The sequence below is a fragment of the Urtica dioica genome, chromosome 5, assembly GCF_054948205.1.
Source record: "Urtica dioica subsp. dioica isolate 48M chromosome 5, U.dioica_male_clone48M_v1_H2, whole genome shotgun sequence".
NCBI lineage: Eukaryota > Viridiplantae > Streptophyta > Magnoliopsida > Rosales > Urticaceae > Urtica > Urtica dioica.
The window spans coordinates 39,580,874-39,652,962 of record NC_142760.1 but is presented as its reverse complement, the minus strand read 5'-3'; the positions used below and the strand labels follow the sequence as shown (position 1 = coordinate 39,652,962).

The 72,089-nt window shown below is 40.8% G+C and overlaps 4 protein-coding genes across 4 annotated transcripts; 2 read left to right on the top strand and 2 right to left on the bottom strand.

The window, feature by feature from the left end:
* Positions 1 to 4,939: 4,939 nt before the first annotated feature.
* On the bottom strand, positions 4,940 to 6,406 carry LOC149398434 (polyubiquitin). Its single transcript, XM_089614988.1, has one exon. The coding sequence runs from the start codon at positions 5,692 to 5,694 to the stop codon at positions 5,233 to 5,235; it is 462 nt and encodes a 153-aa protein (XP_089471114.1). The 5' UTR covers positions 5,695 to 6,406; the 3' UTR covers positions 4,940 to 5,232.
* Positions 6,407 to 13,955: 7,549 nt separating this feature from the next.
* On the bottom strand, positions 13,956 to 14,606 carry LOC149398433 (2S seed storage albumin protein-like). Its single transcript, XM_089614989.1, has one exon. The coding sequence runs from the start codon at positions 14,569 to 14,571 to the stop codon at positions 14,152 to 14,154; it is 420 nt and encodes a 139-aa protein (XP_089471115.1). The 5' UTR covers positions 14,572 to 14,606; the 3' UTR covers positions 13,956 to 14,151.
* A 14,102-nt stretch (positions 14,607 to 28,708) lies between these two features.
* LOC149398432 (chalcone synthase-like) lies at positions 28,709 to 37,975 on the top strand. Its single transcript, XM_089614728.1, has 2 exons — positions 28,709 to 28,977; positions 36,799 to 37,975. The coding sequence occupies exons 1-2, from the start codon at positions 28,800 to 28,802 to the stop codon at positions 37,791 to 37,793; spliced, it is 1,173 nt and encodes a 390-aa protein (XP_089470854.1). The 5' UTR covers positions 28,709 to 28,799; the 3' UTR covers positions 37,794 to 37,975.
* A 12,555-nt stretch (positions 37,976 to 50,530) lies between these two features.
* On the top strand, positions 50,531 to 52,879 carry LOC149398431 (protein translation factor SUI1 homolog 1). Its single transcript, XM_089615108.1, has 5 exons — positions 50,531 to 50,735; positions 51,519 to 51,609; positions 52,098 to 52,306; positions 52,418 to 52,471; positions 52,565 to 52,879. The coding sequence occupies exons 2-5, from the start codon at positions 51,573 to 51,575 to the stop codon at positions 52,607 to 52,609; spliced, it is 345 nt and encodes a 114-aa protein (XP_089471234.1). The 5' UTR covers positions 50,531 to 50,735; positions 51,519 to 51,572; the 3' UTR covers positions 52,610 to 52,879.
* Positions 52,880 to 72,089: the final 19,210 nt, after the last annotated feature.

Sequence of the window (72,089 nt, the reverse complement as noted above, 5' to 3'; positions counted from 1 at the left end):
AAATCCTTGTCCAAGTTCAGCCCCCGCACAACGTCCTCGCCCAAGTTCCGACCCCAGATCATTGCTGAAACTAAAGCTCAAGGTTCGTTGTTTCTTCATTTTTTTAAAAAAATTGTGGTTTAAAAAGTTTTATGTCATTTTTATAGATTGTTTAACGAGATTTAAATGTTCTGTTTGGTCTGGGTATGTTCACCAGGTTTTCTGAAATCGTCAACAAAGTTCATTAATTGTTGACTTTAGATGTCAACAATGGACGTCAAATGTTGACATCTGAAGTCAACACATAATGAACTTTGTTGACATCAATGTCAACAATGGATGGAAATTATTGACGTCTAAAGTCAACAAATACGCTGCCTATGCTTTGTTCTACGTAGTGATGGAGGCTACAAGGCTCTGAAACACTCTTGGCCCTGGGTATTGAAGACACCAGTTCATCGCGGTTCAAAGTCGAAACCTACGCCAACATGCCACGGCAGAAAAACCTACAGAAGTTCATGATCGACCTATACCGACACGGGGCGGTGAAAATAGCGACCAAAGTGGGATCGAACATGGAGATGGATGATGATTAGGAAACATTTTATTTTGGTTAGTTAAAGTAATATTTAAGTACTTATTTATGACTTCTTCTTCATTCGGTTTGTTCATGTAAAAGATTAAGTACTCATTTGTTGTGTTAAACATGATGACATTGATGTCTATTTGCTTTTTTTGTCGATTGATGTTTGATGTCAACAAAACCCGTCTATTGTTGACATTGATGTCAACAATTGACGTCGACTGTTGACATTAGATGTCAACAATTATCGATGTCAACAGTTGACGTCAACTGTTGACATTAGATGTCAACAATTGTCGTCAACTGTTGAAATTAGATGTCAACAACTGACATCAAATGTCAACAGTTGACATCAATTGTTGACATCTAATGGATGAATTCAAATTTAGTTATTCACTTAGGCATTCAATTCATAACATTACAGATATATAAAACATAGTGTAAATAGACATAATAACCAGTTTCAGCCTTTCAAATCATACAAAAACCCATACACAAATATAAATATTAAGAAGTTTCAGGCATTCAAGTCATACAAAAATCCATACACAAATTTATATATAAATATTAAGAAGTTTCATACATTCAAGTTAAGGGCCATTTCTTCTTAATCCTCATCCTCCTATAGAAGAGGAGTTCCTCTCTCTGGCTTTTCAGCATAAACAGTCGTGTCCCCATGGGCACGATTTCCATAAAATCTCCCTTTTCGTTCAACTTAGTCTCCCAGTCGTCTCCGAAGACTTCTTTCATAACACTTTCGACATCGATGATCAGAATCGATCCAGGCTCACTACTAGAAAAAGAATCCAAGTACCATATGTACTCAGCCTGGCTCATTTGGAACTCCGTGAGTTGTGCATCCATTGACTACAATTTTGGTAACCAAAAATAAAAAATCACATCTACAATCACAAAAAATAATAACAAAAAATCAACTTTGCTTGGCATCAAAATGTACCTCATTTTTAGAACATTTTCTCTTTCGGGGTTCGAAGTCGTTAGAGCTTGTTGCCGGAGATTCAAGGGAGTGTTTTTTTGACATTTCTGCGTTTTTTTTACAATATTAGAGTCAACAACGTTCATTATTTGTTGATTTCAGATGTCAACAGTTGACGTCCATTGTTGACATCTAATGTCAACAACTGATGAACTCTGTAGAGTTTAGACGTCAATTTCTCTCATCAGTTGTTGACTTCAGATGTCAACAGTTGACGTCCATTGTTGACATCTAAAGTCAACAATTAATAAACTTCGTTGACGATTTCAAAAAACCTGGTGAACATACCCAGACCAAAAAGAACATTTAAATCTCTTTAAACAATCTATAAAAATGAAATAAAACTTTTTAAACCACAATTTTTTTAAAAAATGAAGAAATAACGAACCTTGAGCTTTAGTTTCAGCGAGGATCTGGGGTTGGAACTTGGGAGAGGACGTTGTGTGGGGGCTGAACTTGGACGAGGATTTCAGAGCCACAATTTCATAACTTGGGTGAAGGTTTCAACGCTTGGGTGTGAGTTTTTAGAAGCAGAGGGTTTCAATGTTTGAATGGGGGTTTCATGGGTGACCGACCTTGGACGAGATTTACAGGAGAGAGAGAGTGAGAGAGCGACGGAGAGAGAGAGAGGAAGAGAAAATGTTTCAGACTTGAATATTTGCTCATTAAAACGATTTGATGTGGGTTGGTTTGAGATTGTAAGAAAAAATATAGTTGAGGATAAAATGGTAGTTGTACAAATGAGTTAGTGGCATTTTTGGCCAAATTATGATTTTGGTGAGAAATTGAAAAAAGTTATTGTTTTGGTAGTAGATGAGACAATTTCCCTTTTGTAAATCACATCTAGTTGATGATATTCATGAAGGGTAAGCATAGATAATATTCAATGGATCCACTCATTACAATTAAGTAGAATTCTTGAGTAGAAAATATATTCATTTGAACCGAGAGATTTCAGTGTCAACTCTTTAGTGGAGTCAATTGACATTAAGCTAGAACTTGAAAAAGGTTTGTGAACTTTTGAGTCCAAGTATGCTAGCTCAAGCTTTGTTCATTTGGATCCATGAGGTCACTACCACAACTCTTTAGAGTAGGATTACTTAAACATGAAAGCTAAGTCAAAACAAGTTCAAATGTTGAACTAGACAAGTTTTACGAAAATTGTCTAAAGGGTAATTTTTTCTTTTTGACATGGGATGGTATGAATGTCAATAAATAAGTTTTTTGACATTGTCATATGACGAGAATGATATTAAGTCACACGGCCCACATCCTTGGATTGGGCCTTGAGGATTAATTTTATTTTATGGAATTTTATGTGAAAATTCTTAATGGGCTTTTCTTATGTTGTCATGAACAAATGAAGAAACATCTAGAAGCATGTTCTAGAAGCCCTTAATTTCGTGCACCATCATAGAAGAAAGAGAGATTATTTTTGTGCATTGATGTATGAAGATACTTGACAAAAGAAAAAGAGGAAACAAATTTCCTCTTGAAGGAAACCATTTGGGCGGCCAAGGGAGAGAAGAAATCAAATGAGGAAACAAATCCAAGGCCTTAATGAGGCATGTTGGACGTGCAAAGCAAGGGAAAAAAGAGGAAATAAGATTTGCTCATGAATATGTGATATTCAATAGAAAAGAGGAAACTACATTTTGAAGGTAATACTCATCCTATAAATACCCCACCTCATTCACAATTCACAACACAATTTTAGAGATTGAGAGCTTCTCTCTCTAGAAAAGTGGCCGCCCATCTCTCTCTCTCTCTCTCTAACCCTTCTTGTTCTTTTGTTTTGGCACCTAGGTCATCATTAGACCTTGCATTTGTTTTAGCTCTTTGGCTCCAAGACTTGTTCTTGAGTCATCGTGTTTAAAAGTGCCCACACACTAAATCCAACCATTCTCTTAAGACTCCAGTGGTAGAAACTTTCGTGGTTGCTCACAAGTTCAAGAAGACTAGTGGGAGTGCGTGCTGCGTGGGGAGACGAACGTTTCAACCTTCCAAAGGCTTCTCAACGTTCAAGCTCTATTCGAGGTTGGTACCGAGTAAAAACTAAATGTAGTTTTAAAATTTTAAATTATATGTTCATCCGCTTTGTCTAGGTTGTAAAAACGTTTTACGTGTTTTAAAGAAATTTTTTATATTCCGCTGCTTGCTAGAAGCGATAAATCTTTTCTTAACCCTAGATCTATTCCAACAGAGGGAAACCCCTCACTCCCACTCCGATGAGCTACTGGTTGTAGGTTCGGAGCTCGCCGGAGGACGACGTCGACATTGGGATGGGCGGCGATTTTCTTGATGTTGTTGATTGTGTCTCGGGATTGGAAATAAATCCGATTTTGTGTCTCAATCTCTGAAAAATGAATTTTTCCTGACCGCCTCCGACATAATCGATGGCTGGTCGAACTTGACTTCTTCATCGTCGGGGTATCAGCCGAACTCCTATTTTCAGCTCAACGACCAGTTCAAACACACCCGAGCTCCATTAATATCCAATCGTGGCATTGAACGACAGTTTGGTTACGAAGAATGGCGTGTTTCACAAAGACACGGATCTTCAAACAGGCTAGTGAATCTGATTCGGTACGACGTGACGGCGACAAGTTACAGTTCTCCGAATCCTTCGAGGAAACACTTATTTTAAGATGGTTTTGTAGAAAGAGATACCAAAAGTTTTGGGTCCGTAAAGTGAAGTCTTAGCATTTATCCTTATTGATTTATTGTCAAATTGTTATATGATACGATATTAAATTTATTTAAATTGATATGAAAATTGGTTTACAAAAACCGTAATTTAAAAAAAAAAAAAAAACATTCTGGTACTGTCCGATCTTGTTCACTGATTCTTTTCCCCCGAATATTAGAGTATATTTTACCCATGAACGAACTGGAAGTGTATAGTCCCGGTTTAGCCAAAATCATGTAATGTTTAGGCTGGAACACTCCGAGTCAGTTGGAACTCGAATTTTAACAAGGTCGTAACCGAAATAGCCAGAGTTCCATTTGTCCAGTTACTAGCCGAGGTGGTGACAGCCTATCGGGGACAATGTCATCGAGCGATAGGTGAGGCAGGGTATTATTGACGAGGATATGGTAGGCTATTGATGAGGATACATTCGCTTGGAAATTGAGTTGAGATTTTTTATAAGATAGTGGTTGAGACCGTCCAAACCATAGCTCATCTCAACGAAGTCTTATTTACCCTAAAGGAGGTGTATAGGCTATCATGAAACTAGCAGGGTTAGAAACCACACTCGTCAAATTCAACGCCCATCGTTAGTTACCAGAGATATCTATTGAGCCTCAAAGCTCACATAATACCCACTAGTGTCTTCCTTGATAGCTCAGAGTAGTTTCTCTTCCACACAGAACAAAGCTAGCTACAATAGTCGCGTTCATAGATGAACCTAATCACCATCTTTAACTGCAAGCAAAAAGGTTTATCACAAACCTGAAATTTGATGCTCACATGCATTTACAGAAACAGAAACTTAGAAAGAAAGAAAAAAAAAAAGGACTGCCATGGAAACAGCCTGTGGCCTTTAGAGCCACCTAAAGAGTACAGTGAGAAAAAAAAAACACAGATAAGCCAACAGAAAAGTTTTTGACAATGGATTAAAGAGCACAAAGGCCTCCGTTAACACAGCAAACAGGACAACCACCTCGGGACTTAGAATCCACCACGGAGACGGAGGACAAGGTGTAGGGTTGACTCCTTCTGGATATTGTAGTCCGCGAGAGTACGTCCGTCCTCGAGCTGCTTTCCGGCGAAGATCAGCCTCTGCTGGTCCGGCGGAATTCCCTCCTTGTCCTGGATCTTCGTCTTGACATTGTCGATGGTGTCAGAGCTCTCGACCTCCAAAGTGATGGTCTTTCCTGTGAGGGTCTTCACGAAAATCTGCATTCCACCGCGGAGACGGAGGACCAAGTGGAGTGTGGACTCCTTCTGGATGTTGTAGTCCGCCAAGGTCCTTCCGTCTTCGAGCTGCTTTCCGGCGAAGATAAGCCTCTGCTGATCCGGGGGAATTCCTTCTTTGTCCTGTATCTTAGTCTTGACGTTGTCGATGGTGTCAGAGCTTTCAACCTCGAGAGTGATGGTCTTTCCCGTGAGAGTCTTGACAAAGATTTGCATGCCTCCGCGGAGACGGAGGACCAAGTGAAGGGTCGATTCCTTCTGGATGTTATAGTCTGCCAAGGTCCTTCCATCCTCGAGCTGCTTTCCGGCGAAGATAAGCCTCTGCTGATCCGGTGGAATTCCTTCTTTGTCCTGAATCTTAGTCTTGACGTTGTCGATGGTGTCGGAGCTCTCGACGTTTTCCCGGTGAGGGTCTTCACAAAGATTTGCATGCCACCACGGAGCCGGAGAACCAAGTGGAGTGTGGACTCCTTCTGGATATTGTAGTCGGCGAGTGTACGGCCGTCCTCGAGCTGCTTTCCGGCGAAGATAAGCCTCTGCTGGTCCGGGGGAATTCCCTCCTTGTCCTGGATTTTTGTCTTGACATTGTCGATGGTGTCGGAGCTCTCGACCTCCAAGGTGATAGTCTTTCCGGTGAGGGTCTTGACGAAGATTTGCATGCCTCCACGGAGACGGAGGACCAAGTGAAGTGTGGACTCCTTTTGGATGTTGTAGTCGGCGAGAGTACGGCCGTCCTCGAGCTGCTTTCCGGCAAAGATAAGCCTCTGCTGGTCCGGAGGAATTCCCTCCTTATCCTGGATTTTTGTCTTGACATTGTCAATGGTGTCGGAGCTTTCGACCTCAAGGGTGATGGTCTTTCCTGTGAGAGTTTTCACAAAGATCTGCATCTGGTTTGTAAAGAGTTGGATATTAACAATTTCGTAAGAAAACAAACAGGAAATACCCAAATAAATATAAAAGTTTAAAGCTTCAATTCTTCTTCTAAGGATCAAATGTGATGAAAAGAAAATTAAAATTCCGAGTATAATATCCAGGCAATAATTATTTAACAACCTCTATGAAATCAGAAACAACACAATCTTATCCCAACGGGTTTCGAAAATGAATCTTGGTCACACGGTTCTGATAAAAAAAAATAGTAAATTCCACTTCCAAAGATATCAAACCCTAGAATTTTCGAGAATTATTCTACGAAAATAAAAATAAAAATTCCAAGGTCGCAACAGAAACACGCCTACCAAAGTTGAACAATCTTTCAAAATCTAAACGAGGTTCCAGAATTAAATCGACGATCAGATACATAAATAAATAATAGATTTAACATAAATCTCACGAGACCAAACTTACATCAAACCCTAAGCCAAAACCTAACAAATCACATAATAAATTAAACGAAAAAGAAATGATCGAAAGAGAAAAGAAATACGTTTAAATTGAAGAAGGGGAGAGCTTCGAAGAAGGGGAAGTAAAAGTTTTGAGAGAGCTTTCGAGAGAGAAGTTGATGAGAGAAGTGAACGGTGAATGAATTACCCAGGGAGGAGCGTGGTATTTAAAGACAATTCAGCCAATTAAACAATTCCACGTGGCGGTTGCTTAAGGGTATTTTACCTGTCCCACACGGAACAACTTTTCTTTTTCCTGGCTTTTACTGAGTTTAGCTCGGTCACGCTCTATTTATAGCGCGTGTCTTTATTGTATTCAAACATAATTTAAAGATTTGTTAATAATTACCCTATTTATAAGGGGTAAGTTAAAATTATAGCCAATTTATTAACTTATTTAAAATATAATAATCAATATCAAATTGAGTTTTCAAAAATACCCTAATTCCTTACCGGTACCAACAAATAACCTATGCACGATAATAAATCTTTACCAATAAATTCGAGAGCGGAACCAACCACCGGATATCATCCCCATCGAGACTCCCTCTCTTTCGTCCATCTCCGAAATAAGTAACTCAATTGTTTCCTTTCTCCTCTGAAAATCCTAGAATCGAAGAGACCAGAGGCCTCATGATTCTCTACCGCGATGACGTTGCTTCTCATGCTCTTCCCTTAAGTCCGATCTCTCTTTCTCTTTTGGATCAGTTTCAGAATTTAATTTTTATAGAGCTTATCAATCAAAGGATGATGAGCGCCGCCAGAAACTTGTCCGGAATGTGCAAAGTCAGCCCTTCCACCTGTAATTTTCCCATGATCATGTAGACCTCTGCTCTATAGTTGTCTATGCGCTTTTTTCCTCTTTTTTTGTTGGTTAGGTGAAAAAAAGGAGACACATTATCTTGTGTTTTACGATTTTTTTACTTTTTTTTTGTACTTTTGTGTGTGTTTGGTTTTGGGTTAATAAGTGTTAAGATGTTGGCAAACGACCCTGTAAAAGAAACAACATGACAATTCTCCTCATCGGTACAATGAGCAGTAGATGAGTTGTCTCAGGAATATTACCGTTGTTAGCAAGGACAAAAGATAGCTCATTACCAACTAATTGTTCAATTGTTATATTTATGTAAATACCTGATTGGTAGATTGTAAAAACCCTAATACGCGTCCCTTGATCTATAAAAGGGAATGCTTTCTATTGAAATAAACAAGCTGCTTTAATTACCTTTTCCTTTGTTGTTTTATAATATGGTATCAGAGCTACAGTAGTTGCCCATTTCCCTTTCCCTTTAGTAGCCGTCAGAAATGGCAGACAACCCTGAAATCCTAAACCCTGCCATACAAAACCAAATCCCTGCAAATCAGATACCAGAAATAGCCATACCACTTCAACCAGTCATAAATCTTGGAAACCAAATACTCACCATTCGTCTCTCAAACTCAAACTATCTCCTTTGGAGGTAGCAAGTCACTGCAGCTGTCAGAGGTCATGGACTCACTGGTTATCTCCTCGGCTCAAACACAAAACCCTCAACAATCTTCCTAACCCAGCTTTTGAGCACTGGGATCGTCAAGACCAGCTCCTTGTATCGTGGCTCCTAGCCTCGATCAGTGAGACTGTTTTGACCACAGTTGTTGGTCTCAACACCTCAAATGAAGTTTGGTCGGCTCTTGACAGGATTTTGCAGGCGAATCTCGTGCAAAAATCCTGCAATACAAGCTGCAAGTTCAAACCATGAAAAAGGGTTCCATGACCATGCGTGATTATCTAACAAAAATGAAATCATGTATGGATTTTCTTGCTTCATCAGATCACGGACTGAAAGAGGAAGATCAAGTCTTACATATACTTACAGGACGGGGAAGCGAATATGACTTAGTGGTGATCCACATCACCACTCGAACTGAGTCATTCACCATCATCTACGTCGGCTCCTTGCTCTTGAGCTTTGAGGCCAGACTTTACAGGAACCCATCAGCAACCAACAAAGACACCACTCTACCAAGTGTCAACCTCACCACTCAAAGGAGGTCAAACTCGCCACGCCCTAACCAGTCTTATCAATCCAACAACAGCAACTTCAACAACCGGGGTGGTCGAGGAACTAGCAGGGGTAGAGGTCGCTTCAATCTAAATCGGGGTCTTCAATGTCAGATATGTGGAAAGCAGGGTCACTCGGCTCATAAATGCTTCAACAGATTCAACAACACCTACAACTACAACAATGACAACAACTTTCAGAACAACAACAGTGGAAGCTTCCAAGGTCATCACAACCCATCAGCCATGGCGGCATTGTTCTCACCAAATGAACAGTTGGCTGACGAAACTTGGTACCCAGATTCAGGAGCCACGAACCACGTGACAAATGAGCTCAGCAACCTTAACATGGGCACTGAATACAAAGGGAACAGCCAAGTTCAGATTGGTAATGGTAAAGGTCTACTTATCTCACATATTGGATGCTCATCTCTTACCTCTCATAAAAATAGCCACAAGAATTTTCTCTTGAAAAATTTGCTTCAATTTCCTGCCATCACAAAAAAACCCTATCAGTGTTGCACAATATTCAAATGATAATAACGTGTTTTTTGAATTTCATCCCTCTCATTATGTTGTTAAGGATCGAGCGACGGGGCAAGTTCTTCTTCAAGGACAGCTTAGAGGAAGATTGTATCATATCCACTTTTCGCCCATCCATCTTCCGAAAATCTGCACCACCCACAACAAAAGAGTCAGAAATTGTAATCCTTTTTTAAATTTCCTCAAGGTCATGAAACCTAGTGTCAACATGGTTCATGAGATCATAAAGTCTGTACCTAGTGAGTCTAGCAATCAAATCAAGTCAAATGATGTAATCTCATGGCACCAACATCTTGGTCATCCTACAATCAAAGTCATAAAAAAATTGTTTCTCTTTGTCACTCTTTATCTCCAAAAAATATGCTTTGCACAACCTGTCAACAAGGAAAATCTCACAGATTACCATACAATCATAGTGAAACCATTGTAAATGTTCCTTTAGACATCATTCACACTGACCTTTGGGGACCTTCACCAATCACATCTAGAAATGGTTACAAATATTATGTCAGCTTTATAGATGCCTTCACCTGATACACCTGGATATTTTTTCTCAAAAATAAGTCCGAAGTCCAGAAGGTTTTAACAAATTCAAAGCAAAAGTTGAACTACAATTCAATAGAAAAATTAAAAGGGTTCAATCGGATTGGGGGGGGGGGGGGGGGGGGGGGGGGTGAGTATCGATCACTCACCTCCTTCTTTCACGACCAAGGCATAGAACATTTTCTTTCATGTCCGCACACCCCAGAGCAGAACGGTGTGGCGGAGCAAAAACATCGCCACACCGTTGAAACTGGCCTCACTTTGCTTGCACAAGCCAATATGCCACAACACTTTTGGGATGATGCCTTCTTCTCCGGAACCTATCTCATAAACAGATTACCCTCAAGTGTCATCAATATTGTTAGCCCCTACGAAAAACTCTTCAACAGAAAACCCAACTACAATATGCTCAAATTTTTCGGGTGTGAGTGCTTTCCATATCTGCGACCATACAACAAACATAAATTAGATTTTAGGTCCCAACCTTGCGTTTTCATAGGGTACACACCTCAACATAAAGGTTATAAATACTTAGCTCCAGATGGTCGACTCTATATCTCTAGGGATGTCACATTCAACGAATCAGTTTTTCCATATGCCTCTTTGTCTCACAGGTCAAAAATTCCAGCCACTCATCATGATACAGTTCCCTCTCAACAGCCCTTGATCAAACTCCCGGCGCTCATCAACAACCAGGTATTCTCACAACCTTAACCTTGTCCCATTACATCTCTCATCTCACCTACAAACCATTCATCACCTACAAACCATTCATCACATCATCCATCACACCAAAGGCAACCTGAAAATAGCCACACCACTAAAAATAGCCATACCATTGAAGATGAGCAAACAGAATTTGAGATAAGTCAACCCGCTATCCAAAAGCAATCTGAATCTGGAAATCAACATCACATGGTTACAAGAGGGAAAGCAGGAATAAGAAAACCCAAAATATTTGTTGCTGCCACTAACGATTTGGTCACTGACCTTTCAAAAACTGAACCCATGTCAGTTGAGTCAGCTCTTTCATCACCTCATTGGAAGGCGGCCATGATCTTTGAACTACATGCCCTCAACAAAAACCGAACCTTATCGCTCTCTCCACCACCTATTGGTCGAGAAATCATTGGGTCAAGATGGGTCTACAAAGTCAAGCGACATTCAGATGGTTCAATGGCTCGGTACAAAGCCCGGCTGGTCGCAAAAGGTTTTGATCAAATTGCAGGTTTTGACTACAGTGATACTTTTTCACCGGTGGTCAAACCTTCACCATAAGAGTTGTTCTCACCATTGCCCTTGCTAGACGCTAGAGTGTTGGCCAACTAGACATCAACAACGCTTTCTTAAATGGCAAACTCACGGAGGAGGTCTACATGAGTCAGCCACCAGGTTTTGAGTCCCCTTCGAAGCTTCCTCTAGTTTGCCGGCTACACAAAGCCATCTACGGATTGAAGCAAGCTCCGAGGGCATGGTTCAACAAGTTAAGCAACACCCTCCTGAAATTTAGGTTCACAGCATCACGAGTGGACACATCTTTATTCGTGCGATTTGCAGAAAAATCAACCACGTACCTACTAGTTTACGTAGACGACATCATCATCATGGGGAGTAATGACAAAGAGGTACAACGTCTCATTCAATTTCTGAACCAGGTGTTCTCGCTGAAGGATTTAGGTGCCCTAAAATATTTCTTGGGAATTGAGGTTCAGCACTCGACAGGGGGAATGCACCTATCACAGCGTCGCTACATCACAGAGCTTCTTCAATGAACCAAGATGCTAGATGCAAATCCTCTACCAACACCGATGCTCAGTGGCCTCAGATTATCTGCTCATGACGGCGATCCAGTTGAAGATGCCACCCTTTATCGAAGCGTTATAGGTGCTCTCCAATATGCCACAATTACCAGACCAGAATCAGTTTCAGTGTCAACAAGGTAAGCCAATTCATGCACTCGCCACTGCAACCACATTGGAAAGCAGTAAAAAGGATTTTGAGATACCTCAAGGGCACAATTCACTACGGATTATTCCTTCATCAATCTTCATCACTTACAATCTCCGGCTTCTCAGACTCGGATTGGCCCACAGACATCAATGACAGACGGTCAACGAGTGGTATGTGTGTCTATCTCGGCAAAAATCTAGTCACTTGGTCTTCAAAGAAGCAGCCCAATATAGGTAGGTCTTCAACAGAAGCAACGTATCGGAGTCTGGCGTCAACCAGAGCAGAAATCCTTTGGCTGAAATCCCTTCTTCACGAACTGAGAGTTGAGAAGACCGAAAGCCCCATCATTTTGTGTGACAATCTCAGCACGGTCTTCCTCTCTGCAAACCCAATTCAGAATGCACGAACAAGACATATGGAACTAGACCTATATTTTGTTCGAGAAAACTCTTCAAGTCAGGCACTTACCAAGTCAAGATCAAATCGCTGATGTCTTTACAAAACCCCTATCGCACAACTTCTTTAGCAACATCAGAAACAAGCTTGGAGTAATTCCATGGGGACGGCTTGAAACGAGGAGGAGTGATAAGATGTTGGCAAATGTCCTTGTAAAAGAAACGACATGACAATTCTCCTCATCAGTACAATGAGCAGTAGATGAGCTGTCTCGGGAATATTACCGTTGTTAGCAAGGACAAAAGACAGCTCATTACCAACTCATTGTTCAATTGTTATATTTATGTAAATATCTGATTGGTAGATTGTAAAAACCCTAATACGCATCCCTTGATCTATAAAAGAGAATGCTTTCTATTGAAATAAACGAGCTGGCTTTCTATTGAAATAAACGAGCTGCTTTAATTACCTTTTCCTTTACTGTTTTCTAATAATAAGTGCATGCATGTCAGCTGTGCATTTTTCTCAATCAATAATAATAAAATAGATATGCCCTCCCTTGAAAAAAAATAAGATAAAATTCTATTTGAGACTTCCTTTCTTCTTTTTTTTCTTCTTAAAATTATACATTCCTCTCTTAATTTTTTGCAGATAAATTTAAACAAAATAACCATTTAAGATCTATTGACTAGTAAAATAATTAAGATTTAAAATTTTAAGTAAAATACTCTGAGTTTCTTTAATTAACAAAAAATTAAAGTTTGATTATGTTTTATGTGCTAAGAAACATGATGGATCGTTGAGGTTATGTATTGATTATATATGTTCGATCAACTAATTGGTTGTTCTCAATTTTTCTCATAGATCGACTTATGATTGAGGTATCATCAATTGAGAATCAGAGAAGAAGACGTTCTGGACAATCATCCATACTCGATATGGACACTATGAGTATCTAATAATGCTGTTTGGTGAGCTATTTGACGTTGTTGACCATTTGACTTGTATTTCTTGATGATGGTGTCTAGTGTATTATGTCGTGGTGTTATACTAAACTGTAGTCTTATTGTGATTGATTGATTGTTGTCTTTCTTTCGTAGTTGTGGTATTGTATTGATTGATTGTTGTCTTTCTTTCGTAGTTGTGGAAGTTGTGACGTGTCCTTATATTTTGATACGTGTTTAAATCTCATGTGAACTTTTTGTTGAAAAGATGAACATTTGTTAACTTTTCAAACTATACCCGACGTGTTTATATTTACATTGTCGTTTTGTTATGAAATTATTATGTACTGCCGGACCAAAATAACTACTTCAGCGCAAGCCGCACGTTTAACAACTTTCGTATTTTCGTTTATTTCCGCCATAACTCTAATTACTTTTGTTAATAAATGATCTAATTATTATTTTAGCAATTTTGACTGAAACCATATTCTTTTTCTCTTTGGATAGACTTCAGTTTAGGGAATGCAATTGCTTCGAATACACCTCGTTATTTTATCCCCATATTCTTTCCATTCCATGCACAAGCAAAGGTTAATTTATCTTATATGATATATACTTGATCATGATACACAAATATGAAAACGTTATGTGTACGCTTATACGAACAAAAACTACAAATTCCCGATCGAGAATATATGAAAGTCCATCGAAAGAGACTTCACCATTTTATTCAAACTCCAAAAAAGCACATACAAATATAACGTGCCTTAAACAAGAAACAAACAAACATACACACACACACACACAAAGAGCCGACCTAGTTTCTCCCTCACACTCTTATCTCATGGGAGAAAAAATAGGCTCTTCTATTCTTTCAGTCCCAAACGTCGGAAGAGGACCGGCAAGTCTCCGGTCCAAGGCCGCACATCTGAGGAAGCCTCTCGGCGACTCCGGCGAGGCTGTGCGACTCGCTCGAGTAGGCTTGATCAACGGCGGCGCGTAGGCCCTCGCAGCGGCACGAGTAGTCCCTCACCGACTCGAGCTCGTTGCAGCAATCGTAGAAGGCTCGGCTCCCGCGTCCGCTCAGCCCGACGTCCCCGCCGGAGTAGTGACGACGCTCCTCGATGAACTCAACGCACGGGCTCAAGTCCCGACTCTCCACCTGAGGGCGACACTCTTGGCTCAAGTATCCCCCGCCGGAGCCGTGGCTGTCGACGGAGCTCCGGGAGGTCGCCGCTGTGGCGTGGAGGAGGACGAGGACGGTCGCGATGAGTGGGACAAGCTTCGACGCCATTTTTTCTTTTTTCTCTTTTGCTTTTTTTTTTTTTTTTTTTTTTTTGTTATGATTAGGGTTTTGGTTGCCTGATTTATAAGGGCTGTTATGGGGTTTGCATGCGAGTTACGTGGAGGTTTTGGGGGTGTGATGTGGCTTCTTGGTGGGTTTTCTTTTTGCATGCAAAGAAATATATGTGGCGAATATACATGTTATGACTTATGACATCTTGTGCTCTCGTATGAAGTTGTTTTGTCACGTGTTTATTAGTTGATATCGTTTGATATGTTACAATTTTGTCTATGTACGTAGTTGAAGCTAAAGACATAACGAAACGTGTTTTTTACTCTTCTTGCAATGTGTCTCTCTTCCACTCAGGGCCGGGGTGGAGGCGAATTTTATTTTGAACAAAAAAATTTGAAGTACGTACATTTTAAATTTCATGTGTTTTATGATAATAATAATAATAATAATTCTATTAAATAATAATAAAAATCTTTAATAATTTTTTTCTATACATAGTAAGAAATCATTCTATTTTATTTTTGTATGAATGGTTGGTTTATCATGTAACTCTTTTTCATTCGGATTTTATTTCCTTCATGCCATTCAGAATTGGTGAGCCCCTTATACATAATTGGCTACTTTTTACTAATTGTACGTAAATCACCTTTTAAGTTAGTGCGTCATGTAAATTGCCTTGTACATGACAGCATCACTCCTTGTAACTTATGGTAAAAAAAAAAAAAAAAAAAAAAAAAAAAAAAAAAACCCGAAACCAACGGGGAAGGATAGCCAAGGACTGTGTGCCCGTGTATGGATAGTCAGTCCTAAATCATATAGCAAAATAATAATGATAATGATATAGCAGTCAATAACAAGGACAAAGAAAGCTATATTCTCAGATCGTACTGGTATTGTGAGGCACAGTACAAACCTCCTGATGCAAAAATAAACTATCAGTTTAATAATTCTTGCATACCCATTACAGACTCATTTCTTGAGTTTAATAGCCAAAACGTAAAAACTCCAAAATATCCAAACTATCAGACTAAACGAAATTACAAAAGGACCCCCAAACTTTCTCTTCACACTCTTACTTCTCAACGTACGACTCCAGCCACGTTGGCTTCTTTTTCTTCCGAGTGGGCTTCATCTTCTGAATTGCACTCGGCCCATCTTCGCTTTGGAATGAAGGCAGCTCCTCTGTATCGGTTTGGGCCACGTCTCGGGCCCAACTTGTCATCTTGTTCCTGTCCAGCTCAAGCGTTGGTGTCGTATCACTCCCCCCGCCTTCGAAAACGACCTTGGCCTCAAGGTCGGCGACCTTGTACACGCTGCTGAATGAGTCCCAATCCTCCCAAGTCACGTCTTCTGGTGGGCTGTGGGACCACTGTACAAGTACCTGCTTCTTCGAATTTCCGCCGGTGTGATTGAGTCTGCCGGCCAGAATTGCTATCGGCGTGAGGACCGGCTCATTGTCTCTGCTGGCCTCCGGAAGGGGAAAGGACGTTCCTGATGCCTCACCTTTGAATGCTTTGAGAAGCGAGACGTGGAACGTGGGGTGAATGCGACTTCCAGCAGGTAACTCGAGGGAGTACGCTACTGGTCCAGCCCGTGATACAACTGGAAACGGTCCAAAGTAACGCTTGCAGATCTTAGAGTTTAACCTTTTCGCCACCGTCGACTGCCGGTACGGTTTCAGTTTGACGAGTACCAAATCCCCGACCTTGAACTCTACTTGTGTGCGCTTGCGATCAGCGATCATCTTCATCCTATTCTGGGCCCTGGCTAAGTTTTCCTTCAGTTGTTTAAGCAGCACATCGCGGGAGGTTAGCAATTCGTCTACTGCTTGCACGGCTGCTTCACCAGCGATGTATGCCGGAATTGAGGGTGGCGCTCGCCCGTACAGCGCTTGAAAGGGTGTCATGCCAATCGCAGAGTGTAAGCTCGTATTATAATGGAACTCGGCCCATGATAAATAATCTGCCCAACGCTTGGGGTTCTCCGAAGTGAAGGACCGAAGGTATTGCTCGAGACATCGATTGAGCACTTCTAATTGGCCGTCGGTTTGTGGGTGATAGGCGGAACTCATCTTCAGAGTTGTGCCCATATACTCGAACGATTTCTTCCAAAATTGGCTCGTGAATATCGGATCGCGATCGCAAATGATGGTACGAGGAAACCCGTGGAGGCGTATCACCATTGTACAGAACAGCTCGGCCACCCTCGACGCGGAATGATTTGTTGGCAGCGGACCAAAATGTGCGTACTTGGTCAAGCGGTCGACTACGACCAAAACCGCTGTAAACCCCCGCGAATGTGGCAATCCAATAATAAAATCCATGGCAATATCGTCCCACGCATTTTTCGGGATCTCAAGGGGGTGAAGTAAGCCTTGCGGAGCAGCGGTGGAATACTTCACGGTTTGGCAAACGATACAATGCTCGACGAAGTGCTTCACATCTCGTCGAACTTCATTCCAATAGAAATTTGCACACAACCTGGCTAAAGTTCGTGTAACACCGGCGTGCCCCCCAACCGGCGTCTCGTGAAACTCTCGAAGCACCTGCGACTTCAGGGCGGAGGATTCCCCTAAGTAAAATCTGCCTCGATGAAAGAGAATCCCATCTCGAACCGAGAATTCCGAGTCTCTTCCTTCCAGCCCCTGTTTAATTCTCATAATTTCCACGCAACTATCGTGCTCCGTACGCAATTCTTCAAGAAAATTAAACTTACAAGTGGATAATGCGGCAAGGAGTTCGGGAGCTTCGGTATCGTCTCGGCGTGATAAGGCATCGGCGACAGCGTTTTCAGCACCAATTTTGTATTCGATAGTAAACTCAAATCCGAGTAATTTTTGGAGGTAATGTTGTTGCTCCGGGGTTTGAATGACTTGAGTCAACAACCCGCGAAGGCTTTTGTGGTCTGTTCGAATCACAAAAGGTCTGCCAAGGAGGTATTGCCTCCACTTCGCCACTGCCTCGGTAACCGCATGGAGTTCCCGGACGTACGTCGAGCCGCCACTGAGACGTGGTCCCAACTTCTTGCTGAAATAAGCCAACGGATGCCCGTCTTGCATCAAAACGCCACCCACGCCGGTGTTCGAGGCGTCCGTTTAAACTACAAACAGTTTGGAGAAGTCAGGTAGATGTAGGACCGGAGTGCTAACCATAGCTTTCTTCAAGTTCTCAAAAGCTACGGTTGCTTCGATCGTCCATACGAAGTTGTCACGCTTCAGCAGCTCCGTCAACGGGGCGGCAATGGTAGCATAATGAGCCACAAATCTTCGGTAATACCCCGTCAACCCAAGAAAACCGCGGAGTTGTTTTACGTTCTTTGGCAGAGGCCATTGGACCATGGCCTCGATCTTGGCTGCGTCGGCCATCACGCCGTCGGCTGTGACGACATGTCCGAGATAATCAACGGACCTTTGAAAGAACGTACATTTGCTTCCCTTGGCAAAAAAAGACTTTTCGGCGAGACATTGCAATACCGCAGCGAGGTGGTCCGTGTGAAGTAGTTGATCCTTGCTGTAGACAAGGATGTCATCAAAAAATACAATGATGAATCTGCGCAAAAATGGTCGGAGGAGCTCGGTCATAGCGGCTTGAAATGTTGACGGCGCGTTTGACAAGCCAAAAGGCATGACCAAAAACTCATAGTGGCCCTCATGGGTTCGGAATGCCGTTTTATGGACATCGCGACGGTCCATGCGAATTTGGTGATAGCCGGAGCGTAAGTCGAGTTTCGAAAATACCGTGGCACCGCCGAGCTCATCGATCGTCGGAATCGGAAATCGATCTTTGATGGTGATGGCATTGAGGGCCCGGTAATCAACGTAAAATCGCCACGTGCCATCTTTCTTCTTAACTAACAACACCGGAGATGAGAACGGGCTTGTACTAGGACGAATTACCCCATCAGTCAACATCTCGCGCACTAATTTTTCCATGACGTCCTTTTGAAAGTACGGATATCGGTACGGTCGAACATTGACCAGTGACGAGCCTGGCGTCAAGAAGATTCGATGATCCACCGGTCGAGCGGGGGGTAGTTCGTGGGGATTGTCAAATACCACGCTATACTTATGTAATAATCCCCGAGCTTCGACTGGAAACGTGGCCTCAAGGTGGTCCAGTTCATCGTGGCCGCGATTGTCGTCGGGGGTCAGGTCCGCCGCTGATGAGTTCTCAAACATGGTGCTAACGGAATCATGTCGTAACAATGCCGTTAACTGCGGACCGGAGAGCTGTTTGGATGGCGCTCGTCTGTTGCCCACGAGTTTCACCAACTCTCCTTGCCATCAAAACTCCATGGTGAGAAGCTCGTGATCGTGTAGACACGGTCCCAATGTTCGAAGCCATTGATTTCCAAGCACAATATCCAGCCCCCAAATCGGCAAAACAAACAAATCCACTGGAAAATATCTCCCTTGAAGGAGTAAGGAAACACCCGGGCATCGTCGGGTACAAACCAAATACTGACCGTTGCCCATGTAGACGCGGAAGCGCTTCGTTGGTACCCACTCAATACCCAATTTGGAAACCAAATCCTCCTGGATAAAATTGTTGTGGCTACCATTGTCAATCAAGACCTCCAAATCTTCCCCACCAAAGTTAGCTTGGACGCGGAAAATACTCGGGTCTTCTTTAGTTGCCAAGGTATTGAGACTCACGTCACCCTCGATCTCGTCTGGAGAGAACGGTGTCAGCGCCAACTCGTTCTCCTCCTCCGTAATGTCTGCGGGGCCCTCAGTGAACATCAAAAGAGCTCGGTTCTTACACTTGTGACCGAATGTATATTTTTCGTCGCACGTATAGCAAAGACCCTGCTCACGTTTGGTCTGTACTTCCGTTGGGCTGAGACGTTTCACCGGCAGACGAGACGCACCGCTCCCTCCGCCCGTCGGTCGAGGAGCACCCAAACTAGACCCCGTCGAGATAAGAGAAGGTGTAGCTCGCGTACCGCTCAAGGATCCCGGGTCCCCACCTCTGCCCGGAGCGCCGGCAGGTGACCGAGAACCATCACGGCACTGGCCCCCCATCCAATCGTCTCGACGCTCCTCAAAGAGCTGAGACTTCATCATTGCCTCAGGTAGCGTGTGCGGCGGGCTCAAGAGTAGCTCGCGGCGTATATCCGGTTTCAAGCCCCATATCCAGAAATTGAGGAACAAAGAGTTAGAGACTCCAGTAACGCGTATGACAGATTCAAACTCAGATCTAAAAGCGGCGACCGTACCTGTTTGGGTCAGTTTGGCAATTCGACCTAGCGGGTCATCGTAAACTGACAAACCGAATCGAGCACGTAATTGAGTGAGGAACGACTCCCACGTCGAGAGACCGCCACCTCGCTCCATCCACTGGTACCAGGTTGAAGCATCGCCGTCGAGATGGAACGACACGACCGAGAGTCGAGTCTCCGGCGTAATCCGGTGAAGATCGAAGAACTTCTCGATTTTGTAAATCCAATCCTCCACACGAGTTCCGTCGAATCTGGGTACATCGACACGCAAAAAGCGTAGTAGAGAAGTCAGATCCGTACCCGGATACTCCTCCCATGGCTGAAGAGGGAGCATGACCGGAGGTGGCGCGACCGGCGGCGGTGGAAGGTCAATCGCCGGGGACGAGCTTGCGGAAGCTCGAACTGGATGCGCCGGCGACGAGAACTGCGAGATCTGGGCTGCAGTGGACAGGCGGTGCTGCTCCAGCAGCGACGAGAATTGCTCTTGCTGCGCCGTCGTGGACGATCGATGTTCCTCCAACATCGTGGCGAAGCGTTCGCAAGTTTCGGTCAGCTGCGAGTGCGTGATTTCACGAAACTTAGCCTCCAGAGATTGGACTAGAGAGATGACATCTTGGTCCTTCATTATGAGTTCAAATCGAGGGAAAGCACCAGTGATATAGCAGTCAATAACAAGGACAAAGAAAGCTATATTCTCAGATCGTACTGGTATTGTGAGGCACAGTACAAACCTCCTGATGCAAAAATAAACTATCAGTTTAATAATTCTTGCATACCCATTACAGACTCATTTCTTGAGTTTAATAGCCAAAACGTAAAAACTCCAAAATATCCAAAATATCAGACTAAACAAAATTACAAAAGGACCCCCAAACTTTCTCTTCACACTCTTACTTCTCAACGTACGACTCCAGCCACGTTGGCTTCTTTTTCTTCCGAGTGGGCTTCATCTTCTGAATTGCACTCGGCCCATCTTCGCTTTGGAATGAAGGCAGCTCCTCTGTATCGGTTTGGGCCACGTCTCGGGCCCAACTTGTCATCTTGTTCCTGTCCAGCTCAAGCGTTGGTGTCGTATCAGATAACTTTAAGATTTTTATCTTAGAAATATATAACTATGGATTATCTCACACCACTCTACTATTTTAATTTGATTATAGATTGTAAAAGTCTGTTATTGAATTTTTTATTTTATTTTGTGCAGGTGCAAAACTATTGTTGTATTTTGGCTTCAAAAGTATTATTGTGTACAAAAAAAAAGTAATTCATGTTTATGATACGCAGTACGACGGTACGAGTAATTGAAAAAATAAACAATTGATTCCATCAGAATTTCTTTTAAATAATAGAACAGAAGAAGATGAACAAATCTCTCTCTCTCTCTCTTAAAATCATATTTATTAGTGTAGGAATTCGTCATATCTTGAAAATGGAAGGCAAATAATATAGGAGGTCTGTACCACTTGTTGTATTGAAAATGGAATTGGTTTTCTGATAAAAGGAAAAAAAAAACAATGTGCGCGCCTGGTTTGTCTTCTAAATAATAAAAAAATAAATAATAAACATCATATCTTCCATATCCAAATCTAGATTGATCAAACTTTTCTTGGAATACGTCGGCACTCGGGCTTGCCTTTTCCCCTCGTTTACTTATAACTTAGCATTTCACAGTTGGGTCTGAACTTTCGGACTTTCTTTTAGGAACATAGTCCAATATACCAACAAGTATTATTGTGTACGCTTCTATATGGCTTAGAACTATATAAACATAACTAATGATGTATGAAAGCGTAAAGCATGAATTGAATGAGTTCTTTGTGCTCTTGTGCTTTGTGTTGGCTCGAAGAATACGATTATTGTATCATCTTGCCCGATTTTGCTAAATAAGGCTCTTTCTATGTAAAAGACCTCTAGACAGAGTTCGAAGGCCAAGGGTATCTTGGTCAAGATGTTTTGAGGAGCTCGAGCCAGGCGCGATCGAGGCCTTGTCTTTCCTTGAACTTAATTAAGTTTCCTCATTGTTGGTCCCTTATTGAGATTCACCCTCGGAGACATAACCATATGTTTCGTTGGTTGTTCGTCGGACTCGCTATGTCTCGCTCCACTTTGGAAAGAAACCAAAATCTAAAATCGATATTCACTATATCGTCAGTGAGGTTGGCGTCAGCGACGACGGTGTAGTGGGGAGGAAGCTGTGGTGTCAGGTGAAGCAGATGGGGCAGATCCAGATCTTGGTGGAGAGTTCGACACACGAGTAGGCAAATCTAGATCCAAATCTTGGTAAAAATCAATTTTTCGATTTTTTTCTCTGGATCACATATATTTAATAATCGGTAATCCAACGTCGTTTTTTAACAAAGTGACGCTCAATTTTTTTTACACGTGGCACATTATGATGATGCCACGTAATATTTTGAAGCCAAGAATACTTTGGACGTCGCTCAATAATCCACTCGACTTTTTTTGGACGATGTGGATAGCCCATTTTGTAGTAGTGTTTGTTTGTTTAAAATACCAGGATTATTAGACCAATTATTAAAATAGTCAAATTGAGTTTATCAAGATAATCAAAGTGACAGTATTAGTAATTAATATATATATATATATATATATATATATATATATATATATTTATATATGAAGGTCACCAATACAATTATTCAAAGTTAAAAAGAAAGTGAGCCAATTAAAAAAATATCAAACTAAAAAATCACAAATATGGTGGACCCATTTATTAAAAAAAAGTTGATAGAGAGACGTAAAATGATATAAATGCACCAACTTTTTATTGAAATAGTGAGGTTTAAAGAAGAAATCATAAATCAACATATAGAATGTGAGGGACCAACATACATACCACAGCCAATAAGAAAGAAGATAGTGCGAGAGAGATATTTTACCTTGTTTTAGTGTATTATATAATGGTATTTGCATTTTATGTCACAAATTGACAATTCAATTGCTAAAATTTTAGAAAGTTTTAAAGGAAGATGAAGTGATTTTTAATGAAGTATTGTAAAAATTCAGAAGACGTGGAGTAACTAATAAAAAGATTAAATGATGAGAGAGAGTAATTTGAAATTTACACATGTGATACGAATGTAAATACGTGACACAAATGCAATTTTAACAATTTTGTGTCACAAATGCAAAAATCCGACGAATTTGTCACATTGACGCAAATTTCCCTATTATATATGATTCTCTTAACGATAATAATGCATCTGCAATCTAATTTTTAAATCTATTAATTAAACATGAGATATATTTATATTGTGACAATTAAACATGAGATATATTTATATTGTGACTGTTGAAGTTGGGATAGAGATAGTCGAATCTGAAGAGAAGATGAAGAAAGAGAGAATCGGAGAAGAGAGAGAGTGTTCCGAGACTTTGAATATTTCTTATTCTGATTATGAAATTGTATCACCTATTTATACATATGGTGGATACACGAGAGTGTAATAAATACATGTAGTAATTCTATCTAGGAAATAGAAAGGAATAAATGTTTACACAGAAAATAGATGACAAATAAATGCAACACATTTTCCCATGTGATATGAGTTCCAAGGAGTGAGGACTTCCAAAGCACGCTTGTCAGGAGGAAGGGCGAACTGACGAGCTGACGAAGTGACACGGGAGGCGAGCTGGCGAGCTTGTGAACTGGCGGACTGGCGAACTAGCGAGCTGGATTTCAACACTCCCCCTCAAGCTTGACTGTATATGTTGAGGAGGTCAAGCTTGCTACATAGCTCGGAGAAGGTTGCTCGAGGAAGGGCTTTGGTGAGAATGTCGGCGAGCTGACGACCTGATGGAACGTACTCCATATCGATTATTTTTTCTTCAATCTTTTCACTGATGAAGTATCGGTCGATCTCGATATGTTTTGTTCTGTCATGATGGACTAGATTTTTGGCTATGCTGAGAGCAGCTTGATTATCGCAAAAAAGCTTGATAGGACCTTCGATGATGATCTTGAGGTCGTCGAGAACTCTCTTCAGCCAGATGCGTTCACATACTCCGCTTGCTAAAGACATGAGCTCGGCTTCAGCACTACTCATTGAGACAACAGACTGCTTCTTGCTTCGCCATGTAATAAGATTTCCCCAGAAGTATGTGCACATGCCTGAAGTTGATCGTCTGTCTGGAACATGTCCGGCCCAGTCTGCATCTGTGAACATGTCCGGCCCGGGGCAGCTTTGAGGTATTGGAGAATCCTCATAACTGCGTCCATGTGAGTTGTCGAAGGATTACTCATGAATCGACATACCATACTCACTGCGAATCCAATATCAGGTCTAGTGTGAGTTAGGTAGATGAGTTTTCCCACGAGCTGCTGAAATCTTTCTTTGTTGGTGGCGGCCTCGGTGGTACGAGCTAGAAGTTTCATATTGGCATCCATCGGAGTGTCAACTGGTTTACAGCCAAGCATGCCAGTTTCTTTGAGGAGATCCAACGTGTACTTGCGTTGGGAAACAGAGATGCCCTTTTCAGATCGAGCTACCTCAATGCCGAGGAAATATCGTAGGCTGCCGAGATCCTTGACTTCGAACTCAGATGACAAAATTTGCTTCAGTCTCCTGGTCTCTTCTAGGTTGTCACCGGTGATGATTATGTCGTCCACATACACGCTCAGGATGGTGTGCTTGCCTTGTGTTGAGATCTTTGAGAAGAGTGTTGGATCGGCTTGACTCTGTTCGTAGTCGCAACGCTTGAGCACATTGGTGAATTTTCCGAACCATGCTCGTGGGGATTGTTTTAGACCGTATAGAGACTTCTTGAGTTTGCAGACTCTGTTGGCATCTTGATTATTTTCGAATCCTGATGGGAGTTGCATGTAGACTTCCTCTTCCAGTTCGCCATTCAGAAAGGCATTCTTGACGTCGAGCTGACTGAGAGGCCAATCTAAATTGGCTGCTATTGAAATGAGGATTCTGATGGTATTGAACTTCGTGACTGGAGCAAATGTCTCTTGGTAGTCGATGCCATAAGCTTGAGTGTACCCTTTCGCGACAAGACGGGCTTTGTATCTCTCAACTGTGCCGTCTGGATTATGTTTGATGGTGAAGAGCCATCTACATCCAACAGTTCGCTTGCCTAATGGTAGCTCGACGATATCCCACATATCATTCTTTTCGAGGGCTTGGATCTCAGCATGACTTGCGTCTTGCCACTCGGGACTTTGAAGGGCTTCCTCAATGGAGTTTGGCACTTTTCCTTCATCTAACTTCGCCACATAGGCTTGGTAGCCCGTAGATAAGTTACCATAGTACACGTAATCCTCCATCCTGTATTGACCACACGACCGAGCAGGTTTTCTCACTGCAATGGGTAAGTCTGGAGATTCGATGTTACCTTGTTCAATAGTGTCGTGGTTCAGGTTCGGAGAGACATCTTGGTCGCGAGCTTGTACCGGAATGAGGGTGATATTCAGTTCGCATGGAGAGGGTTCAGAGGCTTGCGAGCTAGGAATATGAGTTGGACTGGGCGAGCTGGGAATTTCTTGAACAGGTGAGGTCGGACTGTGGGGCGAGCTGGGAATTTCTTGAACAAGTGAGGTCGGATTTTGAGGCGAGCTGAATTCTGGGTTTATGATGAGCCAATTTGGGAAGTCATTTTCATCATTCTCCCCCTGACGAGCTGAATTGGCGAAGTAAAGACTGAACTCATGAAAAGATACATCCATTGAGACTATGAATTTTCGTGATCGGGGTTCATAGCATTTGTAGCCTTTCTGGGTTGCTGAATAGCCAAGGAAGATGCATTTGAGCGATTTAGGTTCAAGTTTACCTTGACCATAAGAATGGGTGAAGACTGAACAACCGAAAACTTTCGCAGGTAGGGTTGAGATGATTCGACAGTGAGGGTATGTCTCTAGAAGGACTTGAGATGGGATTTTATAGCCAAGGACACGAGATGGCATTCTGTGTATGAGGTAGGTGGCTGTGAGGACTGCTTCTCCCCAAAAATGAGATGGGACGTTTGAGGAGAACATGATGGCTCGAGCGACCTCGAGAATGTGTCGATTTTTCCGCTCGGCTACCCCATTTTGTTGCGGGGTATGAACGCACGAGCTGGAGTGAATTATGCCATGTGTTTTGAAGAAATCGCCGAGCTCAGAATTAAAGTAATCTCGAGCGTTGTCAGTGTGGACAATTTGAATGGATGTGTCGAACTGTGTTTGAATCATTTTGTGAAAAGTTTTGAATAGATTGGATGTTTCAGATTTTTGTTTCATCATGTATATCCAACTGAGTCTAGTGTGGTCGTCAACAAAGAGAAGGAACCATCGAACTCCAGTGATATTGGGAACTTTTTAGGGCCCCCATATATCACTGTGAATCGTGGCAAAAGGTCGAGATGGTTTGTACGAGGTAGGGTGATATGAGCTTCGAGAATGTTTGGCGAACTCACACATGTCACACTGAATAGAATTGATGTTTTTATTGATAAACAAAGATGGAAATAGTCTTTTGAGATACATGAAATTTGGATGTCCTAGTCTAAGGTGATTGAGCATGATCTCTTTATACTGGGGTGATTGTTGGGCGAGCTGACACATGGCGGACTGATCTGACTTGATGACATAGAGTCCGGTACTCAGCTCGGCATTACCAATCTGTCTCCCCGTGACCTGTTCCTGAAACACACATGAACTTCCATAAAAAATAGTTCGGCACTTAGAGTCTTGGTTGATCTTATGTACAGATAAGAGATTGCATTGTAGTTGAGGCACAAAGAACACCGAGTCTAGCCTCATGGACTTCGTCAAGACAACGGTGCCAATACCAGTGACTTGAGTTTTGGCTCCGTTGGCGATGGTGACTGATATGCTTTTATTGCAAGCGGAGTAAGTTGTGAATAGACTTCGATTACCAGTCATATGATCAGAGGCACCGGAGTCGACAATCCATGCTGTGGGATTCTCTGAGCTTACATGGAGGGCTCTAGGAGAGTTACCTAGAGGACCAACGCTGGAGGTTTCTCCACTGAGTTGGACTTGTTGGATAAGCTTTTGGAGAATAGCGAGCTGGTCGTTGCTGAAGGGAGAGTCCGAGGTCGAGGTCGAGGTCGAGGCAGCGGACGAAGTGGATACTAAGTTTCCGACTGAGTTCGGATCCTTAGTGTCTCGGGTTGACTTCGAGCTCGGTGGTTTCCGATGCAGCTTCCAGCAGGTTTCTCAGAGGTGTCCAGGTCGTCTGCAATGATCGCAGTAGGAGCGAGGTTTGCGAGGTTTCTCTATTGAGACGCGGGCTGCAAGTACTTCGTCTCCATGCGTGGTGAGGGCGGACGAGTCTGAGGATGAGCCCAGAATTGAGCTCGATTGGATAACTCCCAGCATGAGTTTCCTCCTGCTTTCCTCGTGTCTGACCGCAGAAAAGGCTTCACGGAGAGATGGTAGTGGTTTTGTACTAAGTATCCGACCTCTGACCTCATCAAGGTCTTGGTTGAGACCAGATAGTAGTTTAAACACACGTTTGGTCTCCACTGTCCTGCGGTAGAGTTTTGAGTCCTCGGGGCAGGTCCACTGGTGTTGTTCGTAGAGGTCAATCTTCTGCCATAGATGTGTGAGAGAGCTGAAGAACTGAGTAACAGACATCTCTCCTTGACGAAGGTCGTGGAAAGTGTTCTCAGTCTCAAACAACTCGGACACATCTTCGGAGTTGGAGAAGATTTCTCTAGCTGCTTTCCAGATTTCTGCTGCAATTGGGTAAAGGAGGAAGGTTTCTCCGATTTCGGGAAGCATAGAGTTTATGAGCCAGGACATTACCATGCTGTTGTCTGCCTTCCAACTCTTAAATGTTGGATCCTCGGTCTTTGGAGATGTAGCCACACCTGTGAGGTAGTCATCTTTACCACATCCTGATATGAACATGAGCACGGATTGAGACCACTGTAGGAAGTTGTGGCCATTGAGTTTGTGGCTCGTGATAAGTTGGGAGAAGGATTCAGATTGAGACTGAGTGGGCGTGGTGGTGTTCATGGTGATTGATTTTCTCTGCTCTGATACCATGTTGAAGTTGAGAGAGAGATAGTCGAATCTGGAGAGAAGATGAAGAAAGAGAGAATCGGAGAAGAGAGAGAGTGTTCCGAGACTTTGAATATTTCTTATTCTGATTATGAAATTGTATCACCTATTTATACATATGGTGGATACACGAGAGTGTAATAAATACATGTAATAATTCTATCTAGGAAATAGAAAGGAATAAATGTTTACACAGAAAATAAGACATAGAAAATAGATGACAAATAAATGCAACACATTTTCCCATGTGATATGAGTTCCAAGGAGTGAGGACTTCCAAAGCACGTTTGTCAGGAGGAAGGGCGAACTGACGAGCTGACGAAGTGACACGGGAGGCGAGTTGGCGAGCTTGTGAACTGGCGGACTGGCGAACTAGCGAGCTGGATTTCAACAGTGACAGGTAACATAAATTTCCCTTAAAAATTAGATTAATATTTATTATGGTTAGTGTGACTGTGAGTTTGACACGACACGTCTTAAATATTTATGGGAAGGCAATGAACAATTACGTTACTCTCTTGATTCATTGCTTCGGAATATAAGAAAAATAGTGTTTAGTCGTTTTGATTTCTTAATCTTATACTTTGCATTTAGAAGTTAGGAGATAAATAAAAATGAAGAGTTTTAGATGCCAGTATCATCATAAAATGTCGGTAGAGTACAGCTCTTAGAAAAATGTCGGTAGAGTACGGCTCTTAGAAGAAGAAGAAAAAATAGCATTTTAGATGTAATGTGTAAAGTTTATTTGTACGTGAATTAAAATTGAAATATAAACTTTGTACGATCTGTTGCAATTATTTTTTGTTGAATTCCTGAAATCATTGATGAAGGTATTTCATCTTCTATATATCAACCATATTTGTTTAATATAAATCCAAGACTTTGTAACCCTATATTCATATCACACATATATTATAGCAGCTTACTTTAAGAAAAACTACTTGGCGTGTGAGGATTTTTCTGTAAAGAAAAGATGGTGACGGTGGAGGAAGTTCGCAAGGCTCAACGAGCTGTGGGGCCCGCAAACATCATGGCTATTGGCACGGCCTTACCTCTCAACTGCGTTGATCAAAGCACTTATCCGGATTACTATTTTCGTATCACCAATATGGAACACAAAACTGAGCTGAAAGAAAAATTCAAACGAATATGTAAGTATTATATATCCGGGTTACTATTTTATTGATTTTGTGGATGTCATGTTTCTAAATATTATTCGTCCAAAAAATATATTTTCTTTTCATTTAATAACTTGATATTAATTTGCGACATATAAGGGTTTGTGATACATTTTTATATGTGATGTGGATTGAGAGTCATCCTGGCTATCGGACGGTATCGGCACAACCGTGTCCGACAGCGAGCCTTTCCGAGGCAAAACGGCCGGAAAATTTCCGAGCCTTCAAGACGGTACTTCCGTGCTCACGGAACTCGGATTTCCGTCATCCGAGGTTGAGCTTATCGGAAGGACGAGCTTCCAACCTCTGGACCAGGATCGTTAATGGCAGACTCATTCTTGGCCGTTGGATTGTACATCCAACGGCCCAGACTTTAAAAAAAAAAAAACAATTTAACAAACCTGTGCAGGCGGCTGCAGGCCCAGCCTTCCGTCCTGTTCCTTCGATCCCCTACCACCACTTCCGTCGCTCCACGGAAATCAAGTTGCCATTTCCGTGCCACACGGAACTCGGAATTTCCGTAGGCGCGCGGGAAGTCTCGGAAGCCCGTCCTTCCGTGTGCTTCCATACCGAGAAGCCAGCATGAATTGAGAGTAGTAACTCTCATGACCTGTAGAAAGACTTGTTAATCATGTTTACTTTCAACGTGAGATAAGTAACATGCTCACTCACTCAAGATAGCACACTTAACAAGTACGATCATATGGGTTCATTTAAGTGGGTTTTTTTTTTCTCTCCGTACGAGTGCTCTCCTTTGAGTGGTTTCCTTTGGTTCCAGGTTTCAGTAGTGGGGTTTTGTAGTTTCGAGGTTGTTTCTTGGAGGTTAGAAGAGGTTTTTTCTGGTTGAGCAGTTGTCTGAGGGTCTTGGGTTGTTTAGATCGGAGAGTTTAGGTGGGTCTTCCTGGGAAACAGTTGAGAGTGTGGGAGTTTTCTCTTGCTTTGAGAGAATGAGCGGGGAAAGCAGTATGGAAAGAAGGTGAAGACGACGAAGTAGTCCTAACCTCTTCATTTTTTGGCCAAAAACCTCATCATTTCTGAAAAAAAACGGACGAAGATGGCGAAAAACTTGAACCACTGTTCGTTGGAGGGAAGGTCCTGGCTGAGACTTCTTTGGTCCAAGAATATTGTTTGAGGTGTTTGAGGGGTTTAGCGGCGTGTGGAGGTGTAAACGAACCTGGACCGTGAAGGAAATTAAATCGGGGTTACTCCAGTTCAAGTTCGAAGACTGCGGGGACATGTTGAAAGTACTAGGCGGAAGACCATGGACGATAAAAGGTTATCAGCTGCTGCTCCGTCAATGGCCAGCGAACCTGACCGCCGAGGAACTTGATTTCTCGTCCTCTCCTTTTTGGGTCAGGCTTGGCGGCCTCCCATCGGGCTTCTTAAATGTCGGCAGCGCCAGAGAATTAGCCACGATGCTGGGAACCTTCTTAGGATATTCCGGCAGACCTGGTTCGGATTTGAAAATGAGGGTCGAGTTGAATGTGGAAAGAGTTTTATTTGCTGGGTTCTTTTTGGACAGAGAAAACTTACCGCCGCTGTGGATTCATTGTAAATATGAAAATCTTGGGTGAGTCTGCTTCAAATGTGGCTGTTTGGGTCACGAGTTGCAGGAAGAAGAGTTGGTCCATGGTCATCGTCCCCCACTCCCCCGAAGTGCGTTTGTTTGGGAGGTGGATACATGAAGATTCGCCGGTGAAATCCGGCTATGAAGGACTCGAAAAACTCATCGGTGGAGGTAAATGTCCTGACGCGACGAGATGGCTGAGCGAGGAAGGTTACCAGGGGTGTGTTACGCCGGAGATGGTGGAAGACTGGAAAAACACGACGGTCACAGGGATAAGACGAGAGGCGCGTGATGATCAGGGAAAAGCAAAGGCTATTTTGGGAGGAGTTTCAGGAGAGTCAGTAGAGATTCCCCTCAAAATCAACTTACCGGCTAGAGAAAAAAGCAGCGTATCTCCGGATATTGACAGTGGGATAAAAGGAGTAATGTCAGAAGAGCAGGGAGTTGGAGAGGATATACTGGGCAAAAAGCGTGATGATTATACCTTAGGGGTTTCAACGGGTCAGAGTGGGACCACCCCTAAGAATTTGAAGAAAGCCGTTACGACCTGTTCTCGGCAACAGGCACTGGTGGAGTCGAAAAGTGTTGGGCCGACAACAGGCACTGGTGGAGTCGAAAAGTGTTGGGCCGACAACAGGCACTGGTCCGGGGGTCAAAGCCCATCTCGGTGATAAAGAGCCTGATATGGCTGATATCCTTTCCCGGGAAGATTTAATTTCCTTGGACTTGCTGACATCCCCGATTAACAAGGTGGGCTCAAGATCCAAAAGGAAATTAAATGAAGACTGTTCAGAGGGCAGCATGAAAAAATTTGAGAGTAAAGTAGGGGACGTGGTCTTGCATAGGGGGGAGGAGGAACAATGTCTCCTAGACTTGGCTAATTTAGCGGCGAAATTCAAGCTCGCCTTCCACCCCGGAAGTAGTCATAAAGGAGAATAGGAGAACACCGACGGGGATCCCAAGAAGAAAAGAAGTAAGATCGAAGGAAAACAACCGAAGAGAAGAGTCACCAAAAAGTCGGATGGTAAATCTAATGCGTCAAGCTTCAAGACCAAGGAGGCGGGTCATCCCAAGCCCCTACCCCCTCAATGTTAGTCATCTCGTGGAACTGTCGAGATCTCAACTGAGACTCGGCTCACGTGGCTCTTCGGGGGCTCGTGAGAAGGAACAACCCGGATATCTTAGTTTTGTTGGAAACTAAGATGAGCTATGGTGGTATGCAAGATCTTAGAAGTAGGTTTGGCTTTTGGAGAGATAAAGCGGTCTCGGCTAATGTGTTGACCGGAGGCTTGTGTATTTAGTGGAGACGTGGAGTGTTGATGGATATTTGGAAGATGAATAGAAATTTGATATGGGCGATCATTCAAGGAAGGGAAAGAGCCAAATATTGGGACTTATTCGGTATCTACGGACCTCCTTATGCGAGGGAGGAGATGGCCTTTTGGGACTCCCTCAATTCTACTATCTCTAACACTGGGAGACCGTGGATTTTGATGTGGGACTTAAATGTCATTCTTAGACCGGAAGATAAGCAAGGCGGAAATCCGGTGAGTTAGTCTAATGAGAGTATCCTCCGGCGAGTATCCTCCGGCGGTTTCTAAGCTCCTCCGGGGGCATCGAGCTTCGGTCGAGAGGAGGCCACTTCACCTGGTCCAACAAGAGGGGGTTTGGGCATAATATTCGGGAAAAGTTGGACCGAGCCATCGCGAGTCCGGAATGGTTATGCCAGTTTTCGAAGGGGGTTCGCGAGTGCTCTCGGCTATGGGTTCCGACCATAATCCTCTCTTGATGGATTGTTTCATGGAAGATGCTAGAGGTAGTAAACCCTTTAGATTCTACGAAGTGTAGTCCGAAAACCCGGATTGTAGAAATATAGTGGAAGCTTGTTGGAGACCCCCGGATGTCGTAGTCGAAGAGAGAAGCTTCTAAAAAATTGCAAAGAAGTGGGGAAGAAGCTTCAAAGGTGGCAAGCTCTTGAATGGGGAAGCGCGAAGGAGAAAATTAAAGCGCTTGCAGATGAACTCGGAGCCGTCTACCTCTTCCTCTTCGGCCGGTCTTGCTAGAGAAGATGAGATTAATGGGGAGCTTGCTTGCCTTTATGAGAAGGAAGAAAGAGTGTGGTGGCAAAATTCTAGAGAGTCTTGGCTACGACATGGAGATGGCAATACAAGATTCTTCCATACGGCGACAATCATTAGAAGGAAGAGAAACTACATCGGGAGTCTAGTCAAGGAAGATGGCACAAGAGTCTCGTCTCGGAAAGACATCCGCAAGCACCTAAATTGTAAGTTCTTTGATCTTTTCTCTTCTTCCAATCCTTTATCCCCGGATGACCTTGAGGGAATCATTGATCCGGTGTTGAACAAAGAAGATAATCAAGAGTTAGAGAGAGTGCCATCGGACGAGTAGATTAAAGATACGGTTTGGAATATGCCTAGTCTTAAGGCCCCTGGACCCGACGGGCTTCAAGGTTGCTTCTATAAAAAGTTTTGGGATGTGGTGGGAAAGTCGCTTTATCTTTTTGTTCAAGAATTTTTCGAGGGGAAAGGGTTAGACCATGAGGCAAGTTTTGCTCATGTTGTCCTTATTTCGAAGGGCGAAGGAGCGGAGTCTTTCGACATGTTTAGGCCGATAAGCTTATGTAACTTTTGTTTTAAGGTGATCACGAGGCTTATCACTTCCAAGCTTAGAAGAGTGCTCCACAAGATAATCTCTCTGTTTCAATCGGCCTTCATTCCCAGAAGGTGGATCGCCGAGAACTCCATCCTTGTTAGGGAAGTAGTGGACAAAATAAAGAAAAAGAGAGGAAGAGAATGGCTCATCAACATTAAAATGGATATGAGTAAAGCCTACGATAGAATGGAGTGGAGCTTCGTTTTCAAAGTTCTCCGGAATTTCAGGATGTCGGAGACTCTTATCGAGCGGATCAAAGAATGTGTGTGCACGGCTTCTAGCGCGTTCTTCTCAATGGGAGCCCGATTGAAAGGTTTAAACTTGGGAGAGGTCTTCGCCAAGGAGACCCTCTTTCGCCTTTCTTGTTCATCATTGCCTCGGAAGTATTAAGTAGACTTTTGGCGAGAGAGGAGAAGAAGGGGGCTTTTGGGGGCATTAGTATCGGGAGGTCTGTTTCGAGTATCTCTCACCTTATGTTCGCCGATGACACTATCCTCTTTTGTAAAGCGGAAAGAAATGAGGTTGAATCGGTGTGGAATTGTGTAGACAAATACCTTGCTTGGTCGGGTCAAAAGGTGAATTTGTCAAAATCCGGGCTAATGTTCTCTAAAAATTGTTTGGAAGACACCAAGGTAGAGCTTGAAAGTATCCTCGGAATGAAAGAATGTGAGAGAGATATCCTTCACCTCGGGAACCCGCTCTTCGTTGGTAAGAGGAAAGGAGAGAGCTTTGCTTTTCTTAAGAAAAAGGTGTTGAAGAGACTTGAAGGGTGGATGGCTAAAACAATATCCAAGGTCGGGAGAACAACATTAGTCAAAACGGTGATTCAAAGTATCTTCGTCTACTCTATGTCGAGACCTTTAAGCTCCCGGTTTCTTTTTGTAGGAACCTTGACAAAATGGCTAAGTAGATACATGTCTGTGCTTAAGTGGAATGAGATGTGCAAACCAAAAAAGAAGGAGGCCTCGGGTTTCTCAAATTCGAGGATATGAACCTAGCGCTTTTAGCTAAATTGGGGTGTAAGCTAGCAACTAAAGAGAATTTAGCTTGGGTGGACATATTACTCAAGAAATATAGACGAGGGGAGAAATTCTTGGAGGCTAAAGTAAAAAACTACCACTCGAGGCTTTGGAAGGATCTTTGTGAAACAAGAGATCTATTGAGAAACAACTCTTGTTATTTAATTGGTCAAGGAGATGAGGTAGATATTTTTGGTGATCGGTGGGTTTATTTAGGAAAGGAAGTCCAAGACCTGAGCTTAATGGGCCCAATAGGCTACCCGGTTCATCTGTTACTAGATCATCAGTATAGAGCCTAGAATACTCAGAACGTGTTGAACATATGTGGATCGGATCTCGCAGAGAGCATTTTGAGGGTCCCCATCAGAGGAGAATCAAACGTGGAAAAATTGGTGTGGTCGGCGACAGACTCAGGCTCTTTCTCAATTAGGTCGGCGTTGAGATTGATCTAAAGCGAATCCCTTGCAGCCCTGGAGATTAATTGGGGTAAATTGTGGAGACTTAAGATCCACGAGAGAGGTAAATTATTCCTGTAGAGGATTGCCAAAGATTGCTTCCCCTTAGCCCCCTTGCTGAAGAGAAGAAAGATGACTGGAGACGAGAACTGCAGACTTTGCGGAAGAGATGAGGAATCGGTGGAGCACCTATTTTTCTTCTGTGAGGAGGCCATCAGGTTGTGGTTCACTCTGGGGTTAGGGAATAAGTGGTCTGGAACCGGTGAGGAAAAAGGTCTTGAGCTGTTAGATTTCCTGCTGGTAGCGAATGAAGATTGTAATGTCGGGGGCAGTCGCCGTGACGAGTTTATGGTGCGGGCTTGGGTGATTTTGGAGGAAATCTGGAAGAGACGGAACAAGATGACTATGGAAGGATCGGTTGTTGACCTCGAGGTTTCCATCAGAAGAGCTAGCGTGGTGATTAGGGATCATTTGCGGAAACCAGAGGAGCTTGCTATGAATGTCCTAGGTCACTCCGTCAGTAGGATTCGGGGTTGGCAGAGGCCAGCTGCGGGCTTGGCTAAAATCAACTCTGATGCTTCTTTCAGGGTTTTCGGAGCCGCGGTGGGCCTTGTTGCCAGAGGCAGTGGCGGCAAGTTCTTGTGGATGAGGATCAGCAGGATTAGAGCGTCTTTTGCCATGGAGGCTGAGCTGATCAGAATTCTTCAGGCGCTGCTGGTGGCGAAATTCAGAGGCAACATATAGGTCGTCATTGAGGGAGACAATCAGTTGTTGTTAGTGTCTGAAGTTGGGTAAAAATTGCCCATTTTGGTTTTTAAATACTGTGTATCAAAAGATTCTACGTTTATCTGCTTTTTTTCTCGCATTTATTTTAATTGGGTTGAGAGGGTACCGAACTCAGCCGATCATGCCTTATGTCAGTGGGCGGCGAGAGACGGCGAACCCGGTTTTTGTAATCTGGTCTTGGCTCCGTCCTTTGTCCGGGAAGCCATTTTTGTAGACTCTGAAGTTGCTAATAGAAGTTCTTCCTCGCCTTGAATTGGGGCTAGGTGGTGGTTTTAAAAAAAAAGATAGCACACTTTGTGTTTGTTTGTTTTGAGCCGAATTTCAACAAATGAGGCTCGCATTTACCCTAGCACAAGATAACTCCGCTTCCATCTCAACAAGTAAGGCTTGCCTCTGCCCAGCAATAGACAGGCTTTCCTCTGCCCAGCAATAGGCAGCCCCCATTCCGTCTCAATTAGTGAGGCATTCCTTGACCATAACAGGACAAGGCTGGCCACGACCCCGCACCCAAAACGAGGACTCGAGTAAATGACGAATCTACCCTAACTCTCATCACCTCACTATAAATACATAAGATAAACACATGTCAAAAGCTAGATTTTTCTCTCTCTAACTAGACTATGTCAAATTCTCTACTCAGTCGTTTCTCTCACAAAAAACACTTTTGAGACTAAAATCAAGAACAAAGAGGAACAATCTACTTCCATTCTCTCTAGAGTGTGAGAAGAAAAATTCATTCTCTCTCACAAACAAAGGCTTTCAAGCCAAATTATATTCTCTATACAAAAGCGTCCAAGATGATCTTGAGAAATCAATTCTCATGTTCTTCACTTGATAAGAGGAATATTTCACCACTAATCTCACGGATTTGAAAACACGTGGTCAAGTCCGTTCACATCATGTGTCCGTAAGTGTTAATCTAAAAAACGGCTTAACATTGGAGTCGATTCTATATGAAGTATCACATGATATCTTAAAATCAATTGATTATTAGAGTACATGTAACCATTATTTAATATTTGTTAGTTCCCATTCACTATATAGGAATACAAATTGATTTCTTTTAAAATCTATGATGGAAATAGTTATAATATCGTAAATGTATAAAATTGTGTTGGCATCCAAGACAATAGTGTAGTTGGGCGAGAAAATTTCATCGTCGCATCGTTAAAAATAGATGTTTCCATTCCCGTTAAAGCAATAAACTACAGTAGGGTTTGGTTTTACATTCATCCCACTAGCTACTATCATAAAACCTCACATTTTGGTCCTTTTGTTGCCTTTAAATTGACAGGTGAGAAATCCAAGATCAAGAAGCGTTATATTTACACCAATGAAGATATTCTCAAGAAAAATCCAAATATGTGTGCTTTTGAGGCTCCTTCGTTGAATGCAAGGCAAGATATGGTGGTGGCTGAAGTACCGAGGCTGGGAAAAGAGGCTGCAACAAAAGCTATCACGGAATGGGGTCAACCTAAGTCAAAGATCACTCACTTGGTGTTTTGCACAAGTAGCGGGGTTGACATGCCTGGTGCTGACTTCCAACTCACCAAGCTTTTGGGCCTAGAACCATCCGTGAAACGCCTCATGATGTACCAACAAGGCTGCTTTGCTGGTGGAACTGTCCTTCGTCTCGCTAAAGACTTGGCTGAGAACAATAGAGGAGCCCGTGTTCTTGTTGTTTGCTCTGAGATCACAGCCGTCGTGTTCCGTGGGCCCAACGAGGCCCACCTAGACAATCTTGTGGCTCAAGCTTTGTTTGGTGACGGTGCGGCAGCCATCATCGTTGGAGCTGACCCTATCCTTGATGTCGAGAGACCCTTGTTTGAGTTGGTCTCGACATTCCAAACCATTCTCCCAAATTGTGAAGAGTCGATCAAGTTACATCTTCGCGAAGTTGGGCTTACAGTTCACCTCCGCAAAGACGTTCCCGTCCTCATTTCCGAGAACATTGAAAATAGCCTCGTTAAGGCTTTCAAGCCTTTGGGTATTTCAGATTGGAATTCCTTGTTTTGGATTGTGCATCCCGGTGGGTCTGTTATTCTTGACCAAGTGGAACTAAAGTTGGGCCTCGAGCCTAAGAAACTGCGAGCTACAAGGCAAGTGCTTAGTGACTATGGGAACATGACAAGTGCATGTGTCTTGTTCATATTGGACGAGATGAGGAAAAAGTGCGCGGAAAACGAGCTCAAGACGACCGGAGAAGGACTTGAGTGGGGAGTTTTATTCGGCTTCGGGCCCGGAGTCACCATAGAGACCGTGGTGCTCCACAGTGTGGCTACTAAATAAATTTTATAATTGGCCTCTATTAATCTTTGGTCATATGTACTGTTGTATTTGATTAATTGCTTGCCCTGGGATATTATTGAGTACTTCTTGTAAAGTTTTGTGTTTCACAAATCTCAACACTCAATTCTATATATGATGCATTGCACTGTGATGAATAAAAACTCAAGAGTAACAGTAAATATTATGCATTTAATGAATGGATGGCGAGGATTTTATTTTCGGAAACCATGTTCTACATTACACGGATTTGATGGCGATGCTCACGAAGGTTTCCCCACAACGAAAACATCGAGTCCAATGAAAACCGGCCGATGAAGAGACTGAGCCTCAAAGGCCCTCGAGCGTCCCCCAAGACAGGTCCTGCCAAATAAATTGGGAAAATTAGGAATAGTGTTTGTGTAACATTTTTAGAATAGTGGTTGTTTTAAATCCTTATAAAAAATAGTGTTATTTTTTTTTAACTTAAATGCTTATTTGGAATTATTTTCCTAGTAAATGAAAGTGTAACTAGTAAACAAAATTAAATAAAGTCCAAAATAGTACATAATTTTTTTTTAAATAACTAGATTATTTATAACTCGAAAAACATTATTTTCTCGATAAAAAATCTATATTCGCTAATCTTGAGGCTAGTTAAAAAATATGATAACGCTATCACATGTAATTTCCATGTATAAATCTTTGCTCCTCTACATACCCCGCCAATCTATATAGTAGACTTTTTCTTATCATGGCCTCAGTATGACTCGTCTGATCATTAACTCAAGTGAAAAACTAGGAGAATATATGAATCAAGGTTACTCCGTTTAATCTGTGAAGTTACCGGGAATTCTGTTACGAAGCTTTGACTTTAGCTTATATACCAGAGAAACTTTATATTGTATACTTAATAATTTAAGAAATATTAAGAATGGATTTCTTACTTGCAAAATATCTAAAAATTGACTTTTGACCAAAAAACAAACAAAAATACATTTTCAAGACATTTAAACTTAATTTTAAAAAAAATATTTTAAACTCTATTATTGAAAAAATGTTAAATTTTATCGTAGTATATCGTATTTTATCGTAATTTATTGAAATGAATCAAAGCTAAGGTAAATAGAGCAAACAACGACTATTTTTAGAAACATCGACTACAAAAAGAGTCGTTGTTGCATTTTATTCAAATAAGTTCCAAAAAGTACAATATAATACGATAAAATACAATGAATTACGATGATATTTAAAGGTCATTGTAATGCATTGTATTATATCGTATTTTATCATTTTTTTGAAATTTATTTAAATAAAAAGCAACAGCGACTCTTTTTGTAGTCGTTGTTGCTAAAACTAGTCGTTGTTTATTCTATTTTTCTTAACTTTAATTCATTTAAAAAAATTACGATAAAATACGATATATTACGATAAGATTTAAAAAAAATCAATGATAGAGTTTAAAATAATTTTTTTTAAGAATTTAAAAAATTCAATGATAGAGTTTAAAGCTAGTCTTTTCTATTTACCTTAACGTTGTTCGTTTTTGGGTTAAAAGTTCATTTTTGGATGTTTTACAAGTAAGAGGTTCATTCTTGATATCTCTTAAATTATTAGGTCTATAATATGAAATTTCTCATACACCAAGTACAAACTTTTATCAGCCTAACTGCCAGTGTCCACATTAGCAGCTTCTTGTTCTGTAGGCGCTGACGTGGCACAACTTAATAAATTGGAGCTGATCGGCTCTTCAACATCTCAAAAATGACCGAACGTGTAATAGCCCTTGAAAAGCTTTGAAATTTTAGCTCAAACCTCATTTTCAAGATTTAATAATCGACAAGGACGTAAAAATAGTCCCTTCACTCATACAACAAAAATTAAACGATGGACGTTAATTTCAATATTGATATATTCCCGAAAGCTCATCACGTCTTTAACTCCCTAAACAAACAATATCCATATCCACCGTATTGATCAGATTAGAGGTTTTGTTTAGTCTTTTATCAGTTAATGCTAAGTTACCGGTTTAGTCTTTGTGCTAGTTTATACTTAATACCGGTTTAGTCTTTATTGCTTTTATATTTTTCCTTATTTACGTATGCTGATGTGGACTTATTTTTAGCCAGTTGCTTTACACTTGTATAAGTATCGTTGGGCACTGATCTTTTCTTTTCACCCAGTCATGAGATAAAGATTTCAAACTCTCGTTCATTAAGAGAGTCTTCTTCTTCTCATCGATTCCATTGCTCTCTTCTCTTCTTCCGCAATACACACAGGGCCGGCTCAAGCTCACCCGAATTCATTAGAGGCCCTAGACGAATTCATATTTTGGAGCCCCTTTCGATGATAGTAAAAATTCAAATATAAAAGAAAAAATTTAAAAATATAAAAATTTTGGGGCCCAATCCAATCGGAGGCCCTAGACACCAGCCTTGCTCGCCTATAGTGAGGGCCGGCTCTGAATACACCACTATCCAACACAAACCTGTTGAAATCGAGCTCGTCAGCTCGCCCTTCCGCGTCGAACTCATCAGCTCGCCCTTCCGCGTCGAGCTCGTCAGCTCGCCCTTCCGCGTCGAGCTTGCATCAGAAGTCCTCTCCTTGGACTCATTCCTCATGGGAAATCGTCGCATTTATTTCTCATGTTATTTCCGATGTCTTGCTCTCTGTGTATATTTATTATTCTCTTTTTCCTAGAAGTAGTTTTTACACATGTATTTATTACACTCTCTCTTGTACCCACCTTATGTATAAATATGTGATACAAATTAATATTAAAACATAAGAAATATTCAAAGTCTCGGAACACTCTCTCTCTTCTCCGATTCTCTTTCTTTATTTTCTCTCTCTAAACTTCAACATGGTATCAGAGCAGGGAAAATCAACCATCATGAACACCACTCAGACCACGCCCACTCAGTCGCAATCTGAATCCTTCTCCCAACATATCACGAGCCACAAACTCAATGGCCACAACTTCCTACAGTGGTCCCAATCTGTGCTCATGTTCATATCGGGACGAGGTAAAGATGACTACCTCACAGGCGTGGCCACATCTCCTGTGATCGAAGATCCGACATTCAAGAGTTGGAAGGCCGAAAACAGCATGGTGATGTCCTGGCTCATAAACTCTACGCTCCCCGAAATCGGAGAAACCTTCCTCCTTTACCGAACGGCAGCAGAAATCTGGCAAGCAGCTAGAGAAATCTTCTCCAACTCAGAAGATATGTCCGAGCTGTTTGAAACTGAGAACACTCTCCACGACCTACGTCAAGGAGAGATGTCTGTTACTCAGTTCTTCAGCTCGTTCACACATCTATGGCAGAAGATCGACCTCTACGAACAGCACCAGTGGACCAGCTCCGAAGACTCAAAAATCTACCGCAGGATAGTTGAGACCAAACGTGTGTTTAAACTACTATCCGGCCTCAACCAAGACCTTGATGAGGTCAGAGGTCGGATACTTAGTACAAAACCACTACCATCTCTCCGTGAAGCCTTCTCCGCGGTCAGACACGAGGAAAGCAGGAGGAAACTCATGCTGGGAGTTATCAAACCGAGCTCACTTCCGGACTCATCCTCAGACTCGTCCACCCTCACCACACATGGAGACGAAGTTCTTGCAGCCCGCGTCTCAACAGAGAAACCTCGCAAACCTCGGCCCTACTGCGATCATTGCAGACGACCTGGACACCTCCGAGAAACCTGCTGGAAGCTGCATAGGAAACCACCGAGCTCGAAGTCAACCCAAGATACTAAGGATCCTAACTCAGTCGGAAACTTAGTATCCACCTCATCCGCTGCCTCGACCTCGACCTCAGACTCATCCCCCTTCAGCAACGACCAGCTCGCTATTCTCCAGAAGCTTCTTCAACAAGTCCAACTCAGTGGAGAACACTCGGGCATTGGCCCTCTAGGTAACTCTCCTAGAGCCCTCAATGTAAGCTCAGAGAATCCCACAGCATGGATTGTCGACTCCGGTGCCACTGATCACATGACTGGTAATCGAAATCTGTTCACAACTTACTCCTCTTGCAATAAAAGCATATCAGTCACCATCGCCAACGGAGCCAAAACTCAAGTCACTGGTATTGGCACCGTTGTCTTGACGAAGTCCATGAGGCTAGACTCGGTGTTCTTTGTGCCTCAACTACAATGCAATCTCTTATCTGTACATAAGATCAACCAAGACTCTAAGTGCCGAACTATTTTTTATGGAAGTTCATGTGTGTTTCAGGAACAGGTCACGGGGAGACAGATTGGTAATGCCGAGCTGAGTACCGGACTCTATGTCATCAAGCCAGATCAGCCCGCCATGTGTCAGCTCTCCCAACATTCACCCCAGTACAAAGAGATCATGCTCAATCACCTTAGACTAGGGCATCCAAATTTCATGTATCTCAAAAGAATGTTTCCTTCTTTGTTTATCAATAAAAATATCAATTCCATTCAGTGTGACATGTGTGAGTTCGCCAAAGATTCTCGAAGCTCATATCACCCCACCTCGTACAAACCATCTCGTCCTTGTGCCACAATTCACAGTGATATATGGGGGCCCTCAAAAGTTCCCAATATCACTGGAGTTCGATGGTTCCTTCTCTTTGTTGACGACCACACTAGACTTAGTTGGATATACATGATGAAACAAAAATCTGAAACATCCAATCTATTCAAAACCTTTCACAAAATGATCCAAACACAGTTCGACACATCCATTCAAATTATCCACACTGACAACGCTCGAGATTACTTTAATTCTGAGCTCGGCGATTTCTTTAAAACACATGGCATAATTCACTCCAGCTCGTGCGTTCATACCCCGCAACAAAATGGGGTAGCCGAGCGGAAAAATTGACACATTCTCGAGGTCGCCCGAGCCATCATGTTCTCCTCAAACGTCTCATCTCATTTTTGGGGAGAAGCTGTCCTCACAGCCACCTACCTCATAAACAGAATGCCATCTCGTGTCCTTGGCTATAAAATCCCATCTCAAGTCCTTTTAGAGACATACCCTCACTGTCGACTCATCTCAACCCTACCTGCGAAAGTGTTCGGCTGTTCAGTCTTCACCCATCCTTATGGCCAAGGTAAACTTGAACCAAAATCGCTCAAATGCATCTTCCTTGGCTATTCAGCAACCCAGAAAGGCTACAAATGCTATGAACCCCGATCACAAAAATTCATAGTCTCAATGGATGTATCTTTTCATGAGTTCAGTCCTTACTTCGCCAATTCAGCTCGTCAGGGGGAGAATGACGAAAATGACTTCCCAAATTGGCTCATCATAAACCCAGAATTCAGCTCGCCTCAAAATCCGACCTCACCTGTTCCAGAAATTCCCAGCTCGCCCAGCTCGCCTCAAAATCCGACCTCACATGTTCCAGAAATTCCTAGCTCGCCGACCTCACCTGTTCAAGAAATTCCCAGCTCGCAAGCCTCTGAACCCTCTCCATGCGAACTGAATATCACCCAGAGTCCGGTACAAGCTCGCGACCAAGATGTCTCTCCGAACCTGAACCACGACACTATTGAACAAGGTAACATCGAATCTCCAGACTTACCCATTGCATTGAGAAAACCTCCTCGGTCGTGTGCTCAATACAGGATGGCAGATTACGTGTACTATGGGAATTTATCTACGAGCTACCAAGCCTATGTGGCGATGTTAGATGAAGGAAAAGTGTTGAACTCCATCGAGGAAGCCCTTCAAAGTTCCGAGTGGCGAGACGCAAGTCATGCTGAGATCCAAGCCCTCGAAAAGAATGATACGTGGGATATCGTCGAGCTACTACCAGGCAAGCGAACTGTTGGATGTAGATGGCTCTTCACCATCAAACACAATCCAGATGGGACAGTGGAGAGATACAAAGCTCGACTTGTCGCAAAAGGGTACACGTAGGCGTATGGCATTGACTATCAAGAAACATTCGCTCCAGTTGCAAAGTTCAATACCATCAGAATCCTCATTTCACTAGCAGCCAACTTAGATTGGCCTCTCATCCAGCTCGATGTAAAGAATGCATTTCTAAACGGCGAACTGGAAGAGGAAGTCTACATGCAACTCCCACCAGGATTTGACAAAGATCAATGAGCCAACAAAGTTTGCAAACTCAAGAAGTCACTATATGGACTAAAACAGTCCCCTCGAGCATGGTTCGGAAAATTCACCAACGTGCTCAAACGTTGTGACTACGAGCAGAGTCAAGCTGATCCAACACTCTTCTAAAAAATCTCCACACAAGGCAAGCACACCATTCTTAGTGTGTATGTGGACGATATAGTCATCACCGGAGACGACCTGGGAGAGATCAGGAGGCTGAAGCAAACTTTGTCATCTGAGTTTGAAGTCAAGGACCTCGGCAGCCTACGATACTTCCTCGGCATGGAGGTAGCTCGATCAGAAAAGGGTATCTCTGTTTCCCAGCGCAAGTACACGTTGAATCTCCTCAGAGAAACTGGCATGCTTGGCTGCAAACCAGTTGACACTCCGATGGATGCCAATGTGAAACTTCTAGCTCGCACCAACGAGGCCGCCACCGACAAAGAAAGATTTCAGCAGCTCGTAGGAAAACTCATCTACCTAACTCACACGAGACCAGATATTGGATTCGCAATGAGTATGGTAAGTCGATTCATGAGTAATCCCTCAGAAACTCACATGGACGCAGTCATGAGGATTCTCCAATACCTCAAATCTGCCCCAGGGACTGGTCTCTCCTTCAAGAAAAGACGAAGTCGAGGTGTCGAAGTATTCACAGATGCAGACTGGGCCGGATATGTTCCAGATAGACGATCAACATCAGGCATGTGCATATACGTCTGGGGAAATCTTGTTACCTGGAGAAGCAAGAAGCAGTCCGTTGTCTCAAGAAGTAGTGCTGAAGCCGAGCTCAGGTCCTTAGCAAGTGGAGTTTGTGAAGGTATCTGGCTGAAGAAAGTTCTCGACGACCTCAAGATCATCACCGAAGGTCCAATCAAGCTCTTTTGCGATAATCAAGCTGCTCTCAGCATAGCCAAAAATCCAGTCCATCATGATAGAACAAAACATATCGAGATCGACTGATACTTCATCAGTGAAAAGATTGAAGAAAAAATAATCGATATGGAATACATTCCGTCAGGTCATCAGCTCGCCGACATTCTCACCAAAGCCCTTCCGCGAGCAACCTTTTCCGAGCTATGTAGCAAGCTTGACCTCCTCAACATATACAGTCAAGCTTGAGGGGGAGTGTTGAAATCGAGCTCGTCAGCTCGCCCTTCCGCGTCGAACTCATCAGCTCGCCCTTCCGCGTCGAGCTCGTCAGCTCGCCCTTCCGCGTCGAGCTTGCCTCGGAAGTCCTCTCCTTGGAACTCATTCCTCATGGGAAATCGTCGCATTTATTTCTCATGTTATTTCCGATGTCTTGCTCTCTGTGTATATTTATTATTCTCTTTTTCCTAGAAGTAGTTTTTACACATGTATTTATTACACTCTCTCTTGTACCCACCTTATGTATAAATAGGTGATACAAATTAATATTAAAACATAAGAAATATTCAAAGTCTCGGAACACTCTCTCTCTTCTCCGATTCTCTTTCTTTATTTTCTCTCTCTAAACTTCAACAAAACCCAATAACCAATTAAGCTAGAAAATCATGAAGAGGTCGAGAAATAATGAGCACATAGTTATTGTTCTTGTTCTTGTTCTTGTTCCGTACCAAGGGCACATAAACGCGATGTTGCCTTCACAACTATGTTATCTCTAGAGAATCATAATAATAAGAGGAATGCTATTTGGCACGGGCCACGACTTTTGACGATCCATTCAGACAACGACACGTGTCTCCTTATCACTTTTAGGAGACACGTGGCGTTGTCTGAGCGGATCGTCAAAAATCGTGGCCCGTGCCATAAATCATTTCCCTAATAATAATAATGTTCAATATCCAATAGAAGCTATATATTAAAAAAAAATGACAAAAAATGTTATTAAAAACAGTTGTTTATGATATTTTATCATCAGTTGTAGTTTCGTTATAATATTTGTTGTTATATTTTGGAATTAATAGTCCTGTTGAATATTGGGAAAAATCCTACAAATGGTTGTACTTTTAAAAGAACTATTTTAAAGCAAAACCTAAATTGTCCTGGAAATTTTGTGGCAATAGTCAAACAAAAATTGAATTCCAAATTAGTGAAATATAATCCATCTTGGGTTTTAGTAGATTAGAAAGAAAAAAAAAATAGTTTGGGGACTAACTTTCATTTGGGACTGACTTCTGTTAATGAAATTACCGGTAAATACTGGGATTACAAGGTCTTGGCCAATTCCAGATATAGCAAAGTACACATAGACAAATTTAATGAAGACAAAATCTAAATTTGATAATCAAGCGCAGGTGAGGCGTCACATGAACTTGTGCCTGAGAATTCAGAGACCAATCTTTGGTGCCCATCTTCGACATCGGCCCGATCCACATTTCTTCGTGCCCACCCGAGGCTGCCTTTCGTGGCTCTGACAACAAGCCACGCAGTTCGGTCCTCTACTTGAGCTGCACCGGAAGCATCGGGTCATTAACGGCCCAAGAAGTTACCGAGATCGCTATTATGAATGCTTGAATCAGCTTGTCAACTTCATCGACTCGCTTTGAAATTTGCTCGCGCCTAAACTTGCGTAATACACTCGGCTTTGTCATTTGAGCTTCTTCTTCTTTTTTTTTTTTTTTTTTTTTTTTAGTTTCTCTAGTTACAATTAATAATATTGTATTAATAAAAAAAAAATATACAAGGTAACATTAAAAAATAAAATGAGTTTATTAGTAAAATAACGGAAGTATTAAATTTTTAGCAAAATAATCAATTAATTAGCGAAACTGAAAATGTACCACAGACATCCGGTTTACTGAGGACATAGTACGTTAACTTGCCTAATGCACGCATCTTTTTGTAAAACAAATGTATTTTTTAAACTAATTGATTAGCAGGTTTTTTTAATTTATTAGAAAAAATAACCAATTAATTAGAAAAACAATAGTGGTACCTAGGATAACATAGTGGTAATTTCACACCACCTCCTGTGTGGAGGTCGTTGGTTCAATCCCCACTGCAGCAAAACTGCCTTAAAAAAATTAGAAAAACAATAAACATCTCACTGGCTGGACGGACAACTTGCTTCCTCGGGGGGTGTTCACGTGCTTGATAGGGCCATAAATTGACGGGCTTAGCTTAGTGAGATCTTGGCTAATTTGACATTCGAAGGCCAATAAAGAGAATAAAAAATTACATAACTAGCCTAAAACGTACGTCATGTTTCATATCCCACTCATGTTTTCAAACATTTTGGCAGTAATTGTTTTCTTTTTCTCCGGAAAAAAATACCCTTGTATTTAAAATATGGTCAACAGTTATTGAAATCTTGTTAACAGTTATTAAAATTTGGTCAACAGCTATTGAAACATGGTTAACAGTTTTTGAAATCTGGTCTCAACAACTATTGAAACAAGGTTAACAGTTTTTGAAATCTGATTAACTATATTGAAATCTGGTTAACAGCTATTGAAATTTGGTTAACAATTATTGAAATCTGGTATGGTTAACAATTATTAAAGGCAAAATGGACACTTCGAACGCGAAGAAGTCAAAGATCGCGAAGAAGTCGAAGATCGCCTAGAATCCGAAGAACACGACGAACTCGACGAACGCGAATAACCTGAAGAACTCGAAGATCGCGAAGAACCCGAAGAACACGGCGAACTTGAAGGACTCGACGAACACGAAGAACCCAAAGAACATGACGAACTCGATGAACACGTAGAACATAAAGGCAAACTATTGACGAAGTGACAAGAAACCATGAACTTTTTTTCGCTGGGGCAAAGACAACGATAAGAAAAAATTTCACCACACCCAACATACGTGCGGTCATAGAGTTCGGCACTAGACCGAACCAGAGACGGTTCTAAGTGTTGACCCAAAAAGGGCGGTAACATTTTGGTCCTACAATGAGGGGACCCAAAAACAACTACGAGTTTCCACCGAAAAACTTATTTCCTCTGTGGAAGATCTTCAATCTGACGACTGACCTCAAAGCTCTATCCACGGGAGCTTTCCACCATGATCTCCGCCCTCACCTTGACGGCCATCGTCTTGATGATCAGAGGCTTTTCCCTCAACGTGATCCTTAACACACTCACATGTCCTTACCTCAAAGACGGCCTAAAGACTCCAAGTCGAAGGGACCTAGATGCCCCGACAAGATGCAAAACCCAGACCAAAAAACAGATACGATCGAGACGATCCAACCGAGCATGAAGTCAAAAATCTAAAACGCATAAGACCAAGACGATCCAATCGAGAGTACAACTTTCAAGACCTCTTTCCGAAGTCCTCGAGACGACTCCTTAGTCAAGCCACCCTTAAGACAAACTCCACGAAAGTGACCATTGTCGCTCAAATCACGCCGCGCGACCCTTGTCACTCAACGCCTTTTCGGCCTCGTGACCCGTGTCACTCAAGTCATCTCGCGACCCTTTCCAATCAAAGCCTTTCGAGGCACGATCTTCCGAGACCTCTACCTTCTGAGTCATAGTCTCCCGAGACTTTTTCCTTCCAAGGCATAGTCTTTCGAGAATCCAATCCTACGAGATCAGTTTTACGAGGTCACATCTTACGAAACGCAGCCCTACAGGATTAGCCCTATGAGGCCACGTCTCACGGGACTCAATCTTACGTGGTCAACTTTACGAGACCACGTCTTACGAGACGTAACCGCACGGGGTTAGCTTTACGAGGCCACGTCCCACAAGAGTCAATCCTACGAGATCAGCCTTACGAGGCCACGTCTTACGAGACGCAGCCCCACGGGGTTGGCCTTACGAGGCCAGTGTCTTATGGGACACAATCCTATGAGATCCGTCTTACGAGACCACGTCACACGAGACTCAATTCTACGAGATCAACCCACGGGGTTAGCCTTACGAGGCCACGTTTGGATTAGCCTTACGAGGCCATGTCTTACGAGACACAACCCCACGGGATTAGCCTTACGAGGTCACGTCACACAGGACCCAATCCTACGAGGTTAGCCTTACGAGACCACATCCTACAGGACTCAATCCTACGGGATTAGCCTTACAAGGTCACGTCTCGCGGGACCCAATCCTACAGGATTAGCCTTACAAGGTCACGTCTCACAGGACCCAAACCCACGAGGTAATGTTTCGCGAAGTCACGCCACACGAGGCGCCCTAGTACGAGATACGTCTCAAAGTCACAAGATCAAGCGATCTAAAGTCATCAACCACGAAGCTATCGGGAAACAAAAGACAAATTATAGGGTTCGGCCCTAGACCGAACCACGGACGGTTTTAAGTGTTGATAAAAAAACGGCGTTAACAATAACATATTATACTCATGTTACGTGATAGTCCATTAACTTATATAATAGTTAGAGGTATTTCTATTATTGTGTTATACTTAACCACCGCTATTCACGTAGCTTCTAAAATTTAGGTCATAATCGATATAAATCATTCTCATTTTCTTTTATTTTCTTCTCTTCCTCATCATTTTTTTCTCTCCTGTCTCTACCAAACCAAACTTTATGTCTAGACGCTTCTAATATCGATATTTTAAAATTAAGAGAGGCAATTTAAATCAGTCAAAACTTTCACGTAAATGTGACTCGACTTTTTAGAAGTAACTACTCGCTTATGATGGTATTACAAAAAAAATTAAAGGGTCGATTAGGAAAATAGTCAATTTAAACGTTTGACATTGCTAAATAGCAAACGTTTCGTAAATCTCATTTTCTTTTATTTTCTTCTCTTCCTCATCATTTTTTCTCTCCTGTCTCTACCCAATAAAACTTTATGTCTAGACGCTTCTAATATCGATATTTTAAAATTAAGAGGGGCAATTTAAACCAGTCAAAACTTTCACGTAAATTTGACTCGACTTTTAGAAGTAACTACTCGCTTATGATGGTATTAAAAAAAAAAATTTAAAGGGTCGATTAGGAAAATAGTCAACTTAAACGTTTGACATTACTAAATAGTAAACGTTTCGTAAATCTTAGCTTAATAGTCACAAAAATGACGTGACCCTTATCAGAAAATTTTATGCTTTTAGGTTTGTCCCTTCTTTTTATTTCCGAATTTTCATTTAAATTTTGATTATTAATTTGATAGTTTATGTAAGACAATTTTTTTTAAAAAAATTTGAATTCTAAATTCTCTCTTTTATAATTCAAAAAATATAACAAGCAATTATTTTTATATTATTTCGTGGATTCATGATAGCATATCAATGTCCAAAATATAAGCAATATGAGTAAAGTGTTCATATAAAATGATTAACACGGTGGTTGATGATTTAACAACTTAAACTCTTTTTATAAATGATAAACTCATTTGGTTGGAGTTTTAGGTACGTAGTTGATAAAAAATAATTATGATTAATAATAGATTTCTATTTAAAAAAAAAAGCTAAAAGAAAAAGATAGATAAAGATGAGAAACAAATGGTGGAGTCCACTGGATGAATTATATAACAAAAACAACAAAGCAAAAAACGTTATGCACGGGGCTGCATCTCATACTCAACTTGACACTTCTACCCTCCAATCCTCCCACCACGATCGTAGAAACAAAGATTCTAACAACTCGCTCAGTTACCGCGCCACGTCATCAATACCCCAATCGAACGGTCCAGAATAAGCACGTTTGGTTCACGCTCACACGTGAGAGTTTTTTTTTGTCCTTGATCACAGAACCGACCTTAAAAGCCCAAAGCAAAATACATGGCCTTATCCGTAATTTCTCATCTGATTCTCGGACTTTCTCTCTCGCCCAAACAGCAAAGCGCAGCGAAACTCCCAGAAAGCCTCAGATCATCATCATCATCATCATCAAATCTCGTCCGATTCTCTCTCAAGGGTTCGTTCTTTTCCCCGCAAATCAACTTCGAACCCTAGGATCGGATCAGGTAAATATCTCTCTTTCTATGTTCAGATCTTATTGTTATTGGAGACTTTAGGGTTTTTTTTTTACGTATGATTCAAGATCGTGGTTTCTTTTGTGTTCTTGTGAATGAATTTTGCAATTCTTCTGAGAAATTTTAGATCTTTGGAGTTAGATCAGTTTGTTGGGAATTGTTGACGCGCGATTTGGTAAAAATATTTGTGGATCGGTTTTTTCTGGGAAGATAAGTTTAGGGTTTTTATTTATTTATTTGATTTTGTTTATTTAAATAGGCGTCTAGCTTTAGTTTTCTTCGAATATTGTTATTAAATTGCTCGCTTATCGAACGGAGAAACTTGTTGGTGAGATTATAATTTGCTGTTGAGTCTTTGTTCGGATTAAGGTCTGATCTGAGATAAGAGTTGTATCATATGATTTGGACGGTTTATAATCGTATAGTATGGAATATAGATTGAATTTGATACGGATGTTAGTTTATTGTTTCTCAAGTCCGAGTGAGCACATATTCTGGTAATTTTGATTGATTGCTTATTTGATAGAGGAACCTATTAATTAGATCAGAATTGTATCTGGACGGTCCGTATTGATTTAGTTGATGTATTCAGTATTCTGAGATTGGCTTTGATTTATCGTTTCCTACGTCTGAGCACATGTTCTGGTACTTTAGATTGATTGCTCTGATTTGAAAGAGGAAATAAGAGCGTGATTCTGAGTCTGTTGTTGATTAGTATGTGGTGTATGGTTTCTAAATTCTGAGATGTGTTTTGGTATGTTTATTCTTACACAGGTCTGCACATATATTCTGGTACCCCGGCTCTCAAATTCAAGTAAGCGAAAGTTCATGTCTGAGCTCGACATCCAGATTCCCACTGCCTTCGGTGAGTTTTCATTCTTCCTTGGAGATGTTTAATTTTTCGTCGAGTTTTCAATCAAAGATCAATGATTATGTGGGGTTTTTCGCATGAAGAGTTCGCCGTATTCATGTCCTATATTTGCGTATGTATATAGTTTGAATGGTCTTGGACCTTTTGGTTCCGGATCAATAAGTAGTCAATCTTTGGTCGAATCAAAGAGTTTCTATCAATTTCTTTCATGGACAGAGTTACATTGAGGTTGATTTGATTACGTGTGATGAGTTAAGTTACAGTTGGTCTTTGAAAATCAATGATTGTGAGGGGTTTTTATTTTTTGCATGAAGAAGAGTACCCAAGTCACTTCTTATCCAAAGAGTTATTGTGAATCATAAATCTCTTTATCTATGCAAAATCATTATGTGGTGGGGATGTTGAAGAAGTGTGTGTTGAGCATGTTTTGTTGTATTGGTTCGCTTTCTGATCTTCTTTTTTCGAATTCTTGGTGGCGATAGACCCGTTTGCTGAGGCAAATGCTGAGGACTCAGGTGCTGGATCAAAGAAAGAGTATGTTCACATTCGAATTCAGCAGCGAAACGGAAGGAAAAGCCTGACGACTGTGCAGGGATTGAAGAAGGATTTCAGCTATAACAAGATTCTCAAAGACCTCAAGAAAGAGTTTTGCTGCAATGGAACTGTAGTTCAGGACCCTGAACTAGGACAGGTAGAATAAATTAAAATTAAAAATTAAAAACAAATTTATTCTGTATATGTATATATTTAGCCTTCTGTTTGGTGAACGACAAAATTCTAATAATGTATTGTATTTTTTTAGGTTATTCAGCTTCAAGGCGATCAGCGTAAGAACGTGTCCACGTTCCTTGTCCAGGTACATAACACTCTAGAGATATATTATCTTGTTAATTCGGATACCCGATTATCGTATGATATAATTTTTTTTTTGCTACCCCCTTGGTTTCAGGCTGGCATTGTGAAGAAGGATAACATCAAGATTCATGGTTTCTGAGCTCGTGATCAAAGTATTATTCAAGTCTCTGCAGAACAAGAATAATATTAGTAATAATAAATAATTAAGAATACATCTTTCCCGTTTCTGTCTTTCAGTGTGCTTGATATATAATAGTTGATACTTCAATACTAGAGTATCTTCTTTATGTTATGTAAGTTCACTAAGTTGGAGTTCTTGTTCTATGTTTCGTACTAGTGATTGTGTTGAGCATATGTGATGTTTGTGGTACTATCATTTTATGGAATATGCTTACGAATTTTCTATTTATCAACGTTTATTTATGTCAACCATAAAAATAATCGTGCCGTCAATAATTCAATATGATGTCAATCTCAATTATTTATAGGGAAAGAAGCTATGTCTTTTTCAATTTCGTTTTGCAATTGGACTCGTGTTATGGGACCACTTTTTCACTTTCATGTTAAAGTGGTAAATGTAGTGTCTGTTTCAAACTTTTTGCCCATCAACAGGGATTGGACAACTAAAGGCTGTGGCTCTTGACTTGTCTATTTTAGCCGTGGAGATATTTTAATATATCATTCAGTGTGTGGGATATGAGAAATATGTATTTAAAGATTATAATTGGTGGAGAAAGTTTTAAATGAACAAACTTTATTTTTTTTGTATGGTACATATGCTAATCAGTTTCTTTTCATGAAATATCGTCGTACATCACGACGTTTTTCTTTGGGCGGAAAAATTATATTTTAGAAATGGCCGTGATTTTCTCCCTATCACCAATAATAATATATGGCCATTTTTGCAGATTTTTAAACGCACACTTGCACAAACAACAACTTGTCCACAGTGAGGTCGACTTAATTGCATACATACCTATCTTAAGTCTCTTGAGAAGTATGATTAGCAAAATATCGAAGAATGATAAAGTTTGCCCTTAATCCTCTCTTCGATTATTCACAAGTCGAGCATCGATCCTTCAACAAAGTTTTGAATTAGATGCAAAACTATCTATAAAAAAAAACCCCTTTCTTCCTCGCTTCAAATAAATTCAATTTTAGCATGTTAATACTCGACTATTCATTTTGTAAACATCACAATTTGACTAAAAATATGTGAAATTCTTAACCTCTGAGAAGTAAAACGTATACCTCATTTCTATTATTTATTTATTTATTATTATTAATTTTTTTTTTTTGTAAACAACAAAGAAAAAGTTTAATTAAACTATACACTATAAAAAGTCACTTAAATTGGTTAACAAGGAAAAAGCTTTAAAACGACGCATTCTTATATACCTCATGTTTGAAATCATCTATGGAATATCTCAAGAGCTAAATATCCGGAAAAATGTCATTGCAAAAACCTATTAAATCCTCATCGATGTTTTTTTTTTATTGTCTTTCCTTTATCGTCACTAACGAGTCTGAAAAGAACTCGTTTTTAGATGAGGGCGGAAACTTGAAGTAAGGACATAATAAATAAGCAATGCGCACAAGGAACGAGGTAATTTTCGAATAAGGAGAAAACTGATTAATCTAAGATAAATTAAATTAGAAACTGCTCAGATAAGCCCTATTAAGCAAGGCTCTCAGGCATACCAAATCCTTGGGAACGGTCAAATAAGACCACATTTGCAATTATGAGGATAATACAATACGCATACATTTCTTTTACCCATTATGTATACATATGCTCCTCCATTACTCATTTTTAAGCAATCTAATTAGAGAAGACTCAAATGGGTGTATAATATAAATATATATATACAAATGGGTGTATAATATAAATATATATATACAAATGGGTGTATAATATAAATATATATATGTATGTATATGTATGATTGACGTGAGAATTCACCTAAAATAACTTCGGTCTTTATAGATCGACTTTTATTTATGTTGATAGGATTCAAACTTTCGTACGAGATCGATTACGTTCTGAATATTATTAATATATAATGATTTATAGTTTAAAGAAATCACGTTGAGCTTTTATTGATGATCAAATAGGCGGTTAGAGTAGAAGAAATGACGTACAACATATTGTGAGAGATTTTTCCTCGTCCGAAAAATATTAAGGCCCAACCCAAAAAAAAGAAGCACATGAAGCTCAGCCCAAGAAACAAAGCGGGACACTCGGGGACTTGACCGAAGGTCATGAAGCGACCCGCTTCCATCTTAGAAAATGGGGCTCACCCGAATCTTTCGCTTCCATCTCAGAAAGTGGAAGTGAGGCTCGCCCGAACCCTTTGTTTCTATCGCGAAAAGTGGGCTCCCCCGAACCATTCGTTTCTACCTCTAAAAAGGGGGCGTGCCCGAACCCTTCGTTTCCACCTCAAAAAGTGGGGCTCTCCAAACTCTTCGTTTCCATCTCAAAGAGGGGGGACTCGCCCGAACCCTCCGTTTCTATATCAAAAGTCGGGCTCGCCCGAACCCTTCGTTTCTATCCCAAAAAAAGGGAACTCGCCCGAACCCTTCGTTTCTATCTCAAAGAGGAGGGGCTCGCCTGAACCCCTCGTTTCTATCTCGAACAGTGGGGCTCGCCCAAACCCCTTCGCTCTTACCCCAAAAAGTGGGGCTCGCACGAAGCCCATCACTCCCATCTCAACAAGCGACTCGCTTGAAGCAACCTCGCTTCCTATAGGACAGGACCGACCTTAATCCCTGACCCGGAAGGAGAACTCGGGTAAACGATTAACCTACCCCAACTATCACCACCTCACTATAAATTTCTGAGACAAACACTTGTCAATGGCTGGCTCACTAATCAGACTTTGTCAAAACCTCTATTCAACAATTTCTCTCACTAGAAACACCTTTGAGACCAAAATAAAGAACAAAGAGAAATCAAAGCCACTTCACTCACATAATTTCATACAAAATAGAGAAACAATCTACTTCCATTCTCTCTAGAGTGGGAGAAGAAAATCTCACACTCTCTCAAAACCCAAAGCTCCAAGACAAATTATATTCCCTCTACAAGAGTGTCCAAGAACTTGAGAAATCGATTCTCATGTTCTTCACTTGATAAGACTAATATTTCACCACCAATCTCATAGATTCGAAGACACGTGGTCGAGTCGAAGACGCGTGGTCGAGTCCGCTCGCGTCACGTGTCCGTAAGTGTTAATCCAAAAAACGGCTTAACACAACAAATGAACAAAGAAGATTTGGAGCTCGGAAAATGACTGGTGCGCATATGGAAAAGTAAATGTAATATTTGGGTTGGACATCTCTATGGGGGAATGTGTATAAAAAATAAGTGTGATTTATAGCCTTCAGATGAATCGTCGAGCATTGTCATCTTCGGGGGCTCATGATTTTTGAACAAGTCTTATTCTCTCAGCTCGATCCGGGTTTAGCTAGGTAGTTATAAAGAATATGGTTGAACGGTCTTGGTCCTCGTAACACGAAGGTTAATTGAAGCATTCGTAGAGCTTAACGGAGATCAGCTTATCAAACCAGGTGGATTGAGTTGAAAAGAGCGCAACTTTATTTGGAGCAGGCTGAGCTGAAATGAGCTCAACTCGCCAAATTGTTCCCAGGTGGGCTAAGCTGAATATAAGAGCTCTGTTCTCTACCGGTCCGTTTGGTCGACCCTGAATGGGCTAGTTTAGCAATTTGAGATTTAGCTAGAACTAAAATAGTTCAGCCTGATCAAACTTCAATGGGGCTTTACCTCAATATCATTATTGAGAAATTGACATCTGTAACACCGTTTGATAAAACTTGTTTTTATTATTTTCCACCAAAAACATAATTTGAACATATCTACTACTAAATCTTCGAGAGAGACTATTTTTTAATCATTTTTACCCTCATGATTTTTTTTTCTTACAATTCTCCACCAACTCCTTTAATGAGCATTTAATGGAGACATTTAATAAAGAAAGGACATGAGTTGGGCATTTAATATAGATCTTCATTTAATATCTCTTTAATATCGCCAAAAACACTTTCTATCTTCATTTAATATCTCTTTAAGTTCTTTGTCATTTTTAAAGGTTGTTTTCTATATGTTGCGGTAAAAACTAGATATTTTTAAAAGTTTTCTAAACAAAATTCATTATTATTTGACAATGATGTCAACAAATGCCATCAATTGTTGACAAGTATTGTCAACAAATAATGAACTTTGTAGAGTTTAATGGCAGCAAATGATGGTATTTGTTGACATTTAAAGTCAACAAATAATAACTCTGCCTATGATTTTATGTACAGTGATGTCAAAGATTTATTTATTATTCAAGTATAGTGGTACTTGGATTTTATCTGGTATGTACATTGAGGGATGATTTTTTCAAATTATGGTGTCGTATGCAATTAAATTCCCTAGTTTGATGCAAATCATTTTAGCGAATTTACGCAAATCACCATCCACTCATACTGTTGGTGTTGTATACGCGATAGCTGGTACAGTAAAATATGTTGAGATTACCAATGATAACATACTGAAAAGTTACTTATATTTGAGGAAGAGGAGAGAAGATGACACATAGAAATTTCAATTGATATTGGAAGTAAATGAAAAGCAATGTCAACAATTAAATTTACCGGGGCTTGATTCTCCAGGGGTTGGATCTGCCTAAAAGAGTTTCAGACATGCCATCTATCCCAAGGAGGGGTTTTGGTGAGGTCCCAATTCCTGAATCGGTAATTCGTTCTACGTTGAGATTGAATGACTTATTGTTCAATGAGGAGACACAGCGACAAAGACAATGCTCTCCACCAAAAAATTTCCATCCACCAAGAAATTCCCTCCACCGCCACAAAATACCCCTCATCCGCCACAAAACTCCCATCCTCCACTACGAAACTCGCATCCACCACCACGAAACTCCCATCCTCCTTCAAATAGCGTCCCCAAGTTCATCTACTAGAAAAAGCACAGATTTGATGACACTGTTATTTTGGATGTTCATTTCGTTGTATATATTAAGCTTCATGCACTATACGCTGAAAAAAAAGACTTTACAAAAACACTTGATGTTGTTCACGTTAAACAACAACTTCACGTTTAAGACAAAGAACTCGGACAAAACGTCCATGCACGTAGTTTGTCCGGTAGAGCGCTTAATTGGGTTGTTTGAGCTGTTAGAAAGATTAACACACCTATATTTCAAATTAGAAAGATAACTCTCTTTGTCGAACTACGTATGAAATTTATGGTATATGTTGAGGAATTTGTTGACATCTAATGTCAACAAAGACTGTCATTTGTTAACATAGAAGTCAACAAACAGAGAGAACTATTACTTACAGATGTCAACAATTAATATTAATTGTTGATATAGATGTCAACAAATGATGTCAATTGTTGACGTAGATGTCAACAAATACCCAAAATTGTTTACATTTGTGTCAACATATGTAATGATTATTTGCAGTATTTTTTTTAAACTAAGTGTGTCATTTTCATGTTTTAGGTTTGACAGTGATCAATCTTGTGCCCTAAACGGCAGGCAAGGACATCACCTGCAAGCAATGTGTGGTTTAATTTGAGAGGTGGTAAAGCATAAGGGTATTGATCCAACCATGTGCTGGGAATTAGCACACGATTACATAAACAAGATATAGATTTGCACATTTGAATAGAGCTAGATTTGAATGCGATTCAAGCCACCGATTAAAAGATGAGTTTTCAGATTACTTACGTGTTTGGAAATATGCTACTGACTCTTCAAGGTTCTGTTCTGAGCTCCAATAACTCGATCTTCTAGCTTTGGCTCCGATCTTCACTTCGCGAACGACAACACGACTCTCATCGTTTGGATCTCCATAGATGATACTGTAATCTTCCGAAATGTAATCTCTGGATGGAATAAGAAGAAAGTTTGGGCTCACTTGTTATCTTGCAACGACTCTGACTTAGAGATTCATGTCAGAGTCTTAGAGATTCATGTCATGTCGTGTTTATGGGAATGAAATCATGAATTCCGAATGAGAGGGAGAGAGACGAAATTCGGCCACACTGATGGTGCTAGGCAAACTTTTGACTTCTTCTCTTGTCGTCTATTGTGTTCTCCCCGACTCCTATTTATATTGATAGAATTGAGAGATATTCTAGGAAGCTCCTAAAGATATTTTATTCTCTTATATTCTTTCATATTTTGTAGTTAAACATGGACCATTGGATCTTGACTACAAATTCTACTTTTTCTCTCATCCATCAGATCATAATCTAGGATATTATATGATATTATTATTCTTCTATTTTTAAGGAAACTAGATATTCGAGAATAATGAGGACAATATCTTATTTCCTTATTTAATGCAGAAAATATCTCTATCATTATTACTCTCCTAGATATTTCTCCTAGATATTAGAAAATTAATTATGAGATAGAATAAAGGAAAATATCTTATTTCCTTATTTAATGGAGAAAGAATATTTCAATCATTATTATTCTCTCTCTTATTTATTTAGTTACATGATTTCTTTTCCACAAATCTAGCAACTAATTAAATAGAGAATACTGGGTAGTTAATACCCATAGTAGGAGCCTACCATAAGGTCATGGGCCAATGAATTTTCAAAATTTACAGTGTCAATAAGGCCCAACTTAAAATTCAATTACTTATTTATTTGATCCAACAATAAATAATTAAGTTGGCAAATAAACAAATTTCCGAATGAATGCTGCTAGACAATTTACAGCTGTAAGATTGTAATACTAATAAATATTTATTATTACTAGAGAGTTCTTATCTATCTTTATCAGAGCCTAATCGAGGACTATAGACCTAGTAACAGAAGCTCACACAAATATGATCAAAAAGATGAAACAGTCCTTTCTCTTTTTGAATCGATTCGTCAATCTTGGGGATACTCTACTAAATAATCCAAGACTGCACTCTTCTTATTATTAAAATTATATTTTTACTTATCGTAAGAGTATCCACTGATATAGTCAGTATGTTGAATGAAGTCATAGATTGTAATAGATCATTCGACTAAAAGAAGATGGTGCAACCTGTCCGCGAAACAAACCGGAACATATACCGCATCGACGTCCACCCACGGTCAAGAGTTTTTCAGCGATTTGTTGGTGGTAGTGATGTAATCCGAGATTCGGGACTGATTAGTCCAATCAAACCGATCCTTATCATTGCACTTCATCCAAGTTTTATGTCCTAAAACGCAATAACTATGAACGAAAACGTTCATTATTGTGAACGATTCTTTCAACTGACCACACATCCTTTTCTTCCTTAGGTACTAGGAAATGACATGTAACAAATACCCACAATTGTTAACAATTATGTCAACAAATACCCATAATTATTGTAACTATATCCACAAACAGAGAACTATTACTTACAGATGTCAACAATGTAGTTGTTGATATAGATGTCAACAATTAACATCAATTGTTGACATCTATGTCAACAATTTAAGGTATTTGTTGACAACATATGTAAAAAAATACCGGAAATTATTGACATCTATGTCAACAATTGCCGGTCTTTGTTGACATAAACATGTAATGGGCAAAGATTTTTAAGAAAAATAATACCTTCTCGATTGTCTAGATTGGAAATGAATGGAAAAGCATAAATTAAGGGACAAATAATACACCCAGATTTGTAGAGGGTATAAAAATGAAGAAAGGTTGATCTTTCCATTTGACTCGGACTTTGAGTATGTCTATCTGGCATACTTGTCGGGGAATCAAGCGCGTATCAGACACGAACAATCGCTCTGATACGACTCGTTGGAGATGATTCTCCCATATAACCATATTAATGCGGAAAAATAATTAATTACGCTGATCATAAGCTAATTAAATTATGGTTATAATTAACAAGATCTAGTTATGTTTAATTAATTTAATTCACGAGAGCATATTTATCAAGCAACCAATTTGAACAAAAAAACGAATACTTACATTGATTTTCGGTTCAGCTAAAGAACGCTCCTAAACCAATCGCGTACTCCTTACGTCGTCTTGATGAAGGACTCGAGGATGACACCTTAGTATTCCGAAACGTAATCTCCGAGACGAATAAGAAAGATGAGTGGACACAGTCTTTATCTCACTAGATCACGAAACTATGTGTTTCGAGATCTCGCTCTTATTTTACTAAGAATGGAAACGAATTTCCGAGGGGAATGAGAGGCAGAAGTGCACGGCCAAGGGAGGCTAGAATGCACGAAATTTTCACAAATTAATTGCTTATTTTTGCCTTCTCACGAACCCCTATTTATAGTAGTAAAATGAGATATTCATGGAACCTTCCAGAATATTTTATTTCCTTTTATTGTGTTCACACTAGTGGATTAAATCTAGGCCATCGGATCTCAACAAGTGAATCATACTTTTTATCTCATCCATCAGATCAATATCTATGGGATATTATTCTCTATTTAAATAGATAATATTTTATTTAGTGAGATAATAAAGGAGAATATATTATTTCCCTTTAAATATATTCTCATATATTCTTCTAAATACTTTCCTTTAAATAAGGAGAGAATATAGAACAATATCTTATATTATTCTCTCTCCTTTATTTAAACAACTAAAGAGAATATATTGGTAAATACCAATTTGAAATTTTCGAACTTGATGGAACACGGCCAAGGTGATTTGCGCAATCTCTGGTGCCAAAAAACCTAATTCGACTTTTCCATGTGTGCAAGGCCCAATTGCTTAAAACCCAATTAATTATTTATTTACTTGGTCCAACAATAAACAAATAATTAATTATTGTTTATTTACTTGATCAAACAATAAATAAACAATTCTACCATAAATATTTATTTAATTCTGCGAATACCCGTTTTCTAGAATTAATGTTATCAATCACAATTACAGCAAGTGGGATTAATAATGATAAACATTATTATACGAAAGTTCTTATCCGCCTTTATCAGAGCCGAATCGGGGACTATGGACCTAGTAATAGAAGCTTAACAAATCCGATGAAAAAGAAGAAATAGTCCTTTCTCTTTTTCCATCGATTCGTCTAATCTTGGTCAAATACTCCACTTTGTAAGCCAAGACTGAACTCTCCTTTAATACTAGAATTATATTTACTCATCGTGACGAGTGTCCACTGATATAGTCAGTTCGTGATCAAGATCCTCCAGGTTCAACCCGTGTCAAGAGAAGTCAATTTTTCCATTATACTTCTCTTGATACATATCAGCCCTGAGCATTGTTGCTTCCCCAGCGAAAGATTCTTTCGAACGTTACTTACTTCGAAAGTGCTAGCAATGTATCGGTTCTGGAATCAACCCTTAGGTGAGTGAACATTAACCTTCTTTCAGGAAGGCTGGATTCCGTATCTGTAAACTCGAATCATGCTCTGAGAGACTCCCAAGACATAAGCTGTGATTAGCATGGATAGCCTTTTAGCGAATGAGTCAAAGAGCTCAGTAACATGACCCAGTGTCCATGATCACTTCAGGATTCAGATCAAGTCTCACTGTGACCATCATAGCGGCCTCGGTTAGTGTGTCGTAACGGTCCTTAAACGACACATCTACAACCAAGACCTGTCCAAGTCGTACACTTACCACAAGTGTAGAATGCTCCTACATAGTGATCAGCCTTCACTACAAGAAATACCACATTTAGCGACGAAACTATTAGCGACGATTAAGTCGTCGCTAATAAATCATCGCTAATCACCCTTTTAGCGACGGTAATATCGTCGCTAATTCTTTGGTGCGAAAAATATTAAAGTTTGGCGGCAAAGATAATTAGCGACGAATTTATCGTCGCTAATTCTGTTTTGTCGTCGCTAAGTTCGCGGGAAAATCATTAGCGACGATAAATTCGTCGCTAATTATTTCTGAATTCATTTAATTAAGACGAAAACATTTAGCGACGATAAAATCGTCGCTAAATATTGTTTTATCGTCGCTATACAATTAGCGACGACAAAATCGTCGCTAAATGTTTTCGAATTTTGACGAATTTTAAAGAGGGAAAAATCCCTCCCATTAAATTAAAACGAAATGATTTAGCGACGATAAAATCGTCGCTAAATATGTGAAATTTACTAATAGCGACGAGTTAATCGTCGCTAAATGTCTGGTTAACGTAAGTTCATTTAGCGACGAAATGAAATCATTTAGCGACGATAAAATCGTCGGTAAATGTCTTTAAATACCAGATCGCGACCCAGCTCCCCTATTTCTCTTTCTTTAACCTAAATCGAGTTTCTCTCTCTTTTTCTCTCTCCCGCCGTCGCCGTGCCCTCCTCCGCCGTGTGCCGCCGACGCCGTCGACGCTACCCGGTAAGTCTCTCTCTCTCCTTACTTCTCTCTCTCCTCACATGCATCTCTCTCCTTACCTCTCTCTCTCTCCCATTGCAGATCCTCCGCCGCGCCACTCCGCCGCCGACGCCGCTCCTCCGCCGCTCCTCCGCCGCTCCGTCTGCTTCCCCTCTTCCCCGCGAACCCGCGCCCTCTTCCCCGATCGGTAAGTTGTTTTTTTTTTATAACTTTATATATATATATATATATATATATATATATATTAGTTATTTATAGAATTAATATATTAGTTATTTATATATATATAACTTTTTTTTTATATATTAGTTATAGATATAAATGAATTAATTAGTTAGAAATGTAAATGAATTAAATTTACATAATTTATATTTATAGAATTATATATTTGTTATAAAGTTTATAAATTATAAATGAATTAATTAGTTATAAATATTTAAATTAGTTTTGTTTACACAAATATTTAAATTAGTTATAAATTTTAATATTAGGTGTAAATATTTAAATTAGTTATAAATATTTATATTAGGGAATTTTATGTAAAAACATGTAAAAACAATTAGTTAGTTTATGTAAATTATGTAAAAACATGTAAAAACAATTAGTTAGTTTATATGGATTATGAATTTTAATAATCGAACCACTGAGGTTGGATTTATTGTTAGTTTTAGGATGTTTTTATGCAGGTTTTAAAGTTAAAGACTTGATGCCGGGTTGTTAAGTTTATAGGGGAGGTTCTGCCGAAATTTCGGTAGGATCGATCGTGAAATTATAAAATAAAATCCGAAAACTACTAAATTTTGAAATGTTCAATCTATAGGTAAAATGAGTTATCCAAATAGGAATTGGATAATCGAGGACCAACATTTAAGCGTTGAGTTTGCGGCTGGCATGACAGAGTTCATGGCAATGGCCCGACAACACGTAAATGTCGAAGGACGAGTTAAGTGTCCATGCAAGAGGTGTAACAACGTGTTGATGCAAAAAATTCTTGATATAGAGAATCATCTCTTTATCAGAGGAAATAAGAGGAATTACACGAGGTGGAACTTTCACGGGGAGGAAGAAGATGACGTGACGGAGTACAGAGGAGGAGGGATGTTTGATGTTGTACACGATATCTTAGATCACAACGACGTAGACGGTGATGATGACAGTATTGACCCGAATGCAGAATACCAGAGTGGACAGTTCGATGACCTTTTCAGCGACCTGAACACAGAATTATGGCCGGGTTGTACGGAGTATTCGTCACTCTCATTTGTTGTCACGTTGATGCATTTGAAAGTGATGAACAAGTGGACAAATAAGTCGTTTGATCAGCTACTGAAAGTACTGAAAAAATCTCATCCGATCGGCAACACGATTCCAGAGTCACACTATGAAGCAAAGGCGAAATTGCGTCGATTAGGTATGAGTTACGAGTCGATTCACGCTGCAAACACGATTGCGCGTTGTTTTGGAAGGACAACGCCAATCTAGACGAGTGTCCAGTTTGTAATGAGAGCCGGTGGCTGAAGAAAGACGGTGGAAAAAAAGTAGCGCATAAAGTATTGCGCTACTTTCCACTGAAAGATCGACTTAAGCGACTGTACGCGAGTCGGCACACAGCTCTAGAGATGCAGTGGCACGAGAATGAACGCATTAAAGAGGATGGTGTACTGCGACATCGTGCAGACGGAGCAACGTGGAAGGAGATCGACCGAAAATATCCCATGTTTGCGGCAGAACCGAGGAACGTCCGGCTTGGACTTGCCGCCAATGGTTTCAACCCATTTGGTGACATGAGTTTATCGTACAGTATGTGGCCGGTAGTCTTGAATGCGTACAATTTACCGCCGTGGTTGTGCATGAAAACATCGTACTTGATGTTAACATTGCTTATACCAGGTCGTAGTGCGCCGGAAAAAGACATGGATGTTTTCTTACGACCGCTGATTGATGAGCTGAAGGAATTGTGGGAAACCGGTGTTGTGTTGAGAGATGGTTCGACCGGTGAGCTATTCAGGTTGTTTTCCGTACTTCTATGGACGGTGAATGATTTTCCAGCGAGAAGCAGTTTGTCGGGATGAAGTGGTCAAGGGTACCTTGCTTGTCCGACGTGTAACAACGACACATCATATTTCAAGGCTCGAAACAAGATTGTTTACTGCGATCATCGTCGATTCTTGCCGTTGTTACACCCGATGAGGAAGAGCAAACTGTACAAGGTACGAAATGAGAAACGACCACCACCAGTGAGAAAATCAGCGAGCGATATACTTTGACAATTGCGATTAGTGGGAGATGCAACCCCGGGGAAGCACCCTGACTTCGGCGGGAAGAAACGAAAGCGCGATGCGAGTGAGCTGAATTGGACAAAGAAAAGTATTTTCTTCAAGTTGCCGTATTGGTCGAGTCTTACGCTGAAGCATAACCTCGATGTAATGCATATAGAAAAGAATGTATGCGAAAATCTTCTGGATACCTTGCTGAACATCGAGGGGAAGACGAAAGAAACAGATAAGGCGCGGTTGACTTTGGCGGACTGGAACATAAGGCACGAGCTTCATTTGTACCAAGAAGGAGATAGATGGATGAAACCGCCTTCGTCATACACTCTGACAACTTCAGAACGGAAGCGGTTTACTGAGTTCTTGAGATCTGTCAGATTTCTAGATGGTTTTGCGGGGAATTTGAAGAAGAATGTTACCGCGGATGGGAGGTTGACGGGTTTGAAGTCTCACGATTGTCACGTGATTATGCAGCGCCTATTGGCTCCTGCTATTCGTCCTTTTCTGGATCGAACAATTCGAGATGCCATAATAGAGCTCTGCAACTTCTTCAGACTTATTTGCTCTAGAACGCTGGTAATTTCAGACATTGAGAAGGCGCAAGAGGATGTGAAGCTTATATTGTGTAAGTTGGAACGAATTTTCCCGCCTGATTTCTTCACAATCATGGTTCATTTGGTAATGCATCTACCGGAGGAGGCAATTAACGGAGGTCCAGTTCATATGCGGTGGATGTATCCATTTGAGAGATACCTTGGAACGCTCAAGAACTTTGTGCGTAATCGAGCTAGACCAGAGGGTTCAATTGCCGAAGCCTATGTTGTAGATGAAGCATTGACATTCTGCTCAAGGTATCTAGAAGGCGTTGAGAATCGTTTCAACATGCCCCAACGAACAGACGTCGCGTCTAACTTCGAAGGTGTCGAACGGGAGTTATCGGTGTTTCAGTCATCAAGTTGTCGGCCTTACGGGAAGATGACCACGATATGCTTAGATGAGAATATAAGATTGCTCGCTGAGTGGTACATTTTACGAAATTGTCCCGAAATTGACGATTTCATGAGGTAAATGAGTGAAATAAATGAACTTGAATTATATTTATACGAAGTGATGTATTAAATGAACATGAATTTTATTTCAGTGAACACATAGATCTCATGGAATTAGAAGGTCGGCCAGATGTTGAAGAAGCGCATCGACTTGAGTTCCCAAAGTGGTTTTGGGAAAAGGTATTTGACTACTAAACTCAAAGAATATGAGATAACTAATAACCGACTCGTTAATGGTTGTATGTAGGTATTTCGCATGAGCCAAGACAGATTATCCGTTACCTCCGAATTATATGCATTGGCATTGGGACCACATTTCGCACCACAGACGTATCCGTGTTGTGTAGTGAACGGAGTTAAATTTATCTCCCGTCAACGTGATAGCAGAAGAACGACTCGGAATAGCGGGGTATGTGTACCAAGTGAAGGAGGTCACGACTTCTACGGTCAAGTAGAAAACGTCATTGTCTTGACGTATCAGAACAATTGTCGCGTCGTCTTATTTCAATGTCGTTGGTTCGGTGACCAAGATCCGAGGAAAAGGACACGCAACGACAGTAACTTGACAAGCGTGTATGTGGCAAAAGAATGGTACAAAGACGAGCCATTTATTTTGGAAACTCAAGCGAAACAAGTTTTCTACTTGGAAGATAACTTGAATGGTCCTGATTGGCGAATCGTCGAAGAGTGTAATCATCAAAATGTGTGGGATCTTCCTGGTATTGACCTCATTCTTGGTCAATCTTCGTCTTCAGTTCAGTTGTCAGTAGAACCGTTAGATTTAGATTCACTGTCAACGCGTCATCAGTCTGCGATACCAGAGCCCGTGAGCAACGACGCAGTGAACTTGTTGGAAAATATTGAAGAAGAAGAGTTTATCGATGACGAAGAAACTGAGGACGAAGATTTGATGGAAGAAGATGATTTGTCAGACGACGATGATTGATAGTATATAACGTTTTTCATTTACTTACTAAATTAACTGATTTAAATCATTACGAATGCATAACTAAATAAATTTTGTTTTGAATTTCAGATGGCTGCGGCTACAGGAGCTGGAGGCAGCGGAGGCGGGGATGACTTCTTAGCCCGTCTCCCGAATTATTGCCAGTCGGCGCCCGTACGTGATGGCGTCGAAGAAGAAGACGAGGATATCGAACCGGCCGTGCGTGGGCCGACGAAGACTCGACAGGGGACGATTAGGTTCTCGACCCACCGCATGAAGAACGTAAGTTTTATGTTTATATGATACATCAAATCGTTAAAATTATCTAACACTTGAAGTTTTGTTTACATGCAGAAGAGCGCCGAGACAGGCGCTTTCGAGAGCTTGTTTGCGAACTACAAGCGCCAACATCAGTCCGACAAGTCCGAGTGGCTGACTCCTGAAGCCTCCGCACGTTATGTAAGTTTACATTTATTTTTCTTATTTTTCGATTAATAGATACTAACTAGTTAATTATATCAGGATCGACTGGTCGATAGATTCAACACGTTGCGAGGGGAGGCTGAGCAACAAGGAGCGGACGTCGATATTTCCGTCCTAGAGCAGCAGGCGATCCGCGATATTATGGGTTCGCGGTCTGATCACTTGACTGGCGTCGGATGTTTGGTGCCACAGGGAGCACGGATGGCGGCTGAAGTCGCCGAAGTCTACGGTAGTTCGGAGGCTGGGACGTCGCATCCAGGATATATCTCCCAGGAGGTGTTCACGTCGACCATCGCCTCATTCGCCGAGGCAATACATAGTCAGGTGCCCGGCCTCAACCTGAGCTCGTTTATGCCTCAATTTCCGCAGAGTTCGCAGCACGCTCCGTCATCCCACAGCCAGCAGACTCCGACGGCCGGCGTCCACACTCCGACGGCTGGCGTCCACACTCCGACGCCCGGTGTCCACACTCCGACGGGCGGCCAGCAGAGGACTCCCGACGCTAGCCAGCAGACGACGCCCGGCGGACCAAGTCAGTCTACTCCGACGCCGCAGCCTGCAGAACTTCAGCGCCAGCAGAAGAGCGTTTCTCGTCGAGGAGGGGGAAAACGAGCGGCGGGACGACAAAGCAAACGTCGCGACTAGTGGTTTATTAGTTGTTTTGTGTATTTATTATTTACATATTTCTCGATAACCGAAAACGTACGTAACCGGATTTTATATAGTTGTTGATTTGGATAATATAATTTAGTTTTTATTTGATTTTTCATTTTAGAATTTCACAACCAAAAAACCGTAAAAAATAAATAATTAACGACGAAAAAAAAATTATAATAATAATAATTAGCGACGATTAAATCGTCGCTAATTATTATTCCACACAAATTTTTAGCGACGACTTTGTCGTCGCTAATTCACGTGGGAATTTTTCCCGCGCCAATTAGCGACGACAAAGTCGTCGCTAATTATCTGTTTCAAAACAAAAAAAACTTCTCGTCACAACATTTAGCGACGATTTTGTCGTCGCTAATTAGCGCGGGAAAAATTCCCGCGTGCATTAGCGACGAAAAAGTCGTCGCTAATTATCTGTTTCAAATTGAAAAAAAACTTCTCGTCACATTATTTAGGGACGACTTTATCGTCGCTAATATCGTCGCTAAATATTTACCGACGAATAAATCGTCGCTAAATATATTTAGGCACGGACAATTAGCGACGATAATAGCTAAAATCATCGCTAAATACATTTAGCGACGATTCCCGGGTTATTACCGACGATAAAAATCGTCGGTAAATGTTGTAAATGTTGTAAATGTTGTAGTGCTTCACCTATGTGTTCCACATATATGACTTTAGATATAGCTTTCCAGGCGTATATCAGTCATCGACCTCGTTTTAGCTCACCGCCCGAACTCAGGTGCCCAGCACGTGACTCAGTTTAATACGGAGGCTATGGAAGATAGTTGTTATTGATTCTAATTGTTTAGAAATCAACCCACTAATCATATAATGCTAATAAAGTAATCTTTTTATCGAATTTAGTAATCATTTATTCATTATCTTCAAGTGGGCAATATTCCCAACAATACTTGCGTGCGCTTTCAAGGAAACATTTTCAGACCACATTACCCCAAAGATGCGCGTTAAATTAGTCTAGTCTACAACCAACTTAATGAATGATCAATCTGGAATCCTTGTATGGCCAGGAGCACCGATGAGCACGTTCACCAGAAAATGAAGGAGTAAGAACTTTACCCGCTTCGAAGCATTTTTTTTTCAATTTCTTCTTTCTTTTACCTACGAGATAAGTACATCTCGATTCTTCAACATCCCATTGTTCAAGACGTCTTCAGTATAGTTGAGACTTTCGTAGTTATCGAAGAAGCGAAGATCTCCGCAAAGTGCTTTCTTGTGAGAGACCTTGGTTCACCACTAAGCTCTATATAAAGAGCTTCTTCAGACTCCTTCCCAGCAAAGTTACCAACCCTCATCGGCAAATTGTTGATAATCTTTGAAAATTAGTTTATTTTAGGCAGTTGAAGAAATTGACCCAACTAGGAATTGCTAAACATAGCTATCTCTTCTTCGTTCATTCCCGCAACTTCTTCAAACTTCTCGAGCGACCCAAAATAAGTGAAATTATGGTCAACAATGTTCTAATCTGGAACATACCTTATACATCTCTGCAAAATCATTACAAACCATAAACTTAAATTAGGTAAAGACAACACGAATATAATCACAAAATTCAGACACTAGCATTTGTTGAAAATAGATGCCAATAATTGGGGGGGTATTTGTAGACTTAGTTGTTCACAAAAACTCATTATTCTTGACAGTCAACAAATACCAACAATTGTTGACATATGTTGTCAACAAAATGTATAGTTTGAGTAGTTTTAGACATACATGTCAACAATTGATGATATTTGTAGACATCTATCTCCACAACTAATGGTATTTGTTGACCATTTTAATCAACGCAACGATTTTTACAAATCCAGCAAGACATCAAATTACCCAAAACTAACCCTAACTCATAATCACAATCGTACGAATTCACCAATAAATCAATAAATTACCAAAAACTAACCCTATATAAGAATAACAATTGACAAATCCACCAATCAATCAAGAAAATTACTCAAAACTAACCTTATTTTTCTTTGGCGCTCTTTTACGAGATGATCTATTCACTTTGAGTTTGGAGATTTCTTCCTCATCGGTATCAGACGGAGCCACAACGGGCTTCATCTTATGATGCGGCTTCTTTGCAGTGGTCTTTGTTTGCGGCTTGGACGACATGGTGGTCTTCTTTTTTCGCGATGGATTGAGCAAAGACATGGGTGGCACTGGGCTTTTCGACTCTTCCGGTGTCTTAAGAGAGAGAGAGAGAGAGAGAGAGAGAGAGAGAGAGAGAGCATAATTGACAAAGTGTGAAGAGAGTTTCGCGATGAAAGAGGTTTCGGGAGAGTGAGATCATGGTGGTTTCAAACTGTTTGAGAGAGAGAGAGAGAGAGGTTTCAGGCGATTGTTGAGAGAGAGAGAGAGAGAGAGAGAACACGGTTTCGAACTAAAATTAAAATGGAATTGAATTAAAAGTGGGAAAAATGGTGGTGATGTTTTTATGTTTGAGAGGGAATTGAATTAAATGACTAAATTGATAACAATTAAAAAGTTGAAGGCAAACATGTATTTGCACATTGGGTCAACAGTAGATTTGTCCAAATTTTAGTTTTTGTGGAAAATGGGAAAAATGTTTTGAAATGGTACTAGATTAGTCAATTTCTCATCATTCTTTGAGTCATAATAATTTTTTTTTAGTTTGGATGGTAGGATAAAGTCCTACACCAACATTTATGCATGTGTATATAAAACTCATCTACATTATGTTGAGAATATATGTAATTTCAATTATCTAATTATTGGTTTTATATTATTAATCATAATTATATTAGTTGTTTATATTGTGTGATCTAATTCGGAAGCCAAATTAGACTATTATGTGGAATATGCGCCAAAATAGGTAGACACGAGATAGTTGGGCCTTTTAGGATTTTATGAGAATCTTAATTGGAACTCTATATAAACCGTTTATGGTCCCCAATATACTTTATTAGAAAATAGTCGTTCTCTTCTCCATCGGAAAGAGTATATCCGGCCCTAAAGAGATAGGTTGAGGAAGACCATAATACCAGAGGTCAACATTCATCAAATTACGCTTCCGCTCACGCTCGACGCGTGCTACTACAAAAACAATTTTCTGGTGCGGAAGAGTATTAGGTGCGACATGTCACACTAAATACTTAAAAACCCGCCATTTTTGAGGTTTTTGGAAGCAAAATAGGCGCGACTTTGGGTTCGACAAGTCGCATGAAAAATGTCGCACCTAATGCGTGACACTTATGGGTGCGACAAATCGCACCCGAAGCTTTTAGCGACGGATTTCAGGTGCGACACCCAAAGTCGCAGGTGAAAAACTTTCGGGTGCGACATTTTGGGCATTGGATTCATGTTTGTCTAAAAACTTTTATAATTTAACGGATATTTGATCTGGGATTTGTTTGTTATAGATTTAATATTATATGGATCTTAAATAATAAATCTAACATTTCAACCATATGATAATAATAATAATAATAATAAAATCCTTAAAACTCTACAGGTACATATAGTTTAGTTTACTATTGCAGTTAATTATCAAAAACTCGAATCTCATATACACTAACCGTTGAATATCTGTATAATTGATTATTGAATTAGATTTATTATTTATTGAATTAGTAGCAAGACGTTTACTTCATTTTTTGTGATATAATTCGGGTGAAAAAAATTCATAGCCGTTACACCTAAGGACGAGGCTACGTTATAATCAGAGGGGGGATTTAAATTCCCCCTGAACCTATTAAAAAAATTAATGCAAAAAACTGGGAATTCTACCTAAATTTATATTCATGCATAAAAAAACACTTACAAAATAAAATAAATTAAAATAGAAAAATATCAACAATACATAA

Excerpts from the sequence above, each read along its gene's own strand:
- LOC149398434 (XM_089614988.1), bottom strand. The coding sequence starts at position 5,694 with ATGCAAATCTTTGTCAAGACTCTCACGGGAAAGACCATCACTCTCGAG.
- LOC149398433 (XM_089614989.1), bottom strand. The coding sequence starts at position 14,571 with ATGGCGTCGAAGCTTGTCCCACTCATCGCGACCGTCCTCGTCCTCCTC.
- LOC149398432 (XM_089614728.1), top strand. The coding sequence starts at position 28,800 with ATGGTGACGGTGGAGGAAGTTCGCAAGGCTCAACGAGCTGTGGGGCCC. Across the intron at positions 28,978-36,798 it reads AGAAAAATTCAAACGAATAT|GTGAGAAATCCAAGATCAAG; the intron begins GTAAGTATTATA and ends TTAAATTGACAG.
- LOC149398431 (XM_089615108.1), top strand. The coding sequence starts at position 51,573 with ATGTCTGAGCTCGACATCCAGATTCCCACTGCCTTCG. Across the intron at positions 52,307-52,417 it reads AGGACCCTGAACTAGGACAG|GTTATTCAGCTTCAAGGCGA; the intron begins GTAGAATAAATT and ends GTATTTTTTTAG. Across the intron at positions 52,472-52,564 it reads TGTCCACGTTCCTTGTCCAG|GCTGGCATTGTGAAGAAGGA; the intron begins GTACATAACACT and ends CCTTGGTTTCAG.